Below are 72,089 nucleotides of genomic sequence, written 5' to 3'. Positions count from 1 at the left end.
GGAACTGACGCATCGCAGACGGTGCATCCACAGCCCAGGTCCTAGCATCTCTTGCTGACAGCAGTCTCAATGATAATTCCAGACTCCACATTGTAGCTCAGCATCTCCTTGGAAAGGATGCAATACCACATACACGCTAGATCTCTGATGCTGGACTTTGCATTGCAAGCCCCATCAATGAGATTCTCGATGACAACCGAATAGGACCTCGCACCACTGCCTTGCTGCATCTCAGAACTGACACATCAATTCTGCTGTGTGATGCATCTTTGACAGAGATCCACGCAATGCTCCGCAATCAGAATTTAATTTACTCTGTTCAGTGGGTCTAACTGGATCCTTGTAGCCACCCAGTGCTCCATCGCGGTTAGCCTGAATTTGGGGATTTTTGTGGGGGTGGATGTTTTATACATGTATATATTTATTTTTTTCCATAGTTTTATATAGCGTGAACTTGACCCAAGGGTACCGGGTATCAGAGCGCTTTACACAAGCACTAGTTGCGTTACATGAGGACACATTTGTTTTTGTTAGGAACGGGGAGATTAAGTGATTTGCCCAGAATCACAGGATGTTCGAGGTCGACCGCTCCAGCCATTAGGCCATTTCCTCTCCCATATATATATAGCGCAAACCAGACCCAAAGGTAACAGAGCGCTTTACATGTGTACCAGTTGCTTTACCGATGGATAGATTCATTTTTGTTAGGCACGGGGAGATTAAGGAATTTTCCCAGAATATTGGGCCCGATGTATGAAAAATATGTTTTGTGAGTCCTTAATAGAGATTTTTAGTGAATCGCTATGAAGGACTGCCAAAATGTAATGTATGTACGATTCCTCAACATTCCTTATTTGCGAATTGCAAATTGCGATTCGCAATCAAGGAATACCTTCTCATTTATTCCTATGGGCCATTAGGTACTCGCAAATTACGAATGCAATTTCAAGGATGCAAGGGTGTCGAAAGGACACCCTGTTGCACCCCTGAAATATGTATGTGCACCACATGGCAAAGAAGTGCATTTTTGAAAGAAATCGCAAATTACCACCAAATTGAAGTTAGTGGTAATTTGAGATTTCTTAGGGCAAATTCGCACAACTTGGGTGCTTCCTGTATAGCATTTAAGGAATCGCAATTTGCAATTCCTTAAATGCATTCGCAAAATAGAGAATCACTAATTTCGCAATTCCCTATATTACGAAGGCCTTTTGTGATGATACATCCCAAAAGGCTTTTTCCGATTCGCAAATGGGCCAATTCTGAGAATCGGCCCATTTGCGAATGGGAAAACCATTGATACATCTGGCCCTTTGAGCGTTCCGGCTGAGACTCGAGCCTGGCTCCCCACCTCTGAGGATGGCCACTCAAGCTGTTAGGCCACATCCTTTCCTTTGACCTGGTTATGCATGACCAGATATTCCTAGTGGTGTATTGAGCTTTTTGGTGCTATTTTCTCTTTAAACTTCAAAGTTCAATGTCTCCAGTTCTACTAATTAGATTTTTGCTGTTTTGGTCTTGTTATCTTTATTAAAACTTACTCTATTTTGCTAAATCTATTGTAGCCTCCTTTTGTGGAGTGTTGTCATTGTTTCACTGTTTTGCACAAATACTTTGCACATTGCCTCTAGGTTAAGCCTGAGTACTCTGTGCCAAGCTAACAAAGGGGTGAGCAAAGGTTAATTTTCAGTTTGCGTGTGCCCTACCCTGACAAGGATTGTGGTTGCTGCTTGACTAGGGCTTACACCACAGTCAACCAACACTATAAAATTCTATATCTGCAATTCCACTAATTGGATTTTTGTCATTTAGGTGTAAATTAAATTATTTAATATGTACTCAATTTTTTTAAATTGGTGCGGAGTTTGTCTTGTGTTTTCATTTTATTAGTATTTGTGTGCTGGATAGATACTTTACACATTGTCTCTAAGTTAAGGCAGACTGCTTGTGTGCCAAGCTACCAGAGAGTTAAGCACAGGTTAATTTAGTGACCTTTGTGGTCTACCCTGGCTGAGATTGTGGCTGTTGCTTGAGAAGGGCTCACACCCTCCTCAACCAACACCCAATTTTTTTAGGCCCTGAGTAAGAAACTCTACCTGATCTAGCTGTAGCAAATGCTAATTTACTCTGTGATGTCATTACAGCTTGGTTGAAGAAGGCAGCTGATGTGGTTTTCTTTTCAAAAGTAATATCTTCTGATAAAAAAATGTTTGAGATTTTTTCAAACCTGAATGACCCTTCAATTTTCGAAGTATTGTGTAGAGTGCACCTAGATCTTCAACTATAGTGACTATTTAGGAATCCATCCATAGCTGCCTCATATTCCCACTCTCGAAGACCTGGACTACTGATAGTTAGGTTATGCTTGCTTTCACCTTCTTTGAACAAACGGTGCTTTTAACATCTATCCTGAAATCTTGTTCTCTATTTAACACTTGACCAGTCAAGATCCTGAATGAGTTTACAGATACATTAACTCTAAAAGTAGCCATATAAGTAAGCTCCCCTTACTCGAATGTTGCAGAAAATGAAAACTGCAATTGTGACCTAGCTATTTCTGTCAGTCCTGCAGTGCCATTCATTACAATATGGGACAGTCCTTTTACGGATCATTTTAAGGATCCATACCCACTGGTTCCAGCTGTCAGCTCTGTTGTATCTCCCGCTGCATCTGCTTTTGGGATGTAGGCCAGTGCGGCTGGTGCCTGTCAGTCACTGGTCTTCCTTAGGGTTTTTTAGGCCTAGGGCCATTCCACCCTGAAAGCTCCTGACCTCATTTTTAAGTTGGGTCATGCCTCATTGGAACCAGGATGGGAGCCGCTTGTGATCCTCAGGTGCTGTAGGCTTACAGGCAGTTTTGGTGTCTTCAAGTACTAGGGTGCTTTGCCTCCACGCGGGAGTTTGTTGGTATTCGCTCAGTCTTTATCTGCTGCGGGGGCTAATGTGGCATGGCTCGGGTCCCTCTGGTCTAATCATAGCATCTGAAGATGGCACAGGAGTTGTTGCTCCATAAGTTACTGTTTGGGGGTGAATTGCATGTTATGGTGTGTAGCTGGGCTGATGGATGTTGCTAAGGTTGCCTTTTGGTTTGTCCAGTGACCAACATCAAATTTTACATATGGATTTCAGGCATTATTGTCCTCTTTGCGTTCCTTTTTGTGGTGGAATTATCGTGTGGAGCCACGTTCACCTTTGGCTCTTGGCCCCAGGATCAATAGTCACAGGGTGCACGGCTGTACTGATTTTCCCTAGGTCAGGGCCAGACTTCAGATTTTCTGGGTTCTCCTGTGGGTGTCAATTATCTGCCAGAGGTTTGATCCCTTTTCACAGTCTTCTTCTGTTGGGTCAGTGCCAGGCTCCCCCGAGATCAGGGGACCTCCACATATGAGTTGCTGTGTTGTCACTGCTCACCCACAGGGCCATCGTCTGTGTGCCGACTGCAGTAGAGGGGCTGAGGTATTATCCATTCTCATTCCCTGCAATCCAGAAGGCTCCTTCCTGTCCATCTTGGGCTTTATGACTCTCAGCCAATCCGCCTGCCCCCTGCTCCTCACACCTTCACATGGGATTCTCCGGATGAGTGTACTGGGATTAGGAAGCATCCAGCACTGTGGTCTGTCCTAGGGCTCGTCTCCATCTCGGTCCTCTCATCCACTGGGCTCCCTCCCTGGCATGTTTTTTCTCCCCTGTTTCTTTTCTCCTGCTCTGTTTCCAGGGCTTAAACTGGTGGTTGCTCGCTCCCTTGGAGTGGGATCAGTTTATGCTCCCTCCTTTTTTCTTGCCCACAGTTGCCAGTCTGTGGAGTTGGGGGGGCACTCTGGGGTATTTTACAACAATTAGTCCATGGTCCCAGGGGGTATGGACTCGTCCCTCCATTTGGCATGAGTTGACTGCAGTTTGGAAGGTTCTTTCATTTCCAGTTGCAGGGGATGATTCTGCTGACACTTTCTACATTCCATGGGCTAGTTGCTTGTTGCATCACCAGGTTATGGCTGATGGTTTGTGCTTCTATCTACCCATCTCTGTCTTTTATACTCTGTCAATGCCCTTTTCTGGGTCCTCTGTTTCCTGTTCAGGGTTTCTTGGCTCACTATCTTTGCCTCTCCCCACACAGCGTTGCTCCCAGAGCTCTGCTTTGGGTTGGTCTGTTCCCAGGCTTGATCAGGTGGCTTCTCTTTTGTTTCCTTGGCCCTCATGTTCTGTATGCTTCCCGTCCAATTCCTGCTCCTGTGGGTGAGGTGGAGCATTCTGGTGGAGATGATGTTGATGCTCTTGTTCTCCCTTTTTGGTCTCATCTTCTTTGGTTTCCCCTGTTGCTTCTCTTTCCTCTTGCATGACGAACTGGGGTCCCATTGTCTAGTGGTGTGAGATTCATGGGATTCATGAGCTGTAGTTCAGTTTCTGTTGGATTTTGTTCCTTAAGCCCCCTTTGGTTTGGCTGCTCAGTGGGCTGCTCTATATATTTGTATCTGGCGTTGCTCTGGCTGGACTTGCTCCTTTGTTGGGGCATTAGATACAGAGTTTGCTTCCATGATTAATTCGGCTGTTGTTGTTTTGAGGCAGCTTTGTCATGAGCTTCAGTGTTACAGTTGGGGTTCCTGCTGTCTTTGTGTCAAGCTTATTTCTTGTTTGGGCTTGTCAAGTCCTCATTTTGTCAAGACTGGGACGAGGAGGACCTATGAGGGGGTTACTTACCAGTAATCTTTATTATGCCGATTAAGGTTCTCCACGTCCCAGTCATGGGGGACATGACTGGGACGTGGAGAACCTTAATCGGCCCCTAAGACCCCTCCCCATCTCTATTGTTGTCTAGTCTTATTACTAGCAGGCATGGAAGTGGGTGGGAGGGGTCTTTATTCACAATTGTTTTTTAAAATACTAGCATGTTAGGGTGCCTATCGGGAGGCAGGACCGCCTCATATTGTAATGACGGGACGAGAAGGACCTTAATCTGTATAAAAGGATTACCGATAAATAACAGCCCATTTACTTCCTATTAAGTGTGGCTGGATTCCTAGAGTGTCTATGATCATACATGTATGAGACTACCGTTAGTCTTGCTGTTTACGTAAATTCTAGGTTGTTTTTAGCAATTTGCGACTCAATCTGCATTGACCTTTTTGTTAGATGAACTGAGAATGGCAGCTAAGGATTGCCTGCTTTCTTTAGCTGTTACTTTATTGTTACTGCAAAACATTTGCTCCTCAAACAAGCCTCCCGTAGGCAAAAAACATGGACAATGTCACCCCTATTGATATCGTGAAATTTAGCAAAATTCATTGAACATGAAATTTGCACAATTATGCTGTCCTGAAGAATGAGAGTGCTCAGAGCTTATGATGCCTACCACGGTCACTTTCATTATGTTTTTTCACATTTAGAAGGTAATGTTCTTTCATCCTTGAAAGATAAACAGGCATACCGCATTTAAGAGAAGCTGATTTCCAGCCTTTTATTTTCAAGTGTCCGGTAGTCCCCAACCTTCGCTCCTCTGTAGAAAGTTTATTTTAACACACTTGGGGCCATATGTAGATAATTTCTATTTACCGATTCATAAATAACGAATTTTACCGATTCGGTATTTATGAATCAGTAAATAGAATGTAGGTAAACATTCGGTAATTATTACCGAATCGGTAATATTCGGTATTACTGATTCGGTATTTACCGAATTGGTAATAATGCATCCCTTCCAAATCATTCCTATGGGCCTGGAGGCCCATAGGAATGAATGGGAAGCCATTCACTATTACCGATTCGGTAAATACCGAATCGGTAATAGGGGGAGCATATTCATGGGTGGCAGGGTGTCACATTGGCACCCTGTTGCACCCCTGAATCGTGCATGTGTGCACATGTGGCGCATGTATGTCTGCCAAATGGCACTTTTCAAAACGCACAAAATTGCTTTTTAAAAGGTATTCGTTATTTACCATCAACTTGTAGTTGGTGGTAAATAACGAATCCAGAAACCACAAATGCACTCACTTGAGTGCCCCCTACATAGGATTTCAGGATTCGGTAATTTACCGAATCGGTATTTTACCGATTTCTTAAAATTCTGATTCGGTAAATTACCGAATCCTGAAATCCAGCCACCTACATCTCAATTGCCTAAATACCGGTCGGTAACGGGATATTTACCGATTTTCGGCCGTTACCGACCGGTATTTAGGTACCTACACATGGCCCTTAGAATTAAACCTCCAACACATATGTTTAAGCTGTAAATAAAGTGAGCTGGACTGCTCTATCTAAAGTTTATTCTTTCTGGTTGTTGAGTATGAATACAAACAGCAAATCTATATTTCCATTGGTCGTTGTCAGGAGGTGTGTGTGGTTGCACTTCGTTGATCTGCCAGTGTCAAGCTAAGAATATGGTCATCTTTTTAACTTTAGGGAACAGATTTGTTAATGTGATAGCATCTGAATGGAGTTACCTTTAAAGAATCATTGAAGGACTGACATTCAAGTAATGTGAACAGTTTGTGTGAATATGTTTGTGTGTCAGAAATTATGGTAACTTTTGCTTTGTAATATGAGACACAGTTATCAGCGCTGGTGCATCATTTTAAATAAAAATTGGACTCAGATACTATTTCTCCTGCAAATACACAGTTTTCCATTTACAGATCCTCCTTGCGTGGATGAGCTGGCCGCCCTAATTTCATTTCCTACCACTGGTATGCCGTAAAGAATGTCTCTGGATGGATGCCTTTAGCTGCCAGTGCCTGAAGCTGCTAGTAGTAGGCTGCTCTGCCTGAGAACCCTTTTTCTGTTTAACTATGGTGCAACAATCTTTTTATGCTCACAAATAAAAATATATTTTGTATTTGTTTTGTTTTTTAAATAAGGGTGGCAATACTTTGCATTTGATAGGCCCCAGACACAGGACCCAGAGTCAAAGCCTCAAAGCAAATGAGTACAGAGCCATCTGGCTACCAAGTCGAGCCAAAAGATATTTAAGGCCTCATTCATGAGGAATTGGCATAGGGAAGCACTGCAAGTCTTTTTGCTGCGCCACCCTGTGCCAATGTGAAAGGTACAGTTCAAGAGAAAAAAAACAAGGACATTTTTAAAAAGTGTTCCTTTTTACACGTGCTCTGGAGAGGCATAAGGTTTTGGCACTGCCCCAGGTTTACATGATTAAGTTAATCCGGGGCAGCTTCAAAATCCATGGGTGTTGCGTGGGAAAACCCACTGCAACGCCCATGGAGCACTTCCTTGGTGCAAAGTACGGCAAGACAGCGACTTGAGATGCTTTGTCTTACTCCATATCTACGAGGTGGAGGCTTTGCCTCACCTCATGGATATGATTGAGAGGCTGGCGCCGCCGACGGGAAAGAATGTCATGCTCCAGCGGTGCAATCCTATCATAAATAAGCCCCAACGCTTATATTGCTCTTCCCTTTGGGCACTTTCCCATATTAAACAGAGGGCTTTGGTCACAGATTGGGGCAGTATTGTTCCATTGAAAAATGTTTAAGAGGCAAGCCTAGTCATGTATGCTCACATTCAATGATAACCTGATGAGTTGTGGTAACAAGCAACTTTTCTATTGGGGGCATTGAAAAAAATATGGTAAATTTACTAAGATTCTGCATCATGTTTGCATCACAAAGGTGACACAAATCAAAGCAAAATCTTTTTTTCATATTTACTTTCCAGAAAATTACTTGAAAGAAACAATTTATTTCTCCTTTCTTTTCCAAATTTGCATGTGTGCTGCAGTGCACAGCGCTCATACAAAGTGTGAAAAGTTATAAAGTTAGTCTATGCATAGTGTTTTGTGCTGGAAGGGTTTCCTTCCAGTACAAAACCTATGCTAGACTCATGCAGACACCCTTGTGCTATGGTACAGGTGCATGGCGCACGGCTGCCAAAATAAGCGGCAGCACTAGAGTAAGGGAAGGCGAGTGCCATATTTCTATAAATATGGAGCTCTTCTGCTCTCTCTTTCGCACGCAATGCATCACCGCATTTTTGGCTGCTGCATTGCGTGAACATTTTGTAAATCTGGTCCCATATTGCTTTCCACAGCATAGCCCAGGGCCATGTCCATGCACAGGGATCATATGCAACAGTAATAGACAAATCATTAGTTTCAGGCCTAAAATGCACAGTGCTAGTAGCTGAAGTTCAGTTATTTGCTTTAAATAAACCAATGAGCTTTTATGTTTCAATTGGACACCCCATCAACCACTGTCTAAAGCAGCTCAGCCTGAAAACTCCTCCAAACTGCCACTAAATGACTTATTATAAGACATGTAAGCATCTCAATTCCGAAACGTTTGTGAAATTCTGTTCTTAATAAATAAATCTGCTTAATGTTACAAAAATAAATGCATGAAGCTTATGTTAGTCTAAAAATAAAAAATATTATTTATAAGTTTTATATAGCACTAGCTAGACCCGTGGGTATCAGAGCGCCTTACAACATGAATAGAATAGAGTGGTGAAAAACATGGTAGAAGGATACATGAGAAGATATGCAGAACAATAAACATTTTAAAAGAGAATACAGTAGAGGGGTGAGTCAAGTGATAGCTTAGTTAGGTGAAACAGTCCAAAAGACCACCAATCTTTGATGGTCTAGATGGTAAGGAGAGTAAACTGGGTTATCGGAGCCTGGCTCAGTTGGCTTTGTCGGTAAAGTATTTGTCGAGGAGTTGGAGTTTCAAGTCCCTTTTGAAGCAGGAGAAGGAGGGGTTCCATCTGAGATCCATCTGGAGTGCGTTCCACAACCTGGGCACATTAACCGAAAAAGATTGGGGCTGGGAGGTTTTCTTTTTCAATTTCGGAGGGATGAAAAGAAGTGAGTTAGAGCTTCTGAGAGTTCTGGTTCTTCCTGCTTTCACAGGTTTGCTGTTTAGGTATTTGTGGGGATGTGTGTGAAGGGTTTTTGTGTATGCTGCATGCAGACGTGTAAATACAAAGCATATATCTGCAGAGTGTTCTATAAACAATCATATTAAACATTTAATCCATTACATTTAGCAGCATGGCACCAGGCACCACCATTTATTAAATTGATCAAAATAAGAATTTGGCAATCAAGAGTTATTTTATTTAAAGAATTATTGATTGAGACAAAGCCGGCTGAGAAACAATATTATTTTTCTGTGCCGTGTTACCAAAGTCGCATTTATAAACATGGATGCCTATTGTATTTTGAAGTTTCTTGGAGACAAAACTATTCTCTTCCAACAGTTCCGAACTGCAAAGAAATATAAAACCTGTACGATATTCATTGATAAATACTATTGTGTCTCTAAATCATGGATCTGAATCACAGCAAACGCCACATGTTCAAGGTACATCAATATTTTTATGTATCTCTTTATGAGTTATTTTCACTATATTCTGATAAAAACTCCTCACAGAAAACTATTCCCGTTAGCGTTTAATCAGGACTTAACGGAGTTAATAATTAGGTTTGCAATCTTACAAAAGTTGACGGTTAGTACACTGCAAATTGCACACAATGCAGAAATTAGACTTATCTGTGGTTTGAGCACGTGTCACCCTTTTTCTGCTGTCTGGCACTCACTACTCTGGCTGACAGTGCTGCAGGAGATCACTTTTCACCTGGATAATTGGATTTTAAAATTTAAAATATGTTGTTACAATAACAGAATTTCAAAACATTCTGGCATGTATGCACTCAGAAGCTCAGACAAATGTATACCTACATTTGAAGTCAGCAGACATTTTACATCTTAGTATATGAAAGTTGAAAATCAAACATAGTCTGAGCATTTTCTCAGCACCCTTCAGGTAACCAGCACCAAGGGACCTCTTGAGATAGTTGCATTATATAAGTGTTGTCAGTGACTCAGTCAGGCCATTAGGCCTGACAGAACTGTGTGGAGAAGCATTCCTCTTAATCCTGGAATGCAACCAACTTTTATCAATGGAATAATGCATTAGGTGCTCATTCTCTCTGGCATTTTATTCTTAATGCATCATTTATGTGACATGGATTTTTTTTTGCATGTATATAACGCGTACGGTGTTATGGATGAGAAATATTTTAATGTCAAAGTATTTCTGATGTGCACAGTATTTGCAATTACTTTTTATTGACCGAAATGTATCAATGACGCAATGTTTCCGTAATTTTGCCTGGCACAAGTACTTTGAAAGCCCCTTACCTCTTTTTGTGTTAACAGTATCTGGGGCACATCGGCACAGTAAACGTTTTGAAGAACTTAATACATAATTTTACAGTACAAAGTACAGTAGTGCTCAAAAGAAACATATCACTTATTGGCGCATTAATATGAAAGGTGGTCTATATGGTACATTTTTAAGCTTTTTCTCAATTAAGTTATTAAAAGAATTGTCCCATTCTGGTTTGTCCTAAGACGCGTGTTCTCTCTGGAAGGAAAATGGGCAAAGGTCATTGTGGAATGGGCAAAACTATTAAGAATGCTGGCCGATCGATTAGATACAAGACTGCCATGAGCAGTACATAGGTGTGAATTGAATGGTAGAAATGGAAAGTAAAAATAGATGACTTACGGGTGGAAGTTGTTTACTTTGATAATAAAGAGACTTGGAATATCCTGTCATGAGTTGAGCGTCAGAATAGCTGCATAGTGCAAGAATAAGTGAATTATAAATGTTGATGCTGTTGCAATAATTCTAAGAGATGTATACGAGATAATATTTGAGAACTGCCAAACTCAATAAAAAGATTTTATTTTAAACTCTTATTACATTAAGCATCTGTAACCCACAGAAATGCAAAATCTGTTCTTTTATTACTTAGCGTGCAATACATAAACTTCTATAAGGACATCTACTAAGTATTTTATACCTAATAAATGTAGCAGAACTTAACATATTTTATTTATTTATTTTCAATTTTTGTCTAGTACTATAAATATCAGTAAAGTCTTTATATATAGCAATAACATCTTGGTTTACTGAAAGGAAAAAAAATAATGAGAATATAAGCTAGGCCTGGTCGAAAGATTAATTACACAGAATATTAGTAGCAATTTCGGCAATTTTGTGTTACTCTTATTACTCAAAATTAAAAAAAAAATAGGTAATTATGCCTGGTCGCATACTTTAGTGTAATTTTGAGGTGGGGAATGCCTACTGTATGTGTAGAGAAACAGACAACTGGCTGCTATTCCTGTTCTGTTACAAGTAGCTCTATTTTCTTTGTGCAAAATGCATCTATTGGTTCATTCTGGGTCTGAGGGTGGGTGCAAAATAGCTCTAAATAAGCTTGCTTGATTTTACTGTAATTTCTCGGAATTATGCTACAGAAAATTGCTTGACGTGCATACTCCTAGAATAAACTTCAACTGAGTTGATGGTGAAATAGGATGCACAAGAACAAATTAATCGATTAAATATTTTGTTGTAATAAAATTGTAATAGACATGTGTTTAACATTTTCCTGAATGTTATGACCTCTAGTTGTGACCTAAGAGCGACAAAAGGGAGTTTCACAAACTGATTGCAGCACCAGCAAAGGATTGTCTTCATGACAAGGATGTTTTCAGTTTCAGAGCCTCCTGTTTAAAGTTGTTATTGTTCCTAGTCTCCTCAGTCATCTGGAGATGGAAAACAACGTTGGCAGATAAGAGGAAGTACCTGAATCCAGAGCCGAGTTCAAGAACAAATACATTTTAGATTGTTTTCTTTCTATAGTGAAAGCAGGTGAAGTTCCTTGAACATTGGTAGGATATGGTAATATTGTGCTGAGAAGGAGTCAGGCGGTAAAATGAAAAATGGCCATTATGGTGTCACTGATGTTTGGGATCTCCACCTAAGATGATGTTACCAAAATCTAATTGAGAAAAGACTAGCACCTGAGCAGATGTGTTCTAATGTTTGGGAGTCAAGAGATGTTTGTTTTACTAAACATCATGCAGAAACCAAATTGAGAATTGTGTTATCTTGTTTATGTGTGATGTTGGTAAAAGCCTATTTCAATATTGAATTCCAAAGGGTCCATAGTAGAGGTAAAGATGAATGACAATCAACATTTGCATTAAGGGGTGAGGTTGAACTCAATGATATACCAAGAAGAATTCTTTTGACATCTATGCTGGTTTTTCCTGAGTAAATGCCTGCAATGTACACTAATGCATGAAGACTTTATATATAATCATGCGCCAACAGTGTATTGATGCATGGTGACTTCAAAAACCGTCAGTATTTCTCAGATTTTAGGTAGAGCCTGAACAATGCATGTGGGATTATACTGTTTGTAAATATTATGTTTTATTATATCACACTCATGCCTAAGTGATTACTTGAACAGAAACAAAGGTACATTATTTTAAACTAGGATAAAGATGAGCTAAAATGTAATGTGTATCTATGCAGAAGGGGGAGTAAAATTGTCAGGAAGGTCCATTCTTTGACCAAGGAAACCAGTGGATTTATTTTGATAGAACAAACAAGCTATACATTGATAACTGTCAAAACTGGGATCTGTAGCACAATGACTGAGAAGGATGAGGTCATGGACATATTTAAAGACTATACATTTAAAAAAAAATTGAGACAAACATAAAAATGAATCTAGTAAAATGAAATGCTTTGCAGGCATAGCCGAGAACTGGCGTGAAAAAGAACACGAAAGATTTGAGAGGAGGATTTATGAGGAGGACAATAATAAGCAGAAGAAGCATTCAACAGCGTAGAGCAAGAGTGACCACAGAAACAGGATAAGGGCAAGAATAAGAGTTGAAGTGACGGGGGGCGTGGCTTGGCGCCCGAAGGAGATGGCGGCGTTCGGCTAGGAGCTCCGTCCACACCAGGGTCTACCAGCGGTTCGCGCCTCAATTTCCACCAACAAAGGGCAGTCTTCCCTGTCGGAACATGCCAGGATCATTTTTAATCCTTTTTCGGCGCTGAGGCACAGTTATTTTAGGACTTACAGCCCATTTTATTTTCGGTCGCGGCTCGTTATCGGCCGCGGCCGCCATCTTGTTTACTCTCGCCTGTGATCGCCTCAGCAGCGCGCCTTACCGCGCATGGATCCCCTGGACGCCTCACGCTTTTACTACTGTCCCCAGCACCTCCTGAAGCACAGATGTGGATAACCTGCACTCTAAGGTGACTTTTCTCTTCTCTCTCCAACTATGATTATTTTCGCTGCCTTTTTCAGCTGACTGGATTTTCCAATTTTCTTCATATACGGCGGCCATCTTTATGACTCTAGCCTCCAACATTTTTTACTCCAATTCTGTGGCCTGGCATCTTCCTTCCCTTTTTTTTTAATTTGCTCCCTGGTCCTTTTCCAGCTGGGCAATGAGATATTTTTTCTTTTCTTGACCTCACGTTCCATTAGCGTGCTGATGGTGCATTGCTCCAGTCAAGTTCAAAAACGTAGTTATATTAAGAATTCCAAATTATTCACGGCACTGGCTCATTTGGAAGCTTCCCAGTCCTTATCTTCAACCGAGATGACATCAACTGCGGACATCTCCTCACAGCCTTCGGCAAAAGTGAACTCTAAGAGGTTAAAGAAAGACCCGCCTTCGCCTCCTAAGTCCTCCTCGCCCATCTCAATGGAGCTAATCCTCGAAGAGATACGGGCCCTGCGCCCTTACATGGAGGAGACGAATGCTAAATTGCAGATTCTCACTGATAATTGGGCTTCGATGGACGAAAGAGTGTCGTTGGTGGAGCGCGACGTTTCCTCTCTTCAGGAATCTGCGTCCAAGATCTCCCACATGCACACGCAGATTTCCTCTCTTCAGAAGCAGGTGGAGGACCTTGAAAATCGCAACAGACGTAACAATCTCCGTCTTTATGGCTTGGTGGAGGGTTGTGAAGGAAATGATCCCATCAGTTTTTTCAAGTCCTTTCTCCCGAAGCTTCTTCACCTACCTGAAGACACTTCACTGAATATCCAACGTGCCCACAGGCTTGGTCGAGCTTCCTCCTCTCCTTCCACGTCAACGAAGCCTAGAGGTGTAATAATGTACTTTCTAGAGTACACAGACTTACAGAAAGTCCTCTTAGCCGCCAAAGCCTCTCCTCGCCTCACATGGTCAGGCTCCACTTTGTTCTTTGCGCAGGATTATGCCAGAACCACTGCAACTCGTCGCAAGGCCTTCCTAGATATGAGACCTGACCTTCGCTCCATTGGTGCCAGATATGGACTTTTTCATCCTTGTCTATTTAAGGTCACTCATAATAATAAGACTACGACATATGAAGATCCTGCACGACTTCGTAGTTTCCTGAACTCCTGTGGTCAACCTGACATGGAGATAGCTGGTCCCTCTTCCCACCCACCATGACTTGTTTTTGTGGTTGCAATTTGATTCTCTAATTTGTTCTGCTTTAATCCATTCATTTTTTTTTTTCTTTGCAGGTTCTTCAGTTTGTATGACTTCTAGTTAAGATTATATTTTTCATTTTTTCATCCGATAATGTTGTTCCGGCTCCTCAGATGGTCACATGTTTGTTTCTTATCTTTGTTGTATTCGAGTTTCTAACCATGTTCTTTTTCTCCCCTCACAGATCATTGTTTTGCGTTCCGTTGTGTTATCTCTGGTTGGACGTCTCCCTCACCCCGAATGCCTTGCCTCTCCCAGTTGGCCCTACCTCCCTTCCCTCATCTTCACGTGTGTTTCCGCTTGTCCCCAGTTCCTGATTGTATTTTTCCCCTGCTACCCCTCGTAAGTACCCTCTATTCCTTATTTATCATGTTTTGCTATGTTATATATCTTCTTATCTTACCTCTTCCCTCGTTACTTTCAGATTTATTGGTGTCGTTACCTCTTCCTTGGCTCTCCTCCAATTCTCTTTCGTCACTCCTTCTTCTCCCCATTGCATACTGGCTCTCTTGCTCGTATTCATCTCCCTTTACCTATTTGATTCTCCCTTGGACCTTATTTACCACTATTTCTCAGAATTATTGTATCTTCTTACCATTCTTTCTATTTTCTTGGCTCTCCCCTATATTTATGGCTTCACTGGTTCTTCTCTCATTTTTTCTTCTTTCCTTACTTCATCACGTCAGTTCTCACCTCATTCTTTTTCTTTCTTGTGCCCCTGCTCGCTACGAGGCATTTCCTTGCTGTCCTACTCTCCAATTTACCCACTTTTTGATTAATCCTTAATGTCAGTTCGAATTATATCCTGGAATGTTAAAGGTCTGCATTCTCCTATCAAGAGACAAAAAATTCTCTCTCATTTAGCCAAATTAAATGTAGATATTGCCTTTTTACAAGAAACACATCTGTCTGATGATGAAGCTGCTAAACTTAAGAGAGGTTGGGTGGGTGCTGTATTTTCATCTCCGGGTGATGGCAAGAGAAATGGTGTGGTTGTACTGGTTCGCAAATCTCTTGCTCATTTGCTCTTAGCTTCTGAATCAGACCCTGAAGGTAGATGGCTGTACGTCAAACTCTCCTCAAAAGGCGTCCCTCTCTCCCTCCTTAATATCTACGCCCCTACTGGTGGTGATCAGGTTTTTTGGCGCGCAATGGCCTCCCGTATTACTGAATATATTGATGATAATTTTGTTTTAGCAGGTGATTGTAACCTACCCCTTGATCCTTTTTTAGACAGAAACTCCAAGGCACCTTTTATCCCTAATAAATCTCACAAGCTTTTCACTCAAGCGATATCCCAACATAAGCTCATTGACGCCTGGCGTCTCTGCAATCCTACCTCTAAAGAATTCACCTTTTATTCCCCGACTCACCACTCCCAGTCACGTATTGATTATGTTTTTCTCTCCCACCATGTGTCCCAATCCCTCACCCACGCTGACATAGGCCCCATCTTATTTTCTGATCATGCCCCCGTTTCGATAAACATTGATATTTTACCCAAGTCCACTGTACCAAAGAGATGGCGCTTCAACAACACCTTACTCCTCGATCCCAAATTCTCCGCCTCCTTTGTAGACTTCACCACAGAATTTTTCACCATTAATGACACACCCACTATGCCTATCCACGTTGTCTGGGACGCCTATAAAGCAGCAGCCAGAGGTTTTATTATCAGCTTTGTAGCTACTAAACGCAAGAATGCTCGTAAACGCACCAGTGACCTCCTTTGCACGATTAAAAAGTTAGAGCATTCCTTCTATACATCCCATTCGCAAGAAAGTTTGACTGCTCTCATTGCTGCTAAGATGCAATATAACAAACAATCCACTGAGGATGCTTCATTGTATTTGTTGAAATCCAGTTCTAAATTTTATGGAGGTAAAAATAAGGCGGGGAAGGTCTTAGCCAATTATTTAAAAGTCAAACAAAACAAACTGAATATTGAATCTGTCTACGATGTTAATTATGTTTTAAAGCATACAGATGTTGATATTTTAGAGCAATTCTCCCAGTTTTATTCCAAACTCTATTCTTCTGAGACGCACCCCACTGCTCATTCTCTTGCTACTTTCTTTGCCAACATCCAACCACCTTCCAATTTCCCTGTTGATTTATCCGCCCTTGAATCACCAATCTCCAGCGATGAATTACTTACAGCACTTCAGTCACTCAAGAGGGACAAGGCCCCTGGGCCAGACGGATTCACAGTTGAATTTTATCTGCATTTCTCCAAATTGTTGTTACCCAGACTCCACTCCCTTATTGATTCCTTCATATTAAATGGCTCTTCCTCAGGTACATTCTCAGACGCCCACATTTGTATCATCCCCAAAGAAGGCAAAGACACCCAGCACTGTAAGAATTACAGACCAATTTCTTTGGTCAACATTGATTATAAATTGTATGCCAAATCTCTCGCCATTAGATTGGACCCCTATCTTCCCGAGTTGCTAGGCCCTGAACAATCTGGCTTCGTCAAAGGTCGCTTCATCACAGATAACACCAGACTTTTGTTTAATGTCCTATCTAAATCTCCACAGTTCCAACATTCACTAGCAGCCATTGCCCTAGATGCAGAAAAAGCGTTCGATAGGGTGGAGTGGACTTTTCTTTTTTCCGCCCTCAAATGGTTTGGATTTGGCCCACGTTTCATCTCTTTTATCTCCTTCCTTTACTCCAGCCCTAGAGCGGCGGTTTGCGCCAACGGTCTAGTTTCCTCTTTTTTCAATCTAGGTAGGGGCGTTCGTCAGGGATGCCCTCTTTCCCCTTTTCTTTTTAATTTGGCCCTGGAACCTTTTCTTTCAAAGCTTCGTCAGAATCCCAACTTACACGGCTTCCAAGTTTCCCACACCAACATTAAACTTGCTGCCTACGCAGACGATATTTTATTATTCATGTCTAACCCCACAACCTCCATTCCCGCATTTCTAACTGAAGTCCATGATTACTCTCAGATCTCAGGTTATAAGCTAAACAATGACAAGTGTGAGATTTTACCCCTTACTAAGTTCACTTTTAAACCGGACTTTATGGCGTCCAATTTTACTTGGAGCCCCTCACACATCAAATATCTAGGTTTACACATTACTTCCTCCCTCTCTGACACTGTTTCGTTGTGCCTCAATAAATGCATCCAGAAATTATCCGACCTCACTTCCAGATGGCACCCACTATACCTCTCCTGGTGGGGTCGTCTTGATACGATTAAAATGATGCTCTCCCCGTTAGTCCTCTACACCATCTCCAACATCCCAATTCCTATCCCTGCCAAGTTCTTTAAGAAAATTAACACTATTCTCTCTTCCTTTCTCTGGTCCGGCAAAAAACCACGTATGTCCCTGCTCAGATTGCAACTCCCCAAGTCTGAGGGTGGAGTTAACTTTCCGAATTTTCCCGCTTACCACAAGGCATTCCTTCTGCGGCAAGCTTCCCATTGGCTGAAAGACCCTGCCGAGCCGTCCCCCTTATGGGTTATCATTGAGCGACTTTCCTTATCCCCCTTCACTTTTGCTGAATACCTCTCATTCTCTCGTAAGCCTCACTTTTCCTCCATTCCTATCCATAAGTTTACAGCCAAGCTGCTTCTCTCCACCTCCCCAGGCCCCCCTTCCTCTGTAACAGAGTTTCTTAACTCTACTATCTGGCACAACAACAGTATAACCATCAATCGCAAGCCCTTTTACTGGAAAACCTGGAGACAGAGGGGTTTAATCTGGGTATCTCAACTCTTCTCTAATTCTGATTTCTTATCCTTCTCCGTTCTCAGCCAACACTTTCATCTTCCCCGTTCTTTTGCTTGCAAGTATCTTGCGCTTAAAAATGCAGTCATGTCCACTTATGCTCTTCTCTCTAACCCCCGCATGCATCCTCACCCTCCCAATCCTACCTCACAGCTTCATTCCTTCTTGCGTACTCACCCTACAGCCTCCTCATTATACCACTCATTTCATACAACCCTCACACCTAGACCAAAATCCAAAGTTGAGGAACAGTGGGAATCTGACCTTGTCATTTCTTGGCCCACCTCCCTTTGGGATAAATTATGGACCAAACTTCGCAAGACATCTAGAGCTGCTTCCCTTACACAAACTCTTTTCTTCATATACAACAGACTTCTCTTTTCTCTCCAGGTGTTGAATAAGAGATTTTCTTCTACACCGGATCTCTGTTGGTCCTGTTCTGCTCCTAACGCCACTCTTTTTCACATGCTTTTTTCTTGCACTTTCACGCAAGATTTCTGGACACTAGTCTGGGCCCAAATCAATGCCATATTCCACACTACATCCCCCTTCTCTTTTGTCAATATTTTTTTAGGGAGCCACTCTCCTTGTTGGGATGACACTGATCTTAACACGCAAATTGTTGATTTGTTGTTAGCTGTTGCTTTCCAGCAAATCACCGTCAACTGGAAAAACTTTACGAATATTTCTTTTAAAGCATGGTGGTACAATGTTTGTTATAATCACAGGCTAGATACTGTTTTTGTGCACCCCCTTAGTTTAGCTGCTAAACGACATGATTTATGGCTTCCTGTAACCTTGTACCTAGATACCTGTGCTAAGCGCTCCTCTCATGTATCACCTATTCAGCAAGAGGTCTCTAAGCCTCCTTGAGTGACATTGCTTGTCATTTGCACTATTCTCTCTATATAAGTTACTTTATTGCTCATTATTACCAACGCTGTTTTTTGTTATTTAGCCTCAAACTTTTGTTATCCTCTGATCAATTGTATATTTTCATCACCATGTTTTACTTTTCTCCTCTATTTGAAGATATGTTTGTATTCTTTCTCATGTATTGACACCTTTACTTATTCAATAAAAACCTTTTGAACTTAAGAGTTGAAGTGACCTGCAATCTCATGAGTCAGAAGATCCTACAGAGTTTATAATGGTGCAGGTGACAAGAGCTGGAGACAGTTTAAATGTTTCACCGAAATAATGTTTGCGTCATAGATTACAATATGATTCAAATATGGGAAGGGAAAAGAAAGATGGAAGGGATAAACAAGTTTGAGATATGCAGGGGGAATATCAACCAAAGGCTTCAGGAAAGAAAAAGATCTTGGATTTAGAGAGGTTAAAGTGTAGTGCATGAGAGGACTTCCAAGAAATTGTTCATGATAAACTGGGCAGAATAGAATCATGAAGGGTAGAGGTGAAGATAGAGAAACAAATTAGAAGTGTCCAATCATCAGGAATGTTATGATATGAAAAAATTGATGATCATAGACATAGGGATAAGTAGAAAAAGACAAGCAAATTTAACAGTAAGATAACGTCACACAGAAGAGGAATGGATTGAGACAAAATGTCCACTCTGTCATCTTATAGCATTCATTTTGGCAACTACTTCATAGACCTGATTTGGAGAAGGCTACTAATGTAAAATCTCCCAAATAACGTAGTGATTAGGATACTTTATGCATACCTTTAATTTTCAGTGAAAGAATTCCCATTGAAGGCAGCTACGGCTCCTCCGCTATGGCAGAGGAGCATTGCACCCCCCCATCGGCCTCAAGACTTTAAAAATAAAACGAAAATAAAAGTGTTTATTACTGTTTTATTTTTTTACAATAGCTGCGGCTTGGGGGCGGGCCATCATGGAGAGGGAGTGGGGGGCAGGGCACTGTTGTCAGTGCGCATGACAGTTTGGCTGGCCGTTTCATGCACTGAAGCTTTCTCCAACCCTAGCAGCCTTGTCGGAATGGAGAGAGCAATCACAGGTTCCCACTCTCACTGGGAGCGCAAATTCGTGGCACTCAGGCAAATCCTGATGCTGCTTTCAGCATCATGAAAGCAACATCAGGATTAGCCAGAGGGGATTGTGAAAGCCTGTTCTGTTGAGGACTGAGTAGAAGAGCAGAGATGCGGCAGGTAGGATATTATTTATTTCCGTCTCCTTTTTATGTCATCCATCTCCCACTCCTCCCTCTCCCACCACTCTGCTGGTACACGAGCCGCTACTGATTGAAGGTCTTTCAACTGCCATGCTGTCATTCCAACAGTTCCTGATGTTTTTGGTCTTTTACATAATAAGATCAAAGACCTCTTGGGTATGCAGACAAATAGAACATTTGAGCAATAGTAGTGAGGACTTTCAGATAGGCCATGAGGCAGGAATCCAAATTTAGGCCATTGGTACAACTGAGGGGGATGGGTTCCAACATGATTTATTTTTCAAGGTATAGATGCCTGGAGATGGAACATATGTGATAGCAAGTTATCATTCTTTACCTTTTGTCTATCATTGGATTAACAATCATAGCTGAAAAAAAAATTGGTTTTCATATTTTTGACAAGTAGCATACACATTCACCATAATATGTGGAAAAATAAATCTATTTCCACCAGATTGGCTAAATTCAATATTATTTGGGAATAATAATGATTATTAATTGTAATATGAACAATATAGTCCTTAAAATATCAACAATAACATTTCATTTTATTCCTCATATAGTGATATCGATTATATTAATAATATTCACTTACAATTTCAAATATTAATAGTTGTTGCATCTTACATAAGCAATGTATGTCATGAGTGAACATAAACACAATTTAAAAATTAATATACTTGTCATCATTTTATTCTGAATAGGTGTCATCATTCTCTGCATCTGTTTGATTTTCACAGCCACATGTCAGTGTATTTGAGGTAATTTAGACAGCCAACGCATGTTGTCAGTTTGCAGTTTTTAATGTAGTTGTAAGCTAGTAGATTAACATGGCCTGAGGGGCTGGCAGCCCCTCCACCCAGTCAACTACCAGTTGCTCAGCTTCCTTGTGTTTTTCCAACTTCCACCCTCTTCCAATTGGACTAGGTGTCTGTGGTTCATTCAGAAGACATCTCTTGCTTATAGCGGCTTGATAATTTGCACATTCAGCATGTTTCTTCAGACAGTCCCTGCAAGGTTGAAGTTGATGACCATCTCACCCTTGTTTGTGCAGAATAGGTGATATCTCAAGTCATTCTTGTGATGAACTGAAGATTTGGTGCATACAGCAAGCACAAGCATTGTTCCAATTTGTCCATTAGTTCTTCAGGGAGATCCCATTCATCTCCGAGCTGCAAAATGTTTTCCTGTGTATGTCTGTTGGCAGACAGGATGTTGAATGCACTTATGCGTTTACTGTGCGACAGCCTCTAAATGTATGGAGACAGATCATAGATCAACAAACATTTTTACCAAGAGTTGAAGTTATTTTCCTTATATCAAGGACTCGCATTCATATTTTAATACCACATTTCGGAAACAATTCATCCATGATTCTGTCATGGAATCCCAAACGCTTAACAAACACATCGGTGTCATCTGAGCTTATCATTACTGCCTCATTACCCTCATTAGCAGTGTGTGCAGCATGCAGCAACAAACAACGATCTGCTTCTTCATGTGTTCTGTTGAGATCGAGCACTTCGTGGTTCCCTTCAGTTGTAATTTTGTAGCATTTACCTTCACAGTTCGTGAATAGTGTTTCATTTTCAAGTTTTACAAACTACAAGAAATGTGATGAGAGTTGATTTATTACTTACGTGGCTTAGGAATTTCCTCCACTGTCTGGTGATGTTTGATCAATGATCTTGTTCATGTCTGTTGCCTTAACCTTTAAAATTAATAATTCTCTTTTTGAACTGTGTTTTTTTCTCACAATGTCCTGTAGCATGACATTATCAGGTGGGTCAATAATTTTACTTGTTTGTCTGGGAATATATGAAGCCTGTTAAAGAACTCGGAGTCCATTTTTCCCCTAATATGCTTCTTGGTTGACTTGTTTTTTCCCTGTATTTCTCTGTGCGTCATGAGGGTTTCAAGCATTTCAGTGAGAGTTGTCACATGTATTACCTCTTTGTTAGGAATAATAACAGTTCTAATGTATTGAAATAGTTCACGATATCCTTTATCCCTCATATTTTTGCGGTGATAATTAGTTTGAATGCTAGATGCATGATCTTCCTCCTTTGTTTTAACCCTTGTATAGTTCCTTTAACAAGATGCATAATAATGGGTTTCTGCAGCCACTGTATCCCTACTACAAACTGCTAAGATCTTTGAATCATAAATAATGGTTGCACACTCTTGAAGCTTTTTGTCAACTCTAAGCTCCGAGGCCTTGATTAATTTCTCATGCATGCATGCTCCCTTGTAGAATTCTATCTTTTCACACAATATATATTTTTCAGCACACACGTTTGACTTTAATGATGTTCTTCTGCTTAACTATTTACTTGTGCACTCACTCATTCCAGCATCATCACTGACACTTGCTTCAGCTTTTCACTTAATGGTCTGTAAATAGTAAACAGACTTTTGCACTTCCTGTGGTAAAATATTTGGGTTACTGTTTTGCTTTCTACATTTCTCGCAATGTCTAACAGTGGAGTGATTCCTTACTTGAGCTGCCTCTAACAAAGGTTCACATGATGTGTAGTCCTGCAGGCTAGTCAGCGTAACTCCATGTTTGAAATTTGACCATAAATTATTTATACACTGAGGATCAGAAAGACTGTATGTGCTTGTTTTTCAGCATTTTTCAGAAGACTGCATGGTCATTCACCACCAGCTCTGGAAAAAGAAATTAATAAAAACATTTATGCATTTTACTTGGTGTACTTAATATAATCGTAATTAATATTATAATTATTACCATTTTATGTAATCAAATTTACTGTAATTGTAATTTTTAATACTAAAATTCACAGTTATACAAATTATATTTACATCAAGGTATCTTGGAAGTTCAGTGGTAACACATAAAAGGCACAAAGTTATGCTTTGCTATTACATATTTTCAATCTGTAGGAGTCCATACCTTGCCAAAAAATCATATTTGAACCCATCCCCTCAAGTGGTACCGATAACATGGTTGACTTAAGGAATAAAGTGGACCCAGAAGAAATTACTGGAGAAGGCATTAAAAGAGTATAGAACATGTAGGCAAGAATGATAACTCTACAACGCATCAAAATAAATGATAGAAAACAATCTAGAATTAACTGAAGATGGGGAAGGTTACCACAAAAGTGAGAACATCTACATGGTCTGGTGAAGTGAGGCTTGACCAAGCAGTATACTGAAGTACTGCTTGAAATCCATTGTCTCTGCTTCTGGATCAACTTACTATCAAATCATTACATAATCTAAAGTCCATATAGCTTGTTACCTTCAAACATGGCATGCCAACAAACATCACCAATGCAAGGCTATTCGATTAGGAAAATAGAAGTGATTGAAAGGCATGGATTTTGTTCATTGGCAACACAGCATTATTCAAGCACACGTATCTCCATTAGCGATATATGTCTTGCCAAAGAGGTTGGTACATTGAAGCTATTGTATGCCAAAACTGCAAAATTCACATTCTGGTTGCACACCCTAAAAACCTGATAGGTATATATGGTTATATTATTGGTAGCAACCATTGCTGCAAAACTATATCAATTCACATCAGCACCTAAATATTTAGATTTTGAGAAGCACAACCATTACTTGCTATCTTTCAGGTGGAGATAGCCAAAATAAAGGCCACATTTTCTGGCAGTCCTCCCATGCTTCCTCCCATGTCGGTCAACCTCAGAGTGGGACGATAGGGCGCCTCCAACCCCCCTTGACACTTGACACCCAATAATTGTGGGTGAGTATTTCGGTGCACATTCACTTACATTGCAAACAATTTGTTACCACATCTGGCTAGGTGGTCCATTTTAAGAGTTCCAGTAAACGTTCTTGTATTACTCCCCCAGCCTCCAAGGCAATTCCTTCGAATGGGTAGTTACCTTTGATAAGATGCTATGTTTTTGTAGGGTTTTTAGTAAATACAGGAAGATTGGCGCTCAGACTAATTCAAGTGGTGTCTACTATGTACAGAGTATGTGTGGTGCTGCCAGGTTGGGGGGACTACCCTATAACCCCCGTAAATGTGTGAGTTGAGGACCCACACGAATAATGAAAAAACAGTCTTGGGCACACGTAATAGGGTTCTCACTATGGTTGAAATGTCTTGCTTTACTTGTAATATCTGTGGTCAACACCAGTATGCGATTCAAATGTTTTTAATGAAAGAAAAGAAAACAACCAGCCACCACGTGTTTCGTCACATAGGGGAAGTAACCCCGTGACTTCTTCAGGGCTGTGTGGTGATGCAGGGAAAAATGCGATGTCGCGAGGTTGGTGGTAATTCCAACCCGGCTGTAGGGTATTAGGGAAGACCAAAACCGGTCGACTTCTTGGTTCCTGGTGAGCCAGGGAGGGAGACCAGTATGGTGGGCAACTCTGGGTATATAACCGCAATGGGCAGTGTGGCCACTGATTACACGTGATCCTAAGTGGGTGTGTGAGAAAGGCCTGCAGCAACGTGTGGACGCGATGGACGAGCTTTCTGCAATATTAAACCATGGGTAATATGTTTAGTTCAGTCCAGTGTCTCTTAAGGAAGGTGCTTGCGCCATTTAACAAAGTATGTCAATGCTGTATGATGACCTGGGAGGAGACACTGGTCCCGTGGGGTACTCCGGATTGTTTTCTTTTCTTTTATTAAAGACATTTGAATCGCATACAGGTGTTGGCCACAGATATTTCAAGTAAAGCGAGACATTTCAACCATAGTGATAACCTTATTACGTGTACCTTTGATAAGATAATGCACCAATTCCCACATATTTTCTCCATTTTCAGACTGATTTTCAGATCCAAGGATCCCACAGCAACTTGTGATTCCCATCGGGCTGTAACAAGAGTTGCAGACCTCACTGGGAATTAGGGGTCACTTTTAATAAGGTCATGTATGCCCTAAATGGTCATCTTATACCCTCTCTTGTCTCTGATATCAAACTACAAAGTGTCCTCCCAAGTGTGTAAATGTGGTAACAAGCCAAGGCTCATCTCATAAGTGTTTCAAAGGGTACTGAGATTTTTAATGGAGCACTAACTTCTCTGTACTAGACTAGTCTACACTGCATGAACTCCTCTGCCCACCACTAATGATCACATGTAGCTCCTAACAATGTAATCTACTGTAGTAAATGCATGAACTGGTTTTCATGAGCACATAAGACTACTCCCAATAGCCAGCATAACCTCTGCATTAACCACTAACCTAGAGTGTGCTGTTTGCATAAAGGACTTCTGTGCCTCATCAGGGGTAGCAAGCCCTGTAAAAATACTATCACAATATAATTGCAAAGTTTCAGGCTTAGTACAAATAGGTAAATAACACTCTGTATACCTCTTGGAATCTATGGCCAAAATGTATGTTTTAAATGTGTGTATGAACTCAATGAAATCAAGAGCCAGAGGAAAAAAATACAAACCCAACTTGCCAATTCACAGATCCCAGAACACATCATCCCTATCCAAGCAGGAGACACAAGAAAACCCAACTCAGCTTAATAAAATCAGATGTTCACATCAGCACACTATGACAGTTCAAGAGCAAAAGTAAGATTATATTTGTCAGTCAATCTGTGTTATGCAACAAATGAAATGTAATCAGACATATTAGGTGTATAATCTAAACCATTTTTAGAAATACATTTGGTTACTATTTTGGAATATATGATCCTTCAAAAAGATTCTCATTTAAGATGTTTTTGCACCTCCTTTAGTGGACCCATCTTTCACAAGTTTGAACTTTTTCAGTCCGAAGTAATAACATGAATATAAAAAATGAAATTTGTGAATAAGAGAGCAATGCAATTGCTTGTGCATTTTCACAACACCACAAGCAATAAAGTCATCAATATGTTATGTCTAGTCAATATTTCCATAATTTTAACCTGAGTTCAATTCTGGTATGCAAGGCACAGAGCAGACAAGCTTAACTTAAGGAAATATTTTTAAAAGTATCAGAACAGATAAAAAGTTGAAAACACAACGCAATAAACATCACACTCCTATTTATATAACCAGTGCAAACTTTGATGAACAAAGTGACACCAAAATGGCAAGAATCCAATAAAGGGAACCACAGATAGGAATGTTTACACATTTAAGAAAATAGTTAAAAAAAGAACAGACTGTCAATGATAGTCAATGGTCAAAGTAGATCAGAATATAGGCAACGCTTCAAACTAACTGTAATGGAGCACAGGTAGGATACAACAAGTACATTGGCCCTGCCTGAGCCTAGAGTTAGGGAAGTTTGAAAAACTTTCTAAGCATCAGTTTGAAAAGGGACTTTGTTTTTTGTCTGTAGAGAGACTCTTCGCCAGGCAGGACAAAGCTGAACTTCAGTTCAAAGTTGTAGCACTAATGGACAGATAGTTTTTTGTGGTAAGTCCCCTTGAGGCCCCAGAGCAAATATTTTGTACAGTTCCCACTGGTCATCCAGGATTCTTTACAGGAATGTTGTTTACTGATTTTATTATATTCCTGGAAATACCCTTGAAATCTGACATATGATCCTTGGATATCTTTCTGTCCATGGATTTCAAGTGGAAGGGGGACCAACCTCCCCATGTCTTCATCGTGGGCCACTGATACCAAGTACAAAAGGTTCAGTCTGTATAGCATCCTTTTGCAAATCCAACATAATTCTGATGAAGATGTGCCACATTTATGATTGGCACCAGCTTGTTGGTGGGAGAGACTTCTCTGTACTCCTAAACCTATGGGGTAAATGTTCCCCGAGGTCAACCCAATTTTTCAGTAGTTCCTGTTTGCCTTACTACAAACATCCCCAAAATTTGATGTGCCAGGGTATTTTCAAGATGGCGAAAGTCTTCAACCACACATAAACTGGCCTCCTAAGGGCTGGGAGAGTGTCATCAGAAAATTACCTGTTTCCTCCACCATCTAACACTAAAATCTAGTTTGAAGCAGATACTCTCACACAACAAACCCAAAGACAAATGTCTAATAGGACAAAATCAGGGTCCTTCAGCACTGAGACAGGGAATAAATAAGAATTGTCTTGCCATCCTGTTATCTCCCTGTAAGTGTGCCTCACATGTTACATGTGGCTCTAGAGAACTGGCAAGCTGGATTTGACAGCTTGGTGGTACAGGATGCCCACAGCTTTCAACCTGAATGATCTGTGGAGGTCAAAAAAGCCATCTCTGCCCGTTAACATCAGCCTATTTTGTGTTCTTGGAAGGGTTTTACACCTCATTCACACCTTATTCAGGCTGAGTGCAAGCTGGGAGATGCTGGAGAGTTAATGAAAATTACCCTACAAGAACTTCAGGCAGGGAAAAGTTGACTATGTATATTTATTAAACATCTTATGCAATATTTAATTGGATTTTATTAACTATTAATAATAGTTGTTAATTTTTTTTTCTAGTTGGTCCCATATCTGACATACGATATGTGTTTTAAAGAACAAAATCATTCTTTATTATGCATTTAATCCAAATATAAATGGCATATTGAATTTAGCATAGCAAGTACATCATTCCTCAATATCTCACAGAGAAAAATAGAAGAGAATAAAAGAAAAAGACCCAAATCACAATACCACTTCAGAGGAATTAGTAAAGCAATGAATCACAATAAACCTTATAACTTACTACACATGAGCCATTACAAAAACATATTAATGGAAAGAAAGTCCAAAATACAAAGGTGGGGTGTACAGTTAAATTGGTGTTATCAATATGATGAGTGGAGACCTAAAAGATGGAAAGAGTCAGGAGCTATCACAAAATTAACTGGAGTCACCATAGTATCATCAATGTGATATGGTTGTCATTTATTAAGACCACTACCACACCTCTCACACAGTGACTAATCAGCAGTACATCATAGTCAAATGTGTTCAGGACGGTCTCTCATCAGTTTTAGATTTGAAGGATAACAGAATCATACCCAGCTACATGACTGAGGCATCCCTTCATCTTTGTTGTTGTAGAAGATTGAAAATATCTGACTCTACCATGGTCCATTTTGTCAAACCATGCAACCAGGTGACTCACTTAGGACTTCCCATTCATAGCAATACTACATTAACGTATCAGCAAGGTGAGGTCTATAAATTTAGATGTTGCCTTAGCTTTAGATGGTCTAGTAAATAAGCTCAATAGATAGTTGCCATGGTGAGCTCCAATCATTTGCCTGTAATGTCACTTACGATGGCCTTAAATGCAGACCAATATGTTTGTATAGCAAGGCACTAACACACCATTTGAAAAATATCCAAAATCCTGACAAGCAACATCAGTATTTTAATTTGCATTCTGAATTTCTGCTTAGGACCAGCAGGCCTGCTACAGTGAAAAAACCTTTCTGGGCTTGGCAATGTTAGGTCATGGTAACCTCTGCTCTGGTGCGAAACTGGACAAAGGAAATGGGTGTAGCCACCCCTCTTTCCAAACCCTCCCAAAGGTGGGTCCCCAGAGCTAGTCCAACCACTTCCTTAGGTATAAGTAAGGAACCTCTGTAACCAGAAATTTAATTACCCTGGATGAAACTCTGAAGCCGAATCCTGGACCTTCAACGCTCTGCTAAAGACCAGAGGACGTAAGAAACCTCCCTTGGGGTCAAGGAGTGACTCCCCTGCTTGGCAGGCACCATTGAATCAATTTGCCGGTCTGCATTATCGAAGCTCCCGCCAGAATCCTAAGTAGTTGCAGCCCAGGAAGAGGATTTCCAGACATCTCACAGGCCAACCCGAGTCCCCAGCAAAGCTGAGACCCGCAGCCCTCGTGAGTAGCGTGGAACTCCTGGTCACTGGGCATTTCTGCAAGTGCATTGACTTCTCAATGTCTCTTGAAGTCATGCTTGGCCCGACTTGTAGCCCCCACCTCGAGCACTGAATCCACAGAAGATTGTCGGCTTGGTCGTTCCGAGTGACCCGTGGGCTGCCATTTTGTGTTTTGTCTTGAGGTCCCTTCGCGATCCCTGGTCTGTTGACTTGTGGGTGCCTGAGGGGATAACTTTGAATTTCCTTGGGCTTCCCTGGTTGCTCCAGATGTGCCCTGACTCCCAACCAAGTGGTGAGTCCCTCAGACCTTGCTGGTCTGCACCGAAGCATCTTTCTCATTTCTTTGTGGGTTGCTGTTGCCAAGGCTTGTTGTGTCTCGCCCGGGCACCGATGCTGCAGCACTCGACATCCTTTGTGAGACAGCTTGAATGCAGCTCCTAGTTGTCTTCGACGCCTTATGGTTCTCGTGGCTGAAGAGTCAAGCTTCACCTCTTTCACCTGAAATCACCCGACATCGGTGGGCATCTGTTCATCGCCTTCCTGGTCACTGGCTAGTGACCCAGACTCTGTCCCCTCTGCTTTCAGGTTCTTCTCATCTTTGATCCAGGCTTGGATCTCTTCGGACACTTCGCATCTTCACGGCAGCAGCACTCCTTCGCCAGCTTCCATTGAAATCAACGACGCGACCCGACACCAAAAGACACCTATGCACCCGGCTTCCATGGGTGAGGTAACACGAGTACTCCGGTGCTCCCGTGGGTGTTAGCCCTAGAACTTCCTAAGTTCAAAAGGGTTTGGTCCTGACTCATTTCTAAGTGTCCCTAATCTTTAAAAATCTAACCGTAACTTTCCCCATAGAAGCTAACGGGAGCTCGCGGCTGTGTTCACACACTGCACACGGCCCCCGTGGGTCCCCTGTGTCACTGCCTTGGGTGGTTCCTTGGGGTCCCAGCGAATCTACAAGCTCTAGGCCTTGTGTCTACTTAAATCGTGGTTCTTCTACCACTATTTTAGTATATGGTTTGGCTCGCCCCTAGGGCCTGATGTGTATTTGTGCTATTTTACTGTGATTATTGGAGTGTAACGTATGTGTTTTGACGTGTAATCTCATAAAGAGACTAGGAGGGTGTGTTTGGTAATAAATACATATATTTTATTATATATACCTAGTGTGGATATCTTTCATTTAGGAGCTCAAGAGATTATAGACTGGTAAAACAAGCTGCTTTACATTCCTTCAAGACTTAGTCTAAGGCTGCTCTCCATAGCTACCACTAGGATAGCTTTCAATAAATGTTGTCTTTAACCTATAACCAATAAGGGGTTGTTTGGACTGATACAGGGTGCCCTCTATAACTAGTGGACAGCATATATCAAGCCAACTTCTCACATTGGTTTGCAGCATGTAGGATTCCAGCTTGCTATTGTTTTACCAGATAATCTCAATTGAGTGACTAACTGAAAACCACTAAAGGTACCCTAGGTACATATAATACAAGCTTTAGAATACAGTAAGTTCTACTGAACTGAGGGTTGTGTGTTAAGGGCTTAGCACACCCTTTCTACAACTCAAAAGAGTTTAGTAGGCCACACTAGAGTAGGTAGTGCAATACACCACACCACACTAGTAATGTCTTCAAGGCCAGGAACCAGTAGGTCCTTGCCAGAAGCCAATGGGCTTCAAGATTCCCAGTATGATAGCCTCCCATTCATGGAATTGAGAGCATTATGTACAACTAGGAAACAGAAGACAGGCAAAAGTCCAACCACCCAGCATCTCATAGAGGTACTCAGGCTGGATGACCTTAGCAGATCTTCAGGATCTGAAGGGTTAGGCAGAGTGGGTGGGAAAGCACCTGAGAAAAGGCCTAGGGGAGTAACTCCCCATGACCTTACCTCTGAGGCTGGCCAGGCAGATAACAATGATCTGGACTTGGAAAATTAAATTCCCCTAGAAAGTGATGGAGTGGACCAACATGAACTCCTCTTTGTCCCTCCTGGGAGAGTTGGTGGTGGGCCTAGAAGGTCAAGATCTTCCTCTAGGGAGTCTAACCATTCTAACTCATCTGTAGGGACCTTAATCTCCTCTCATAGGAGGGAAACCTCTCAGGAGAGAAGGGAGAGACTGCTTAAGTATGAGGAAGCTCAGCTTGAAATCAGAAGAAAGCAGGTAGCCCTAGATAGGGAGGCCCTAGAGCTTTACAGAGCTAGGAAAAAGGTGGGACTAGAGTCCCATGGTGGCAGCAACATCCCTAGAGATAGGGAGAGGTCTCGTGACCATAGAAACCTGAATAAGATTGTCCCTCCCTACCAGAGTGGGGATGACATCCACAAATGGATAACTGCACTGGAAAGGGCCTGTAAAGTACAAAGGGTCCCCCCAGGAGCAGTGGGCAGCAATCTTATGACTCTCCGTTGAAGACAAAGGTAGAGATAAGCTCCTCACTGTTAGAGAGGAGGAGGCAGATGATTACAACAGTCTGAAGAGTGCCTTGATTGATGGGTTTGGTCTAACCACTGAGCAATACAGGTTAAAGTTCAGGGATACCCAAAAGGCACAGAATCAAGACTGGGTAGACTTTGTAGAGTGTGCTACTAAGGCTCTGGAAGGTTGGTTACTTGGCAGCAAAGTGCATGACTTTCAAGGATTGTACAATTTAATTATGAGGGAGCAGATCCTTAATAATTGTCAGAATCAGCTGTTGCACCAGTACCTGGTAGACTCAGATCTGACCTCTCCCCAAGAATTGGGTAAGAAGGCAGACACGTGGGTCTGAACCAGTGTGAGGCAGAAGGTACAGAACCAAGATGGCGAAACCTAGAAGCAAGATACTAAAACCTCTGACAAGGGTGGGAAGAAGGGTAAAGACCAGAAGTCTTCACAAGGCCCCCAAACATCTTCTTCAGGTGGGGATTCACAGTCTAACAAGGGAAAAGGCCAAAAGAAAACATGGTGCAAAATTTGTCAACACTGAAAACTCACTGGACCAGTGAAGGCACCAATTCCAAAGAACCTACTCCAGCCACCATTGCCCCTAAGGCAACTGTTCCTCCTAGTACAGCTACAATTGGTGGTGGTAATGTCCAGAATAAGGCTGTAGTAGGGTTGACCCTGGGTTCTGAGATGGACTCTGGCCTAGTCAGAGTTCCAACTCAGGCTGTTCTAGTCTGTGATGGGGGCATGGATATGTCCCCCTTTGTGAGCCCCAGCAATCTGGGCAACAGCCTTTAATAAATGGAATAGAGGCTTTGGCATTCAGGGACACAGGAGCAAGTGTCACAATGGTGACAAAAGACCTTGTGGATCCTGGGCATATTATACTTGGTGAGATGTACCAAGTGACCAATGCTGGCAATGTCAGAACATACCATTCTCTGGCAGTTGTTAACCTCTCCTGGGGAGGGGTAACTGGCCTTAAGAAGGTTGTGGTAAGTGCAGACCTACCAGTACAGTGCTTGCTTGGCAATGATCTAGAATCTTCAGCTTGGGCTGAAGTGGAGCTCAGGACACATGCAGAAATGTTAGGGAGCCCTGCTCATGTCTTTGCTGTGACTAGGTCACAGGCCAAAATTTCTAACACTGGACAGGCCCTGGATTCTGGAATAATGGACCAGGTGCCTCCCAAGAGGAGGAACAGTAAGGTTAAGGCAGTGCCTTCCCACCTGACTCAGAATGCAGATCAGTCTCCTCAGGGAGATGATCATGAGCCTGAAGAAGGAACTGTCCCAGAGGAGCTTGAACCTGACCAGGCTGAGTTCTTGGGGGCAGTGGGTCCTTCCAGGTCTGATCTGAGCCAGGAGCAGAAAACCTGCCCCTCTCTTGAACCCCTCAGAAAGCAAGCTGCTGATGAGGCTGCAGGGAATGCTAGTGGCACCCATAAGATTTATTGGGATGATGGACTCCTTTACTCAGAGAGTAGAGACCCCAAGCCTTGTGCATCCAGGAGGTTGGTTATACCTCTGAGGTTTAGGGGCTTCCTATTGACACTAGCCCATGATATTCACCTAGCAGGACACCTGGGCCAGAACAAGACTTGGGACAGAATTGTCCCTCGCTTCCACTGGCCCCACATATCTGAAGACACTAAGGAGTTTTCTCGCTCCTATGTGACCTATCAAGCCAGTGGCAAGGCAGGTGGAATGACAAAGGCCCCCCTGATACCACTACGTGTGGTGGGGGTTCCCTTTGAGAGGGTTGGGATTGACATTGCTGGTCCCATGGACATCAGACAGCATCTGGGCACAGGTTTGCACGGGCGGTGGTGGACCATGCCACCAGGAACCCAGAAGCAATTTCCCTAAGGAGCACTACAGCACCTGTGGTGGTAAGAGCTCTCTTGGGTGTATTCTCAAGAGTGGCTTTCCTAAGGAGGTAGTATCTGACAGGGATGCAAACTTCATGTCTAGTTATTTGACTGCTAAGTGGAAGGAGTGTGGAGTGAACTACAAGTTCACCACACCTTATCACCCACAATGCAATGGTTTAGTTGAAAGATTCAACAACACCTTAAAAGGCATGATTAAAGGACTCCCAGAAAAGCTTGGGCGAAGATGGGACATACTCTGGCCCTGCCTTTTTTTTGCATACAAGGAAGTGCCTCAAAAGGGGGTTGGTTACTGCCCTTTTGAACTTTTGTTTGGTCACCCTGTTAGGGGTCCAGTGTGTTAGGTTAAGGAAGGATGGGATGGGAGTTACCTCTCAAGCCCCCAAACAGGACATAGTGGACTATGTACTTGGTCTCCGCTCCAGGATGGCTGAGTACATGAAAAAGGCAACCAAGAACCTTGAGGCTAGCTAGGAATTCCAAAAAGCCTGGCATGACCAAAGGCTGTACTTACTTTCTACCAGCCAGGACAGAAAGTGTGGGTGTTGGAGCCTGTGGCCCCAGCAGTCCTCCAGGACAAATGGAGTGGCCCCCATACAATTGTTGAACAGAAAGGGGAGGTCACCTACTTGGCAGACCTTGGAACTTCTAGGAGTCCCCACAGGGTACTTCATGTCAACAGACTTAAACTATATGTTGACAGGGCAGACATTTGCTTGCTCATTGCTACTGATGAAGGACAGGAGTAAGAGAGTGACCCACTCCCTGACCTGCTTTCTCAGAACCCTGATGATGGGTCAGTTGATGGCGTAGCCTTGGCAGGCACCCTCAATGCCCAGCAGCAAACTGACTGCAGAAATCGTCTCAGCCAGTTCAGACATATGTTTTCTCTGACTCCAAGTCAGACCACTTGGTGCACTCATAATGTGGACACTGGGGACAGTCTGCCTGTGAAGAATAAGATCTACAGGCAACCTGACCATGTCAGGGACTGTATAAGGATAGAAGTCCAAAAGATTTTGGATTTGGGAGTTATTGAACCCTCAGATAGCCATTGGGCTAGTCCAGTAGTCCTGGTACCTAAACCTCACACCAAAGATGGCAAGAGAGAGATGAGGTTTTGTGTAGACTACAGGGGTCTCAATGCAGTCACTAGGACTGATCCCCATCCCATCCCCAGGGCAGATGAGCTAAAAGATACTTTCCCCAGCTAGGTTTCTAAGCACATTTGACGTGACAGCTGACTACTGGCAGGTCAGACTAGCTGATGATGCAAAGCCAAAGACAGCATTTTCTACCCCTAGTGGGCATTACCAGTGAGAGACCCAATCGTAAACTGGACAACGTTCTCTGAAAGTCTAGCAGCCCGGTTTGCAAAACCTATACAGTGTTCACAAGCAAAAAGTCCTAAACAACTGATTGGCTCTGTTCCGGCAATACGGTCCGCAAAACGTAGCTAGCTGTGGCGAAAACTGAAAACGACACCAATGGATTTAATAATCATAACTAAACTAAGAGAGGCACGTATAGAACTGAACGCGGCCAAATGTGAATATCAAAGAAACAACTGGAACTCACTCTGGGCCAAACTACTATACGACATAAGGACCAACAATTCTGCGAGGTTCTGGCGCACCATAAAAGGCCTAGAGGGAGGGCCCCCCAAAGTTGCTTCTTTCAATATTCTGGAGTCAGAGTGGTATTCCTTTCTACACAACCACTTTAATGACCTTCCACTGTCAGATCAGAATCACAAGCAGTCTAACGACCCAGCGGGTAGCACGGCCCTGGAGGCCCAAATTACTACTCCTGACAAGTCACTCCTCAGGCTCTCCTTTTTAGTGACATCAATCCAAAAGCAGATTGCAAAGGGGCACAAGGGCGAGGCCCCTGGCCCAGGTGGAATACCACTGGCCCTTTATAAGGAGGACTCAGCTTTCTGGGCTCCTCAGCTAGCCCACTTTACCTTTCCATCCTAGAAAAGAGCTCCATCCCGGCATCATGGCGGGGCTCGATTCTTGCACCGAGCTTCAAAGGCGGCGATAAAAAATCTCCTGGGAACTGCCGCTTGATCGCCTTAATTGATAATAGAGGGAAGTCCTTCGCAGGCATACTGATGAACTCACTACGATCATGGGCTGACGCAAACTCAATTATACCACCAAACCAGACCTGATTTACAAACAACACCAGGACAACGGTTAATCTTATTACACTCTCCCTCTTGATTGACCAGGCCGTATTTAATTCTAGCCCCGTATACATGGGGCTTATAGACTACAAATCTGCCTTTGACAGGGTCAACAGAAGGAAGCTGTGACAGAAACTTTCCTTGCTGAACATTCCTAACAGCCTACTTAGGGCCTTGCAGATTTTGCACCATGATACCTGGGTCAGGATTAAGATCGGGGACGGCTCACAGCTGTCAAGACCCATAGCAACAACGCAAGGCTGAGAATGGGGGTGATTCCTTCGACCTGTCACCTCCAAAAATGGAAAAGAGATTGTGTCCAGGAAACGTGTCGGCTCTGCGGCCAACACAGGGAAGACATAATACACGTGATATGCTTGTGCCCTAATCTCTTAGAAGAAAGACGGCCCCTATTACGAAGGGTTTGGATCGCTAAGGACTTAAGATCTTGCAGAGGAGTGGTGTTGGCTTGCTTTGACCCCTTGAACTCTACCCATACCTATGCCTTGGTCAGTTTTATGGATCGCTTCACTAAGAAGCTAGAGGAGGCGAGATGTGCGCACGATGGGCAGGCAGCTAACCGGACTCCCTGCCTCACAGGGATTACCGTCCCAGGTCACTGATCTACATTTGTTTCAGACCCAACATTAAGGCACGGTATAAGCAGTGGAGCCTATTTGTCCTTACTGTTTTTATATACAAACTCTCCCCCCCTACTAGGAAGAAAGTGTTGGATAGTGTAGTGTAATATTATGCGTTGTAATGGTATGCGTTGTAATGGTAGTATGCGTTGTAATGGAATGCGTTGTAAAGGTAGTTTTTAAAAATGCGTTGTAGTGTCATGCGTTGTAATGTCATGCGTTGTAATGGATTATGCGTTGTAAAAAATGCGTTGTAAAGGTAGTGCGTTGTAAAAGTTGCGTTGTAAAGGTTGTTCCCCCCCAACCCTATTCCGCAGTGTGTCATGGACTGTGCATCAAGCTATAGAGCTTTTTATGTCATAATGACTCTCCTAAGGAGTTTTCTTAATTGTCAATTGTTCAAATTGGACTTCAGCGTCTTTTTAGATTAGGCTTTCATGATGTTTTTAGATTTTAAAGCAAAGCTAAAAACCTAGCAATGAATCTAAGTTATTATTGTATATTGTTGCAGGGTTTTTGTAAAAATCATGCAATAAAGAAAGATTTCAATGTAAAACATCCGTCATTTGAGACAGTATCTTCCACTTCTGAACTGACTCGGTATTCTCCCAATCTGAACCTTCCTCTTGCACCTTTCTAACTGTCTTAGAGTTATGCAACTTTCCTTTCATGCTAGCTGTTTAACACAAGATTTGCATTATTCATCTCTCGACATACCTCAGATTAAACAGCCATACTTGCTACCAGGTAAAGCCCATCTCATTTATTACAATATGATATTGTCAGACCTTTTCCCATATCCCTGAAATTGAATGCACCACCCAGCAGTGCCAAAACTTAAAATATGTGTGTTCCTCAGGGACCAGAATACTGGATGCTGAGTTGTTGAGGCACTCTGGGTGTCCATAGAAATCCCTAGGCTAGCTACACTGGCATTATCATATCAATCACAATAAAGCTGGACTGTCCAGTCTGTTTAATGTTTTAAAAAAGGAATGTCTACTTGGAAGCATCTTATGATTCACACAATAAGGATGCAAACATGCAAAACCAGATAACTTTTACATATAATTTGGTTGCTGTAGTTTCAGCCACATGAATAGCTTGGGAGCTGCTTACAGTGCTGATAAAAATTGATATTGACACCTACGGAGGTGACCATATATTAACTCACAAAGCACACGAAATTGTTGACTTTAAGAAGTGTCTATTGATTATCCTACCAAATAAAAACAGTTTAATTACGGTAACATCAAAGTTCCAATGTTGGCTTTATTTTTTAATATGGCAAATGTTCTGCTAAACCACTGTGGCTGCAGAGGTAGATCCTCCACTGGCCGGGCAGTGAAGCAACCACCATACCTAGAGACCCCCACAATTTAGACTGGAATCTTTTATGGAATGTGCTCCTGTAAACGTTGTAGGAGGATTTATGCTGAGTTCCGCGTAGGCAGCCATTTCATAGTGTCACAATCACAATTATGTTTTTTCAAATTATTTTATTGTTTATATTAGTCATTTGTTTTTCATTAATGAACCGTTAAGAAGGGAGTTCTAGTAGAAAAACATAAAATACAGACTTTTTTTGCATACACCATGCATCAGAAGTTTTGTTCTACATTAGGAGGTCTACTGATGCTAAAAAGCTGATAACTTGGTGCTGGATGGTCCACTCACTACAGGCACTGAGAGTGATGTTTCCACTGTCAGAAGCTCAGCAGATGACTCTAAATGAAGTAGGGGAAGTTCAAGCTTGACGGAATAGGTGATCTGTTAATTAACAGAGAACGTGCGCTCCCTCACTTCCTAAATGGGGCCCTAAATGTCATTTCCAGAGGAACAGGATTCACTTTTTAACCATATATTTTGCTGCCGAAAAGCTAGATGCCATTAAAAAACTTTGCTCATGAGTGTGGGTTTGTCAAAGGATGCGCATGTCCTAAGTGCTATGGGGCGGTTGATCGCCAAGGTGTACTAAGGGCATGACCTGGCGAAAGGCCCTTCCGATAACTCCTGCTGCACATGGTTATTAAGAATGCTGTGTTCATTACCTGGTTGGAGGCCAACCCCACTGCCCACAGCACTTGATCATCATTGGAGTTGTGAGAAAAAGCCTTATCTATGGGTCAGGCCCTGAGGCCGATCACTGCTTTGCTTTTTTGAAGTATGTGAGCCTGTTCTACACAGCTGAGGGCTGTGCATAGCAGGTATTATTCACCAACGGCCCATTTGATGTGTAAGTTATACGTTATAGTGTTGAAACACCCACCTTCATCAGTTCCAAGGAGAGAATCTACCTGGGTATGAATAGAAGATACATTTCCCTTTGGGAAGGAGGGATTTGAGTGACCCCTGTAGTCACACTTGCCTCAAGGTGCGCCAGCAGGGAAGAGGCGAGGACGGTTTTTAGGAGATCCACAAGGGAGGCACCTTGAGGCAAGTGTGACTACAGGGGTCCTTCAAATCCCTCCTTCCCATGGGGCATCCCAAACCCTGACTTGGGGTTTCAAGGAAATAGCTATATTTTAGTGGAGATTGACAAAGGTCATCCTACATGGTGGTCACATCTTAATCCTAAAAGAATAGATAGGAGCCCTTATATCTCATCCTGATAAATCCAATGGACCCTCCGGGCCGACGTGGCAGAAACATGTTGATGACATGGATGGGGATGGGGTACTAAACCCCCAGGTCTCCACACTTTACTTTTACTATTAAGCAAACACCTAACAAATAAATTATATTTGGCGTTTGCATTAATTTTTAACCTCTCACTTTTTCACAGGATCCCCCACTTAGTTCTGAGAAGTGCCTCCCTGTCTTCAGGTGAAGCCCGCTCTCTACTAAACCAGGTTTATACAGAGCAAGGACTGCCAATGATAAATCCGGACACCTGGTGGTGTGTGAGGACAGTCCTTCACATTTTTTTGAGATGCCTAGCACCCAACATAAGTAAGCGTAGTGCGGCTGGTTTCATATATAGAATCAGATATCTATTCAAGGTAGCTTCTTTTGTGTTTCCATGTCTTACTTGGAGGCCAGCTTACCCACAACACCCCGTAGCCTCTAGTTCCCTCCGCTATCAAGCACTAGGGTTTATTGTGTATATATTTCTCATTGAAGACCTGTTGTATCTTGGCTTCCCCAATGATGAGCTATGCGGGGTAGGTATGCCCATTTCTTTGCAGAGTTCTTGCATTTGTTGTCAGTTGGTGGTGGTCATCATGGAAGGAAAGCAGAAATCCAAGTGGAGAATTATTGCATCTTCAGAAGAGGGGTGAATTCCCGTTAAGAGGATTCATTCTCAAGTAATGTGTCACTGCCCATCTAATAAACCTGTTTTGATGACTGCAGAGGAGGTTCAAGGGACGATTGATCAGACGGTTGCACGAGTTCTCAGGGAGAAGGATAGAGAGGGTAAGCAGGCTAATCATAACAGGGTTAAAGATTCACCCTCTTCGTCGGATGAAGACAGGCCTTCAACTTCTATAGGGAAAAATATTTAAGGCAAGGAGGAGGTTTCGGAGCTCTTGGGACACAGAAGCCATAATCTGGGCTTTTCTCCTTTCGCAGGCCAGGGCAATATTGATGTGTTGGTTCCTCGGTGTGTTAAGCCTCCAGGGATTTCTATGCCACTGCACTCAAAAACTATGGAACTTTTTAATGAGGAATGGAGGGAACGGGGTAAGGTCTCGATTTTTTGTTTTACTTCAAAAGCTCTATGCTATTGAGGATCTTGATAAGTCGCTGTCTCCTATCTTGCTCAAATCTAAATTTTCCTTGGAAAAAAAGACAAGAAGCGTGTTTTAAAACAGCAACAGTTAGTTCAATCAAACACTACAGAGCACCACACAGGAACGGGTCTTAGGACTAACCCAAAGTACAATAATTTTGAATGTCTTTTTATACATTTCAAGAAGCATCATCAAACAATTCATAGATCCTGTTTCGGGAGAGGATTGTGGGTCTTGTCATGAAGCCATAAATGAATCCCACCTGATGGCGAATGCAGATGGGTCTCAACCTTACGATGGACACAATGTGGGCCAGTGGGTATTGTGTCCAGATATCCAGCATGGGGAGCGCATGATCACTACATGTGTAGTGTGTGCTGCGTATTGATTGGCTGTGTGTTCCGAACTGTATGTGGCATCTAACTTTTATGGTGTTTTTGGGATGCGCGCCCCTCAGGCCATGTATGTTTTGTTGGGGCCAATCTCCCAGGACCATTGTGGTGTTACCGGCTATCAGTGTCAATAATCTGGGCTTTGCCTATTCAAGCATTTATCCTGCTGGTTACGTGCCACCCCACCTGTGATCTGTCAATCAGTAGCATCAGGCCTAGGGTGCAGGGCCTACCTGACCACTTATTTCTGAATAGGGGTGGAAGGAGAGGTCATATCAGCGGAGTTTGGCAACAGTGATTCGATTTCTTTTTTGTACATACACGTATCTCGCGTACATCAATATTAACAGTTACGCTTTGAATTGATGTCATTTTAGCTACTCTGATTATTAGACCATCTTTAAATCCTGGGCACTGTTCTCCCACAGATCCAATGGATAAGAAGATCAAAAGTGCATTAAAAAAGTATTTTCAGACCAGAATCCTTCCCTGAGATCTTCAACGTATCCAGCACATGCAGCACAATCGCTGGTTAAGTATTTTGATGGCCTAGCAGTGACCATTCAGAATGGTTCAGACAGCGCTGATTTGCATTTGGCCATGAAGCAACAGGCAAAGTATTTGGCAGACATTTCCTCAGATGTTCTTAGGGGTTCTTCAGTTGCAATAAGAAAGTTGGTGGTGACCTGGAGTATGAGTGGAAAGACAATTCAGTAGAGAAATTGACTCAATTAAAATATTCCCTTTATTGCAGGAAGCCCTTTGAGGAAAAATTGGATGAGCTGATCACAAAAGTGTTTAAGGAGAGGAAACACACTCTGCCATATAAGGGGAAGACAGCCTCTTCTTTCTTTCATCAGAGGAGTTGGTGGTCATTCCTCTTGATCACCCCCAGGAGTGAAAGTAAATGTCCTCATATGGCAATAGGAAGTCTCAGCTCAAGAAGCAATTCAGGAAGGATGGTGTTACGGTCCTGGCCATCGAAAAAGAGAACCTGATGTTTTCAATCTGTTACAGGATATGTGTCCCGTTAAGGGCAGAATATGTTTGTTTTTTTACTTTTGGCAACAAGACATCAACAACAAATGTGTTCAGGTGGTGCAAAGGGTTCACTGGATAGACTTTTCAGGCCTTTGTCCATGGACAGCAATCCGTCTAAACACCATTGGCCAGAGATGTTGTAAAATGAAAGGCTCTTCTTTCCAGGGTGCAGGATCTTCTGATAAAGAAGGCTGCGGTGCTTACACCATTATCAGAACAGGTAGAAGTCTTCTATTACATTTTATTCTTGGTTCAGAAGCCCTCAGGAACAGCCATTCCAGTGCTGGATTTGAAAAGAGTAAACTCTTGGATTGAGACTACACATGTCACGATGGTGACATTTCAATCAGTCATTACTACGGTGAAAGAAGGAGACTTTATGATGGAGATCAACTTATAGGATGCCTATCTGCATGTCTCTACTGCAATAGACAGAAGGAGACATTTGCAGTTTGTGGAAGGCGGGCAACATTTTCAGTTTGCAGTGCTCCCTTCTGGGCTAAAGTCCACTCCAAAAGTGTTTGCCAAGGTCCTGGTTCCTCTCATCACCTAGCTCCACCTTCAGGGCATTATCGTGCAGCCTTATCCAGGCAATTTGTTCATACACGTCCACTCAAAAAGTATAACCCATTTTCACACCCACTTGGTCCCTGATTTGTTGCAAAGTCAAGTGCTTTGCATCAATTAGAAAAAGTCGGAGCCAGCTGCATCTCAAGCCAAGCTCTTTATCAGAGCTCGTTTTCATAAAGAAAGAGGGTTAGTAACTCTTCCTCAGGCAAGAGTGCTTTCCCTTCAGTCAAGACTCTGCAAGCTGCTTGGACAGACAGATCCAATGATTTTCTCATGCCTTCAAGTCTATGGAGATATGACTCCTTCCTCTTTGGTCATTCCTTGGGAGAGGTTTCATCTGCAGCAAATTGTGAGATACTTTTTGGCATTGGGAATTCCTTTTGCTATTTCTCTCAGTCAGAGAATTTCATCATCTTACTAAATGAGAAAGTTGTTAAAGTGGTGCCCAACCTCCTGAAGTTGAATTCTGCTCTCCCACAACCTTCTTTGATCATCCTGATGGATCACAGTCTTTCAGGTGGGAGAGTTTGGCTGAATCATCATCAGACCCAGGGTTTATGGACCCAAAGCAAAAAGTCTTCCAACTGGAGAGGGTTAGAAGCTGCTTGGCTTACTTTGAAGGCTTTCTCCTAATAGATTGAACACAAGGAATTGTTTGTAAGGATGGACAATATTACTACCAAGGCTCATCTCAACAAACAGGGAGGAAATCAGTCTTCTTCCCTGTGGAAGATTTCAGACAGTCTTTTTCTTTGGGCAGAGAGGAATTTGTCAGATCTTTCTGCAATTCACATTGAGGGGTCACCGAATGTAGGGGCAGATTCATTGAGCAGGAACTTCCCCCCTTCACTCTTTTCTGCCTTCACCCTTTGCTCTTTCTACAGATTGTCAAGCAGTGGGTGTTACTCTTAATGGATCTGTTTGCAACTAAATCAAATGCTCTGAAAGAAGATCAAACTTGGGCGGTGGATGCTTTGACCTGCCATTGGCCTCCAAGTCTTCTTTATACTTTTATGCCTTATTTTCTCCTTATGAGGTTTCTTCTGAGAGTCAGGAGGGATGGGGTTACAGTTCTTCTGATTGCATCAACATGGGCCTGCTCGTGTTGGTTTCCTCTCTTGAGGTCTCTGACATTGGGGAGGGAATTGAGGAATCCCAACACATATTTTCCATTGGTCTTTCTTGTTCTGAAGCAGCAGATTGCAGGAAGCTGTCTCCATGTGGCGCACTAAAAAGAAGTACACTGTGTAGAGAGTCCACTGGATTTCCCAATTGGTTTACAGAGGCTAAAATAGCCGAAAATAATGCTCTCTTTTGTGGTAGTGTGGGCAAGCAGTTAGGCTTATCAGAGAGGAGTGCTAAGCATGTTTTGCACTCACAGAGCCAATAAATGAGACACATACTCTAAAAAGAAATCCGAGACCAAATTAGAAAAATAACACGGCCCATATTATCAAGGAACGGCGATAACATTATCGCCGCTTTAGCGGCAGGAAACTGCCGCTAAAGCGGCGATAATGGGCTTGATAATATGCCCTTGTGAATTCCCATAGAAGCTCAGGTTCACACCACTAAAGCGGCGATAATGTTATCGGCGTTCCTTGATAATATGGCCCCTAATTTCATTCAAAGGTAAGTACTGTTTTTGTTAGCAAATTTTACAGGTAAGTAAACTTTTCAAACTTGCACGCCTTTATTCACTATGCAATCCTATGGGGAGAAAAGACATGTATTGCATAAATGTAAGTACAGTCAGTTTCAGGGGTTCACCGCCTGGGTTTCAGATTGTAGTGCACCAAGGCCTAAAGTACTCCCAGCATTTCTTTGTGAACTGCCCAGGTTTAGCCAGGAGCAGGGTGATGGTGAGATTGATAGCTGTGTGAGCAATGGAAAAGGGGGGCACTTGTAAACAGACTGCACAGGGAGCCTTTGGGGAAAAGTCAGAGAGCTACGAAATGGGGGCTTGGGTCCCAAGAGGTCTTGGAGCAAGGGGGCACTTTGGTCCCCAGACCGGGCGGCTCGGGTACAGAGTGGTTAGGTCCGCTGAGCCACTTGTGAAGTGGATCTCAGTGATGCTGACGTACCTCGATGGCTGTTCAGTCATGGTTCAGTGAGAATCTGGATTGGACTCTCATTGTTGCATTTTGATGCAGGGCGTCTGGTACCCTGGGTATTGGTGATGCATGGCTCTGGTTGGTCCTGGTGTCTTAACACTGGGTGGGAGACAGATCGGACACTCCAGAGTACAGGTATCTCTTACTGGTCATATGCGGCATCAGTCAGGCCGGTGAGCTGCAATGTTATGGACCAGACTCTGTTTGTCAGTGCCTGCGGACTGCAGGGGACTCCACAGGAGACTTCAGGTGATTTTTGAAGTGATGGCAGACTACCCAAGGCTGTGGTAGATCTCCAACATTCAGGACCAGTCACTCTGTCACGATTGTTGAGAGAGTTGCGGGCCGGCTGGGTTTCACACCAGACGTTAACAAAAAGCTGCAGTTCTCGCAAGCAGTGGCTCTTCTTCATCCTTCTTCTCTTGACCCTTTGAAGCTGAGTTCTTGGGTTCAGGGGTGTCACCTAAATACTCAATTTAGGGGAGTTAAGGGGGTGTCAGGTAGTAGTAGCTAATGACCTACAAAATCTCTATCCAGACCCCCAACATCAGTTTCATTCGTTGGATTTGTTTCTGGTGTTGGATGCCTTAATATATTCTCAATTTGAGCCTCTAGATCATGTTAATCTTAATACATTGACCTTGAAAACCTTCTCCTTAGTGGCTCTTACATCAGCCAGGAGGTACGGGGAGCTGGTGTTTCTGTCTTTAAAGCATCCTTTTTGTAGTGCCTTTGAAGATAGGGTCCTTTCGTATCCTCTTCCTTCTTTTCATCCAAAGGTAACTCACCAATAAATCGGGACTATGAAGTTATCCTTCCTCTTTTTTTTCCTACTCCTGTGTCATAGGAGGAACAGTTGTTGCATAATTTGTATGTTAGGATGACTCTCCTAATTCATCTTGAAAAGGTTTTCCCAATTTGACAGTCTGAGTCTTTATTCGGGACTTTTGAACCTGTCTGGAAGGGATGTAAGCCAGCTGTGGCTTCCTTAAGTCACTAGGTCAGGTCTCTGTTTTTTATTGGCATATGCATCAAAGGATCTTGCTATTCCCAGTGGTGTCTGGAGCAGGTCAACACGTGGTATGGCCACCTCAGTGGTTGAGATCCAAGGAGCTACTACAACAGAAGTTTGTATGGCGTCAACTTGGGCTTCCTCATCCAGTTTCATTAATCACTTCAGAATTGTCAAGGATATTGAATTGAAGGATGTCTTGGGGTCAATGGTTCTAGACTCTTTGAAGTAATATAAGTCTTCTCTCAGGGCATTTATATGTGTGAATCTGATCAAACACGTTTGGTTGTAAAATGTACATTTCAGTCGTCCTAATTTTCTTCTATGCTTTGCAGATATTATATTGTAAGGAAGGAATGGGGGTGGACTATGCATAACATGTGCATTACTTTCAGTAATCACATTGCTCTGAGTACTTCCCCTTGCTTTCCTTACTTACATTCCTCACTCCCGTGCTTGAGGACAACTGTTATAATATTACAACTTGGAACATACAGGAGGAGTCTGGGGGGAGGATTATTATTCTTGAATGTATTGCTGGCTATAGACTGTCACAAGAAGCTGGACTGACTCATATTGTAAGTAAGGAAAGTTAGGTTAAGAACTCAGAGTAAAGCGATTACCAAAAGTAGTAAAAGCATAAAAAAAATGATAGCGATCAGACCCATCACACTTCCCTCTGTATATTTTACTCCTCAAATTACTGGCTTTCCCTACCTGCCCCAAGAATAATATGTGCAATAATGTAATGAAGTCCACAAAGAACCCCGCTAATGCAATGCCACCAAAAAGCATTTCAGTATACAGGGTAAAAGACTATTTGTCTGCATATATGCCCAATATCACCACAGAGAGACCTTCATAACAGGCAATATTGACTCCTTCACACATGAATGGAGGTTGAAATTTTAACCCAAACCAACATTCACCTCCTCTGTCACAACCTTGCTGCATCAGGGATGTATGACAGAACAGTACATGCCTTAACCATGAAAGGGAGTTTCACTTACCTTACCATATACTCAACTTGCATGGTAGAGGCATACGTGATAAAGATCTATGCGTGGTAAAGGCAGTGTATTATAAAGGCAGTGCATGGTAAATTATACATGGTAAAGGCATTATGTGGCAATGCATGCACTGTAAAAGCTGTTTGCCCTGCATCAGCATTTAAATTAGGCCTCCTTGCTCAAGTAAATGACAAACTCATGAACCTTGTTTTGGTTTCGTAGTTTCAGACTACCTTTTTTTGGATCTGATGAAAATCCTTTACAATACAGTATTCGAGTGTTTCAATACCCAAGTGGGTAAGAGAGCTTGATACTAATGTATCCGTTGTAGAGAAAAGGGTGTAACGTGTCAGTCAGTTTTGAATCGATGAGAAACTCAGCACATACGACAAGTACCACTTGTTTTCAGTGAGCAGAGACGAGATAGTTTATAGAGTAAACAATAAAAATGTAGTGAGTATTTAGGAGAATGCTGGAATGATCATTGCTTGTAATTAACTTGTTGGCTTCCTCCCACACTTACACTATTCCCTTTCTCCTCAAAGAAAACTAGTTTCAACCCGCCTCAATTCTACAGTGGTAATGCAGATACTGGCCTCTGAAGCAGGGTCACATGATGAGCTTACTGTACACTACAACACAAAGCTTTGGCATATTCTGAGTCACACTCCCAAAATGGATACAAAGCACACTAATACAAAGACCTGATGTGGCTGAAACAAAACACTACATACCTTATAACAACCTTTGGTTACACCATTGCCGACTTTTTCTGTCTAAAGGTGACAGGAAGAGTCTATATGCTTAGCTTTCCAATGTACTTCTAATGTACCTAAGCAAGCCCAATTCTACTTGAGTTAGCTCCAAAATAGCATCCCAAAGTTTAGCGAGGGGAGGTGATCGAGTGTGAAGAGAGGACTCACCTACTTTCAGTGCTGAATGCAAGGTCAGGACATGGAACCTATGGTTGGAGCAGGAGACATGATCATTTCTGCCTCAGTCTACTGACCAAGCAGCTGGATCCTCTAGACACATTTCAGGTGCCACCTAGTGGATATTTACTATCACTTCATAGCACACTGATGCTTTACCTCTATTATCAGCATCAGTATTTTACTCATATGTCCCTGATGGCCACATCTGATATAGGATGTTTAGAGACAGGGGCGTATGTAAACACTTAACCTTGTGCTATCAATGACAAGTGTTCACAGTCCAAAATGCAGAGTAAATAAATTTGCTGTGCGGTGCACCTTTCCTGGAATGGACTAAGCAGGAGGATTTTCTGTCACTCTTGCATCAATTTCTTCATACCGGTGATGATCACCACTAGTCATTTTCATTTACCAAATCAAACAACCGGTGTGGAAACAAAAGAATTCCAAATCAGGGGGTATATTTACAAGCCCCCATCACCACAGGAACGCCACTTTTTCAAATGTCCCTGTGATGATAGGGGTTTTGTCGTATTCACAAGGCAGCATTAAGCCACTTAACTTGGCTTCACACTGCCTTGCAAATAAGGCACACTTTAATGATACACTAAAGGGTCGATTACGATCTCATTCGGAAGGGCTTTGAATCGGATTCGGGTCTGCCGAACCCGATCTGGAACCCTTGTTTCTGACTGAATCGTACCCAGTTCCAAATGACCAATTAAGATGCCCATAAACTGGTAGGTCTGTCAGAATCGGTTCCAAAAGGCATTTGGATAGGTAGAGCCTTTCGGATCCTGATTCGTACAGCTCTATGGGCTCGTTTTCTAAGTGAGCGAGTACGATGACAGATTCAGACAGCTGTTCCGAATCGGTTTCTCGGGATCAAATCGGCTGTCCTATTCGGAACCCCCCTTTTCAAACATGCACAGTGTGGCAGGCACCATAGGGTGCCTGCCATAGGGTGCAAGGTTTTCCCCAACCACCCCTTTCTTCAATGGGTGCCTGTGTTCTCGTTCTGTACACAGGCTCTCATTAAAGTCAATGGGAGTGCGATTGAATTGTATTTAGATGCATCGTAATCGTTCGGTAAGACTCCCGTGATCCGAGTCGTTCAGATTGCATTCCAGAACCGATTCAGTCGGAATGCTTTACCAACGAGATTGTAATTGGCCCCTTAGTGTAAAAGGGGTGTGCAGTGGGTGTTGCAGTGGGCATTCCGCTACACCACCCATTGATTTTGATGCTGCTTCATATTTACAAGGGTGGTGTAAATATGGGTCATCGCCAAAATTAAGAACAGGGAAATCCTGGTCTGAACATGGAGAAACAAGGAGAAATGCTTTATTTCTCCCCATTTTTGCTGTTTCTATGTGTGCTGCATTGAACATAGAAACAGCAAAACACCATTGTTTGTTTATGTGGAGAACTGTGTCCCTTCCTGCACAGAAACAATCATTCAAAAAAATGATGAGTTGCAACTTCTATGTGTGCTGTATTCTGTAGCACACACAGAAGTTACAAAATGCCATTACTGATTGTTTATGTGCAGGAAGGGGGGACTTCCAGCACACAAACAAACTTTCCCTGCAACACAGGAACCTTTGCACAATGGTGCAAGAGTGCCTGCATTGACACCTACATTTACTGCCAGCCTGAAGGGAAAGGCAGAGGTGCACCAGATTCTTGTGAATATGGTGCATCCCTGCGTTTGGAAACTGTCAGAGTTTGGCATTAGCCTCCTTGGCATTACGCCACGCTCCAACAGTTTCCCAGAAAATATGCCTCAAAAGTTTTGCAGGGGTCTCCCGAAAGGTCTTTCTTACCACCGTGGTGAGAACTCCCAGACATTTTATTCACCAGCGTTGTAGATGGCATGTTCAGTACAGAGCTGTGAAGAGACATTCTACAGATGCACATGTGCATCTTGAATAATCTTATTTCCATTCAGGTGCTGATCTGGATCCACCCATTCTGTGCACAGCTTCTCTCAACGGGCTATTATTGCTCCAGAAACCTAACCTGAGGCGATGATAAATGCATTCATCATGCTATCCAAAAAAGAAAAGAACTTATAAACCATAAGAAAAGGCCCCTTCTCCTTCTTCTTACAGAATACTGAAGATCAATGAGGTACTCCATGTCAATCCTAAATCAATCAGGCATCGAGCAACTTACCAACCACATGACCTGTTTACTCTTAGGAAGAGTCACACTGGGAAACTAACATCAATTCTGGCAAAAATCAGACCAACCCTGCTCCCTTCCTCCCCTCTTTCTATCCCTTTTATTCCCCCTATTCATTCTCCCTCCATCCTCTCTCTATGATCACTCTCCATCCCTCCCTCCTCCTCCTTCTCTCTCTCTTGCTGTCTCTCTGTGCCTCCTGCACTCAAACTCCTAGAGCTGGGAAAAGTGATATAGGCACCAGCTGGGTCCCTGGGCTTTCATAACTGGGCTCCAGTGGCCATTGGAGTAAAAGGCCAGTCCGGCCGGAGTCTTAGATAAGCCATCTTCTCAAACTATAGCCAATATTTACAAAGATTTTGCATCAGTTTTTACGTTTACTTTTTTAACACAGGCCCTATTCAAAACCCAGGTTGGTATTTACAAACTAACAGATTTGCATTAGTGTGAAACCAAAAGTAACACTGCCTTGCATTACTTTGCATCAAGGGGGGCATTCAATGGATGGTGTATTCCTGTGTATCCCCCATGGATTTTGGTGGAAGTCTAACAACAACTGTAGACATTGGGTTCTGACAATATCCTGTACCTCACTGAGGGTGACATAACAAGGAGAATTCTGTTTATTTTCCCTAGCCTTTTCCTTTTGCATGTGTGCACACATCTAAAGAGGAAACTGTTTAAAGCATAGTTTTTGTGCAGGACCCCTCCCTGTACAAAAACTATGCTGAAAAAAACACAGACACCCTTACACAGTGCGCCAGTGCAGAACAAGATCAGAACTGCGCCACTCCTTTGTAGATTTAGTACAGTCCTGCTCTCTCCAGTTAATGCAATGAAATGACGCACAGAAACTTTGCTTGCTGCTGTGAGTTGGGTCAACTCATTAAAAATCGAGGCCCTAACTATGTGTCAATCTGTTCATGTTTGAGCTCCCTATTTTGTGATACTGTAGTGTATTATATGGCACACTCAACTTTGTAATATGGGGGCATATTAACAAGCCAGGCGATAAAATTATCGCCGCTTTAGCGGCAGGAAACTGCCGCTAAAGCGGCGATAATGGGCTTGATAATATGCTCTATGGAACTCCAATTGAAGGCCATGTTAAACGTCCTTCGCATTTAACATGGGTTTCAATTGGAATTCCATAGAGCATATTATCAAGCCCATTATCGCCGTTTTAGCGGCAGTTTTCTGCCGCTAAAGCAGCGATAAGGTTATCGCCTGGCTTGTTAATAAGCCCCTTAGTCTTTACCAGGTTCTTAACCACATTTACATAGAGCTGCAAAATTACTTCACTGTGTTATCAGGCACATTGGTCATGAGAATATAGTTGACAATTTGTTAATAAAATCCACATTTGTGAATTGCCTCAAACAATATGGTGTTTTTGTATGATGTCTATAAGAACTAAAAATTATAATAAAGTGATCACTCATAAGCCGATTTATATATTTTTTTATTTTTATAGACGTATGGATACTAAAAAAAGGCACCATGTTCAGATGGGGGCATTGAAGGATTCTTTTGTTTATCACACTTAAGGGTTATCAATGTAAGGGTTCCTTTGGAGATTACTTTTAAGAGTATATATTTTTTTCCTATTTATGTATTATACTGCACCACGTCTATTCTGAACGGCAAGGCGATTAGGTTGCCTAGATACAGCCACTAACAAGTCACAATCAACAGGCCAAACAAACCTGTGCTGTACCTTTTGCATGTTTCTCTTCTGATACCTCAGCTTCAGACTCTGCAAAAGTTCAGATTTAATGTTTCAATACGGTTCAATGCTGCTGAGCATTTGTGTGAAACCAAGATAATATTTCAGCTTGTGCTACCTATCAATTCTGTTATTCCTCTGGATGCTGGTTTCATTTTTTATTAGAAATGACAGCTCTGTTATTACTGGGAAAAAAAACAGGAAATACACTCACACAGAATAATATTAAAATCCATCAGCTGCAAGATGTGAAAGTAGTATCCGAAAAGGTACAGGAAAAGGCTGTGCCTGCAAGGTCTATCTTGTTTGAACGGCTTATTGAAACTGACATCCTATCGTAATTGTTCCCAATTATTTTCTTAAATGTCAATTTCAGTTAACTGGGAAATTTAGTGTAGATAACTACATCCCTAGTTATTTAACAAGCTAGGAGTCAAATACAGTAAGGTATTCTGCGATCACAAACACTGTGATTCACACAATCACATGGTTTGTGACTGCGAAATTCAGTTTACAGTTCATTAACCCCATTTTGCGATTAGGAAGTTCTGAAACACAAAATTGAAGGAACATAGAGGTGGGAAATGGAAGGGACTTACGTTTAAATCATAAGTCAGTAAAGCATGTATCAATGGTTTCCAAATACAGTTTGCAGAATTGGGCCTGTGCGACTGCAAAAAGCATTTTGGAATGTACAAAAGGCAAAATACGATTCCGTAACTTGTTACCAAATCGCAATTTGGCTTTGCAAATTGGTATTTTGAAAGGTGCCCTTTCCAAATATCAATTCGCAGTGCCATGTATTATTGGTTTGCTACAAAATTCTGGCTGCTAAACGTTCATATTTTACTGACTCCTCGAAGGAAGATGGTAACCCATTGGCAAATGGGAAGGGCACGGCACCCCAAAGAAGAATGTAAAAATATAGTGCAGGCTGTGGTCCAACGGACTACAGCCTGCTCCTAAAAAATAAAACGTAAGTTTCATTTTCTTTATTATAGACGCATCCCATTTTTCTTTCAACATATTTGCTTTATTCAAAACCCACCATCCTTATGATGGCAGCAATTCCTAGTCGGTCACAAATTGCATCTTATCTCGTTGATATTCACGAGGAAGGTCGATTTGCAAAGTCATAGGAATTACTATTTTAAATATCTTCTTCAGTGCATTAGGAATTGCAATTTCCTAATTGCGATACAATAAGAAGTACATGTGGCCCTTAAAAGTCTCCCAAGTTGAGGTGGTAACTGATTTGCAAAGGGGAAAGAATGCCCTTAGGACAGATTCCCTTTTGAGAATCATGGTGGCAACTTCATGGGGAGTAGGAAGTGGTCCAAGGAAGTTTTAAAGAAACAGTATTATTTCCTTTAAATAAATCAGGTATGGTGTTCTTCTGTCCCTCGCAGGCCACCATCCCTACGATTGCAGCAAAAAACAAGGGGGCGCAAATTCTCACCTTCCTTATTAATTAAGCAAGCTCCCCTGTGTATCCATGTTTGTAAACCAACCTATACTTCCGGTCCTAAAATCAGAATGGATTCACAAACAAAAGGTGCACAAGTGCGAACACTATTTGTGAATCCAAACCCACTACATATCATCCAAACATTCTACAAAGTTTGTAGTAGGTTACTTCCCACACTGTGGTTCCAGGGTTTCTTGTATGCCACTTTGCCGGTCGTAATGCATTTGTAACCTAAAAGGCATGTTGTGGAAATATTTATGTATTGGGTTATATTGTTATATGGAATACATAATCCAATCTGTAGAAAACTATGATGGGCTCCTGTTTAAAAAAAACAACAATTGATGGACAGAATGCAGAACAATGTCATACATTCACATCAGTACAGAGATCTGGGCCTAAATCCATCATTTTTTGCCCATCATGCCATTTCAGTTTGAATCCAGCCATCTGCAAATCAGTCTTGACCCTGTGCCTCATGGGAACAGTCCAGCCCGAGCTGCCAAGCCAGGTCCTCCCTGGACTAGAAGCAAGCATCCTAGGACAGGTTTCGTGTTTCACCCCTCTTCAGCCAGGATAGCTTGATTCCAGTGGCATGGAGACCACGGGACCCATGTCTGGGCATACCCGTCCCACTCGGGGTGACAAATGCTAAAACAAGAGTTGATGGCCAGAATGCAGAACAATGTCATACATTCACCCCAGTACAGAGATCAGGGCCTAAATCAATTGTTTCTTTGCTCACCATGCCATTCCAGTTTGAACCCAGCCATATGCAAATCAGTCTTGACCCTGTGCCTCATGGGAACAGTCCAGCCCGAACTGCCAAGCCAGGTCCTCCCTGGACTGGAAACAAGCATCCTAGGACAGGTTTCGTGTTTCACCCCACTTCAGCCAGGATAGCTTGATTCCAGTGGCATGGAGAGCACGGGACCCACGTCTGGGCACATCCGTCCCACTCGGGGTGATAAATGCAAAAACAACAGTTGATGGACAGAATGCAGAACAATGTCATACATTTGCCCCAGTACAGAGATCAGGGCCTAAATCCATTGTTTCTTTGCTCACCATGCCATTCCAGGTGGAACCCAGCCATATGCAAATCAGTCTTGACCCTGTGCCTCATGGGAACAGTCCAGCCCTAACTGCCAAGCCAGGTCCTCCCTGGACTAGAAGCAAGCATCCTAGGACAGGTTTCGTGTTTCACCCCTCTTCAGCCAGGATAGCTTGATTCCAGTGGCATGGAGACCACGGGTCCCAGGTCTGGGCATACCCGTCCCACTCGGGGTGACAAATGCTAAAACAAGAGTTGATGGCCAGAATGCAGAACAATGTCATACATTCACCCCAGTACAGAGATCAGGGCCTAAATCCATTGTTTCTTTGCTCACCATGCCATTCCAGTTTGAACCCAGCCATATGCAAATCAGTCTTGACCCTGTGCCTCATGGGAACAGTCCAGCCCGAACTGCCAAGCCAGGTCCTCCCTGGACTGGAAACAAGCATCCTAGGACGGGTTTCGTGTTTCACCCCACTTCAGCCAGGATAGCTTGATTCCAGTGGCATGGAGAGCACGGGACCCACGTCTGGGCACATCCGTCCCACTCGGTGTGACAAATGCAAAAACAAGAGTTGATGGCAAGAATGCAGAACAATGTCATACATTCACCCCAGTACAGAGATCTGGGCCTAAATCCATCGTTTTTTTGCTCAACATACCATTCCAGTTTGAACCCTACCATACGCAAATCAGTCTTGACACTGTGCCTCATGGGAACAGTCCAGCCTGAACTGCCAAGCCATGTCCTCCCTGGATTGGAAACAAGCATCCTAGGACCGGTTTTGGGATTTCACCCCTCTTCAGCCAGGATACCTTGATTCCAGTGGCATGGAGAGCACGGGACCCACGCCTGGGCATACCCGTCCCACTCGGGGTGACAAATGCAAAAACAACAGTTGATGGACAGAATGCAGAACAATGTCATACATTCACCCCAGTACAGAGATCTGGGCCTAAATCCATCGTTTCTTTGCTCAACATGCCATTCCAGTTTGAACCCAGCCATATGCAAATCAGTCTTGACCCTGTGCCTCATGGGAACAGTCCTGCCCAAACTGCCAAGCCAGGTCCTCCCTGGACTGGAAAATAGCATCCAAGGACCGGTTTTGGGGTTTCACCCCTCATCAGCCAGGATAACTTGAATTCAGTGGTGTAGTGAGTACAGGGACCCACGTCTGGGCATACCCTTCCCACTTAGGGTGACAAATGCAAAAGAAACAATTGATGGACGGAATGCTGGACAATGCAATCATTCGCCCCCAGTCACAAAGATCTGGGTTAAAACCATCATTCTTTTGCACACCACACCACCCCAGTTTGGAGTTTGGACCCAGCCATATGCAAATCAGTCTTGACCCTGTGCCTCATGGGAACAGTTCAACCCGAACTGCCAAGCCAGGTCCTCCCTGGACTGAAAACAAGCATACTAGGACAGGTTTCGTGTTTCACCCCTCTTCAGCCAGGATAGCTTGATTCCAGTGGCATGGAGAGCACGGGACCCACGTCTGGGCACATCCGTCCCACTCGCTGTGACAAATGCAAAAACAAGACTTGATGGCAAGAATGCAGAACAATGTCATACATTCACCCCAGTACAGAGATCTGGGCCTAAATCCATCGTTTTTTTGCTCACCATACCATTCCAGTTTGAACCCTACCATACGCAAATCAGTCTTGACACTGTGCCTCATGGGAACAGTCCAGCCTGAACTGCCAAGCTATGTCCTCCCTGGAATGGAAACAAGCATCCTAGGACCGTTTTTTGGATTTCACCCCTCTTCAGCCAGGATACCTTGATTCCAGTGGCATGGAGAGCACGGGACCCACGCCTGGGCATACCCGTCCCACTCGGGGTGACAAATGCAAAAACAACAGTTGATGGACAGAATGCAGAACGATGTCATACATTCCCCCAAGTACAGCGATCTGGGCCTAAATCCACCGTTTTTTTGCTCACCATGCCATTCCAGTTTGAACCCAGCCATATGCAAATCAGTGTTGACCCTGTGCCTCATGGGAACAGTCCTTCCCGAACTGCCAAGCCAGGTCCTCCCTGGACTGGAAAATAGCATCCAAGGACCGGTTTTGGGGTTTCACCCCTCATCAGCCAGGATAGCTTGAATTCAGTGGTGTAGTGAGTACAGGGACCCACGTCTGGGCATACCCTTCCCACTTAGGGTGACAAATGCAAAAGAAACAATTGATGGACGGAATGCTGGACAATGCAAGCTTTTGCCCCCAGTCACAAAGATCTGGGTTAAATCCATCATTCTTTTGCTCACCACACCACCCCAGTTTGGACCCAGCCATATGCAAATCAGTCTTGACCCTGTTCCTTGTGGGAACAGTCCAGCTCGAACTGCCAAGCCCGGTCCTTCCTGGACCGGAAACAAGCATCCTAGCTTGGCAGTTCGGGCTGGACTGTTCCTACAAGGAACAGGGTCAAGACTGATTTGCATATAGCTGGGTCCAAACTGGGGTGGTGTGGTGAGCAAAAGAATGATGGATTTAACTCAGATCTTTGTGACTGGGGGCGAATGCTTGCATTGTCCAGCAGTCTGTCCATCAATTGTTTCTTTTGCATTTGGCCTCCTGTTTTAGTCATATTTCAAATTAATATTATAATTCAGACAAGGCAAGTTTAAGAACTATTCAGTGACCTCCACCAGTAGCTAGCTACAGGACCAACCCCAATTGCCAAAACTCATTTTAATACAGAGTTGGATGATTTGCTGAGAGAGCAGTGGAAGTGTATGATATATGGTGTAGGGAATCTGGCGAAGCAGCCCCTCTCCCAGCAGCCTCAAGCACGCACAACAATCTGGAGTAGAACAGAGTGGAGACCAGAGTGTTTGCATGCAACAGTCGAGAAACCAAGCATGCATATGGCCTTGGACAGATCTTCTATAGGAGTGCAGCAAAACAGAATGATTTTCATTGTTGTCAGCAGAAGAAAAGGATACAGGACCAAGCTCCAAACATAGCTGGCCCAAGGAGGTTGTCGTTACTGGTGAGCTCCAGACTTTAAAACTCTACTTAAAATCAACAGAAGCGAGACTGCTGTTATCTGTGGTCCAAATTTGGTGGCATGTCAACTGGCAGTGGGGCTGTTGGTCCTTGTGATGGGGACATATGTGGCCATATTGGGAAGATCGAAGACATCAGGGAAAAGGGCAAACAGTGCCTACACTTGATCTTGAAAGCCTGTCGTTAAACACTCCATGTGAGCATGGCACTCTGGAATTCTGGCAGCCCCACCGCAGCTCGATAAAAAAGAATGAATCATTTAAGCATAACAAATCCTAATAAGTGAAGGGTGAAGGAGAAAGTAGATGTCGACAGCCATCAGCAGATCATTGCTCTTTTTTTATTGATGACTGTAAGAAATTGGGTTATTAGTTGCAAAGGATGTGAGTCCTTCACAAGTAATACACCAGCAAATACTTTTTACTGGGAATCAAGAGCCAGATGTACGAAAATGCAACTGTGCATTTCCTGAATAGTGACTCCTTGGAAATCACTATTTAGGAAAAGCAAAGTGATAAGTATGAATAGCAAATAGGAAATCCCATGCCATTCGTTTGAACGGCTGGTTTAGCATTTCTAGATCTCCTATTAAAAATTGCTGTTTTGGAAATGCTAATCCAAGGATGGCTATGGGCATAAGGCACCCAGTGATGCACCCAAAAAATGGTGGTGTACATGTAGAGCACATATATGCCCTAGTGGCATATGTGCGCTCTATCACACTTCAAAAATAGCACCTTTGGGTGCTTCATTTAAATTGCTCTTGGTTACCATTGACTTGGAGTTGATATTGATTGCATTTCCAATATGCCCAATTTGCATTTAGGAAATGCTTTGCACATGTGCCTAGGAATCAAAAATAGGTATTTCCTATTTGCTATTACCTATGTAGGAGATTGCAAATTGCGATTTCTACTGAGTAGAAATCGCAATTTGCGACCGCTTATAGGGTTTTGTACATATGGAAAATCCATTTAGCATTTCTTAACCGCCCAAAATAGCGATTCAGACCATTAAGAAATGCTAAATGGCTTTGTGCATCTGGCACGAAGTTTCGCATTGTAGCACATGTCTCTCTCAAGGTAGGAAAGCACAGCAGTCTAAGGCCAACTCATCGGAGGTGGTGCGGGCTAGTAACTCCAGCACACAGGTATACAATAACAACACTTAATAAATCACTGTCTGGTCAGTGATATTTGTTTTTTAAACGTAAATTTAGTTTGATTATGCACATACTACTAAATGCTATCCATTTAGAGCCATATGTATGAAAGGATGTAGCATTTGTTAATGGACCGTACCGCAATTTGGGGCAGTTAAGAAATGCTAAATTGCCCTTCCATATGTACAAAGGCTATAGGGAAACACAAAATGCGATTTCTATCCAATAGAAATTGAATTTTGAGATTCCCTACGTACGAAATTGCAAATAGTGATTTCCTATTTGCAATTTCCAAAGCACATGTACAAAGCATTTCCATAATGCGAAATGGGCATTTAAGAAATGCTATTACCTTTAACTCCAAGTTGATGGTAACCATGTGCAATATGACAAAAGCATTCCAAAATGTTTTGTATTAAGTGCTATAAAGCGTACACTTGCCACAAGAGCCTTTGTGTGTTTTTATGTCCACCACTTCTTTTTCAGGTGCATCAAGAGGGGACTTAGGCCCATAGATAGGCATACTTTGTTTTACCTTTCCAAATTTGTGATTTCCTATTAGGAAATCGCAAACACAGAATGCAAAACCATTCCTACCCTGCACCTTTCAGATCATTGGAATAAATGGCCTAGCATTTTCTAAACAGCGATTTCTACAGAGTAGGAATCGCTATTAGGAAATCATTATTTTTGTACATTCCATTTTGCATTTCCTAAATAGTAATTTATTGGGATTCTCTGTTTAGGAAATGCAAAAACAGGATTTCGTACATCTGGCCCTCAATTTAAAATATATACATAAGGTGTTGAAAATAGTTTTGGTGGTACCCTCATTATATATTACACCTCCAGTGGGTCCAGAACCCTATAACAACACATATACGAGATGCAACATCACAATATCCGGGGCGTCATTTTCAATAAGGCAGTCCTGTTGACTTTGTTCGGGTTTCCCCAAATTAATAAAAGCAGATACATGTCATGATTTAACCTTGTCACATCTTTAAAAATAATGGGGACAGCAGAATCATTCATATGCATTTATTACAATGGTAAACATTGCATTGTTCATCACCAAGATATTAAGCTTTGCATTGAATAACATGTGTCCCAGCATCTGTCTGTCCCTTAATTCGAATGCCATTGTACTCAGAGGAACCTCCCCAAGGATCATCTGCACTTCAAATAACCCTGGGCGTAGTGGGCGTAGTGGGGCTACGTGGAGCAGCGTGCAGTGTGGCAAAATCTACGCACACTCGCGCGCTCCGCGTAGCCCCACTACGTGCCGCCCGCCTCCCGCCCGCCCTCATTTTAAAATACTTTAAAGAAGTAAAAAGTAAATAAATGACCTTACCTGCAGTGAGGCGTCCCGGGCCTCCCTATTCCTGCTTGCCGGCAACTTCTTCACACAAATGCACAATTTCTCGCTAGCAATGCGCATGCGCTGGCGTCCGCGCATGCGCATTTGTGTGAAGAAGTTGCCGGTAAGCAGGAAGAGGGAGCCCCGGGACGCCGCACTGCAGGTAAGGTCATTTATTTACTTTTTACATTCTTTAAAGTATTTTGAAATGATGGCGGGTGGGCGGCGGGTGGCGGGCAGCTCTGCTTCACAGCGGCGTGTGCGTAGTGCTGCCTGCTATGCCTACTTCGTAAACGACGAAGCAGGCAGCGCTACATGCTCTCCGTGGGCGTAGCGGAGCACGACACCCAGCCTTAACTTCAAAGCCAAAGAGTGATACCATCCAGCTCCAAAACTGCCTTGAAATAAAGGTAAACCTCTCCCTGGGTCAGGGATTCAATACACCAGAAGGGGTAGATCAGTTTCTGGAAAAGTCTTTTCGGGGTCTGCTGCATTTTGGAAACACATTGATGGTGCCAATGCTCCTACTTGAGGCACAACAAGCAACAATATGCACATCGTTGCTCCTTTGTGGGGCAATTTGGGATGTCACAAAGTGGTGCCCTTCTAACAGAATGGGCAGGGTTCAAATCCAAGTAAATAACAAAAGGTCCTTCTTGTGATTCACACTCATATTGTCACACTCATGAAATCCCTTCTTTTCCTTTTTTGACAAACCCAATATTCATTAGCATCCATTCTCAGAGTACAGAAGTTTTGGCTGCACATATCTACTTGTTTTGGGTAAAATAAAACCCTTTGACATTCTTTGAAAAGCATCATACTCATAAGTACAACCATCTAGTAAGGGGAACAGAGATGGCTCCTGACCTCAGGGAGAGTTAGTTTGGGCCAGTGTGTGCGTTTCCAGATGTCTGATGTGGTGAGCGATTAATCACCCCTTGCGGTGTACGTGTCATGTCCTGATTGGCTAGTGTTCCTAGCTACATGTGGTGTCAAACTTTGTAGTATTTTGGGAATAGGCACCTTTAGCCAAACGTGTTTTATTGGGGCCAATATCCTCGGTCCTGTTTGTGGTGTGACTACCTATGTGTGGGATTGATCAGGATTTTCCATGGGTGCATGTTTGTCTTTGGGCTAAGTGTAACCCCACCTGTGACCTGTCATTCAGTAGTCTTGTGTTTGGGTTGCAGAGCCTGTCCGACCACTCACCACTGACTTGGAGTTGATGGGGAGATCCTCTTGGATGAATCTGACAGCAATGCTAAGAGTTTTTTAGTGAGAGCAGACATTGATTTAATTTAATTTATCAATATTATTATTATTATACGTAGTTGTTACATTGTACATCAACATTTTATTGACTGAAATTGATGACATTATGAGTGCATCAGTTACTGTGTACATCAATATTGGTTTTACTGATATTGACATCACGGTGTGTGCATCGGTTACAGTGTACATCAGTATCGCTTTTAATGCTAGTGCTGTCATCGTGCATGAATAGGTTACAGCATTGCATTTATTGGCACTCCAGCTGCTATGCATGCATACATCAGGGTATGCATTGCTATTGTATTTATCTATCTCAAAATTGGGATATGGAGGGAGTGATCAAGTGACATTCTAGAATTGGCCAGGGGGGTCTGGCTTCAGATCTTTCAACTTAAAAGCCCCTACACATAGGAGAGACAGTTGAAAGGACACTGAAAATGAGAGCAATGATGCCTACCTGATGTGGGACTTTAACTCCAGCTGACACACAGGACTAGGATGGGCATCACAAGGACCAGTGGCAATTACCTCATTATTCCACTCAAGGAACAGTTGTGGGAATGGACCTGCAGGGGGAATCCGGATGGTCCCATAGGACAAACAGGTGCCATTAACGAAGTAAGGAGGCTCTGGGGCTTGGGGAGTGTGGCAGGGAGAGTGGTTAATCTGATTGTGGAGGAGCTATGCAAGATGCCCCCACTAGCAAGATAAGAGCACCAGAAGCCAGAAAGAGGACATGTCTGACACAGGGAGCCAGAGGATATAGCTCCAAAAGAAAAGCACCCCTTTTCCTAAAGGGGTGCTTTTCTTTTGGAGCTATATCCTCAGGCCTGAAAAAAATGCTCCTGGTGGCTAGGGATGACTGACAGGAAGAAAGCAAACAATATATCATGAAAATCAGCACTAACGAACCAGAGAAACACAGGCCTGTGAAGTCCAGCACCCTTCAAGAGAAAAGGAATGAGAAACCGATTGCTGAGCAATCTACAGCATTCTTTATAAATAACCTTGGAGGACAAGGGCCCGGGGGTCATCACAGGCAACTGTTAAATATAATGTCTACCTTTCTGGGGTATGAAGTGTGTGTGAGGCCCCCTACCTGAATCAATATTACCTCCAGGGGGCCCATTTCCTCAAGGGCTGGCACACACAAGATATTATCTGTGGACCTCATCCCCTAGGATAGGGACTCTTGGCTGGATGCCAGAACCTGGTCTGTGGTAGGGATAGGGGGTCAGGCATACCCAGTACCTACAATGATGCTCCTGCCACAAGAGGGATCAGAAGAAGAGATTTGCTCACTCCACGTGTGAACAGGAAGGATGATGCTGCTTCCTGCGCATGAACCATTAGGTGTGTGCATAGATCTAACTGGCGCTGCACTGGCCTTACAGCTCTCCCTGTGGCCCCCTCAACCCCTAAGCCTGTGTGTGCCCAGGGTGAGACTGTGGCACATACCAAAAAAGATGAAAACAAGGAAAACAAAACAAAAAGATCGCAATGTAGTTCCATGGGGGAAGAGAATAGAGCAGAAGAACCTCTGCATAATTTTTCAATTCTATGGCCCTGGTGCATCCCAAATTGCAAGTAAACAACAAAAGAGCCCTCTTGTGATTCATGCTCGGATTGTCACACTTATCCAAACATTTGTTTTCCTTTTTAGGTGAACCCCACATGTATTACCATCCACTCAACTACCTAAACACTGAACACTGCTTAATATAAAAATTTCTTATTTATTCCTTTTCATAAATCACCAACACTTAAAAGTACTAAAATTCAATAGTATCTTCATATCATACAAAGTTATATCATTAATAGCAGTTATAAAAAAACATTATTCTTCGTTTGTGCAAGGATACATCACTGTATTGTCTCACTATCACATAAATCTGTTATTATTTAAAAAACTGTTTATTTTAATCTCAATAGACACAAGACTAAAAAATAGCACTAATATCCAGGAAAAACCTATTTCATCACAAGTTATCACCATACAAATGTTAAAAACAAATTAAAACCCAATTGTCCACTCTGCGTTTCAGTGGTGTATGGTCGGTTTAACCTTTCTTCAGAACAAATTATTATTGAACCTATACAATAGTCTAAAATGACACAAAACAATATTCAGACAAAGAAACATCTGGGACAGAATTACTTAAACAGTCCCAGGTTGTGGCTCTCCTATTTGCTCCACATTCTCCATACATTCAGTTTGTTCTAACACCCCGGGGTTCCATTTCTTTCACACTCACTACTCCCTGGTTATTTATTTATGTGTCTCATTAATAAAATATTATTATCTAATGGACACCAGATATACAAAACGGTGGTTGAGTTTTTTATAAATTATAAATGTAATCCTTCCATCATCAAAATATCATTGAAGGATAAATGCAGTGGTATATTTTAACAGATTACGAGGATGCAGGCCAAGAAAGCACCCTGCAGCGTAATACGAACAGTAAAGTTGGATATTGGAAGGAAGGTTACCTATCCTATAGAAGAGTCAGGGCCAACAATCAGGGGTTTACATAGCGTGCTACTCACCTGTTAGGGTCTCAAGGCGCAGGGGGGTGGGGGGGGCTGCTCCGGGATCAGTCAGAGAGCCAGGTCTTGAGGTCTTTCCTGAATGTGTACAGGGTCGGGGAGCATCTGATGTTCACAGGGAGCTTGTTCCAGGTTTTGGCTGCAATATAGGAGAAAGCTCTCCCTTCAGTTCTGTGTCTGCAGATGCGGGGGACCAGAGGTTCTTCTTGAGTACGTGGAAGGATATACTTTCGCTGAGGTATTTCGGTACGATGTTGTGTAGGGACTTGTAGGCGTGGGTGAGGAGTTTGAAGGTGACCCTCTTCTTGACGGGGAGCCAGTGGAGGCCTTGTATGTGTTGGGTCATGTTCTCATGGCGCGGTGTCCCGAGGACGAGTCTGGCTCTGGCGTTCTGAATGGTCTGGAGTCTACGGAGGAGGGTTTTGTTGATTCTGGAGTAGAGGGCATTTCCGTAGTCTAGTTTGCTGGTGATGAGTGCGTGGGTGATGGTTTTTCTGCAGTCAGAGGGGATCCACTTGAAGGTCTTACGGAGGAGTCGAAGGCAGTTGAAACTGATGGAGGTGACAGCGTTGATCTGGCGGTTCATGGAATGGAAGGAGTCAAGGATGATGCCCAGGTTACAAGCGTGGTCTGTAGGGGTGGGTGGGCTTCCCATGTTATTCCAGGCAGGGGTGCAGGGACCCAGGATGAGGACCTTGGTCTTTTCTCAGTTTAGTTTCAGGCAGCTGTCCTTCATCCAGGCTGCCACATTATTCATGCCTTCCTGGAAACAGAGTCTGGTGTCTTGGGGATTCTTCGTGAGCGAGAGGATGAGCTGGGTTTCGTCAGACGATGGCAGTGAGGGGGGCCATGTAGGTGTTGTAGAACGTGGGGCTGAGCGAAGATCCATGGGGTACTCCGCAGTTGATTTCCTTGGGTTCGGAGAGGAAGGGAGGGAGTCGGTTCCTCTTGGTTCTGCCGGAGAGGAAGGATTGGATCCAGTCGAGGGCGGCTCCTTGAATTCCTGCATTGTGTAGTCAGGCTGCTAGGGTGCAATGTAAAATGGTGTTGAAGGCTGAGGAGAGGTCTAGAAGGATGAGGGCTGCGGTGTGCCCCTGGTCGATTAGGATGCAGATGTTGTTGGTGGCGGCGAGGAGATGGGTCTCGGCGCTGTGGTTGCTGAAGAATCCCAACTGGGATGCATCCAGGATGAAGTTTTCTTCTATGAAGGTGGTCAGTTGGGTGTTTGCGAGTCTCTCGGTGACTTTGGCCGCAAAGGGGAGGAGAGAAATGGGCCAGTAGTTTTTCAGGTCCGTAGGGTCCCCTGATGGTTTCTTGAGGAGGGGTTTTACATCCATCCGTGTCTGGTCGTCTGGGCAGATGCCAGGTCTGAGGGAAGCATTGATGGTGCGTCCCAGTTCAGGTACGATGACGGTGGTGGCCCTGTGGAAGATGTGTGGTGGGCAGGGGTCTGTAGGGGCTCCAGAGTGAATTTTCTTCATGGTAGCTGTGATGCATTCAACGGTCGCGGGTTCCCAGGACGTGATGGTCGGCTTAACGGTGGTGGTCGGTAGTGGGATGGTGTTCGTTGTTGATTCGCTGAAGTTGTCATAGAGGGCCTTTATCTTCAGATGGAAGTAAGAAGCTCAGCTTGTCGCAGAGCTCCTGGGAAGGTGTGATGTCTGTAGCTTCGCAGGTGGGTTTTGCAAGCTGCTGGAGGATGTTGAACAGCTCCATTGTGTTGGTCGTGTTGGTCTGGACTTTGTCTCTTATGAAGGTCCGTTTGGTGTCTCTTGTGCACTGGTGGTATTTCTTCAGGGTGCTCTTCTGGTTGTTTCGTGTTTCCGTAGATTTCAGGTGTCGCCATGTTTTCTCCAGGCGTCTGCAGGAGCGTCTGGCTGCTTGAAGTTCTGCGGTGAACCAGGTGGCTTTCGGCGGGCGTATTTTGGTGGGGGCGGAGGGGTGCGAGCTTGTCGGTGCAGCAGGCAATCCAGCGGTGGAATTCCTTGGCTCCGGAGTTTGTGTCAGTTGTGGCGCTGGGGGGTCTAGGAGGAGGGTGGAGTTCAGTAGTTCCTCTGTGACCTTACTCCAGTTTCTTTGTGGTGGGCGTAGGGCGGGTTTGGGTGCGGTGGTGGTGTTGAAGGTGAAGTGGATGCAGTGGTGGTCAGTCCAGAAGGGCTGGGTGGTGTGGTGGAAGCAAATGTTTGTTCCTCCCGAGAAGATGGGGCCGAGGGTGTGACTTGCTCTGTGGGTAGGTGTGTTGAAGAGCTGCTTCAGCCCGAGATTGGCGAGGTTGTCGAGGAGAGCAGTGGAGTCGGGATCGTTGCCGTTGTTGAGGTGGAAGTTCAGGTCACCGAGTAAAATGTCCCTGGAAGTGATGGCATGGGGTGCGGCGAGCTCGGTGATGGTATACGCGTGGTGGGTGTGAGGTCCCGGTGGTCTGTAGATGAGGGTGCCGCATGGCGTGGTCCTGGGGCTCGTCTGGATCTGGAAGTGGAGGTGTTCCATGTTGGAGTGGGGGATCACTTGTACTGGATGTGGAGAGGCGGCGGGGGGTCTTGTGCAGTGTGAGCGGTTCTTTCTCTGGATCTTGTAGCCGTCAGGGATGGCGGTGGCAAGGTCGGGTCCGGAGGTGTCGTTGGTCCAGGTTTCCTTGAAGAATGCGATGTCAGGCGAGAGGGTGTCGAGTAGATCCCAGATCTCAATTGTGTGCCGTGCTGGGAGCGCACGTTGAGCAGGATGCAGTTCAGGGTTTGGTGGCGTGTGCATCGGGCGTTTCTACGGCGGTCTCGGGGGCTCTGTCGATGGTGAAGGATATGCGGCAGGGTCTGCACGAGAACTGCCCATGTGTGTTGATCGGTGAAGATATTGCTCAGTCTGCGTGTCTTCAGGGTTGAGTGTGTGGAGGGTAGTTGAGTGGTAGCGGTGAGGCCTCGCCAACCAGGGGTCACGGACGAGCGCAGACAGGCTTGGAGGGAGTAGCTGGGAGGTGGGAGCGGGTGGTCAGGGGGAGGGATTACAGCGGAAAAAACGTCGGGAAGAGGGGGTAAAAAGGGCAAACTGAGGCGGGTCTAAGTGAGATAATCACGGGGTAAACAGTGGCAAATGAAAGAAATTGACACTATCAGGCAGAGTAGAGCGCTAAGAACGAAACACAGTGAGGCAGAGTAGAGCGCTAAAAATTAAATACAGTGAAGCAGAGTAGAGCGCTAAAAAAGAAACACAGTGAGGCAGAGTAAGGCTCTAAAAAGGAAACACAGTGAGGCAGAGTAAGGCGCTAAAAAGGAAACACAGTGGGGCAGAGTAAGCGGTGAACAGTGAAGGTTAAAACGCAGTCAGGCACAATGCAGCACAACTGAGAACAGTATCAGGGTGGAATCGAACCCTGCACGTGGTGGCTGGCAGGCTACACACAGCACAGCGGAGCTGCCAGGGAGAGTGTGATCCTGGGACCGAAGTTGAAGGTCTCACTCGCGCGCCCCCGCAGCGGTTGCCATTATGTAGGGGAGGGGGAGGGACGAGTAGCTGGGAGGCGAGAGCGGGCGGTCAGTGGGAGGGGTTACGGTGGGAAAAACGGTGGGAAGAGGAGGGGAAAGGGCAAACTGAAGTGTGTATAAGTGAGATAACTACAGGGTAAACAGTGACAAATTAAAGAAATTGACACTATCAGGCAGAGTAGGGCACTAAAAATGAAATACACTGAGGCTGAGTAGAGCGCTAAAAAAGAAACACAGTGAGACAGAGTAAGGCGCTAAAAAGGAAACACAGTGAGGCAGAATAAGCGGTAAACAGTGAAGGTTAAAACGCAATCAGGCGCAGTGTAGCACAACTGAGAGCGGTATCAGGGTGGAATCGAACACTGCACGTAGGGGTTGGCAGGCGGAACTTACCTCAAAGGAATGTGAGCAGTGGTACTTCAAGTTAAGTGGGAAAAGGGAGTGTAAGCAAAAGATCGTTTATATAAAATTACAGACATATTTTGCCCATGCGCAGGTATTTGATTTAAGAGAAAGAATTAAAGGGGGCAAGAAAAGAAAAACTTGTGCTTCTCGACCCGGATCTTTTGGAAGATTACTCCCCAAAAAAAAAAAAATTTTAATAGTATGTTTTTAATATTAAGATTGTGATTACTTGAGGAAAACGGTTGCTTCAGTTATTTTTAATATTAACATACGATTACTTTTTTGCAGAGACTCAACTGAACTAAATTATATGCTACATCGAAGCGAAAGCTCTTTTTTATCCTATGGTATGGTAATTAATATGAAATAAAGATATAGAATGTGAACTGCAGTAGAGCAGAAGGGATTAACATTGGAAATATGCAGTATCCATAACAATCTTTTATTAATGAGATTGATCAATATTGAACCTGTGGGAGGAACGAAGGAAAATGTGAGAATTCTAGGTCTAATGCAGAATAAAGGGTCACATAAATAAATAACCAGGGAGTAGTGAGTGTGAATGAAATGGAACCCCGGGGTGTTAGAACAAACTGAATGTATGGAGAATGTGGAGCAAACAGGAGAGCCACAACCACAGCCTATTTAAGTTATTCTATCCCAGACAGTTGTATGTCTGAATATTGTTTTCTTTCTTTTTAGACTATTGTATAGATTCAATCGTAATTGGTCCAGAAGAAAGTGGAGTGAACCGACCATAAACCACAAAAACACAACGTGGACAGTTTGGGATTTTATTTGCTTTTAACATTTATATGCTGATAACTTGTGATGAAATAGGTCTTTCCTGGATATTAGTGCAATTTTTTAGACTTGTGATTATTGAGATTACCAAAAAGTGTTTTAAAATAATAACAGATTAATGTGATAGTGACAGAATACACTAGTGTATCCTTGCACAAACGAAGAATAATGGGCCAGATGTATCAAAAAAGCAATTTGCGATCCCAAATAGCAAGTTTTACCGAATCGCTATGTGAGAATTGGAAAACGCTATGCATGAAAATAGTTATTCGGTAAAAATCGGAAATCGATATTGCTGACTAGCAAATAACGATTCTGTAATTGCGATTTTGCAAAATAAGAAATCCAAATTAGCGAATCTGCTAATATGGTGCAGTTTGATGACATCACAAGCAGGAAGTGTGCCTGCCAGTGCTGTTTCAGAGTGCCTGAGGCTGTATGAGAGGCTGAGAGCAGGATCACACCACTCAGGAGCCCATCAGGAGTGCTAAAACAGGCACAAAACACATCATGGCCACACTGGAGAAAGCAAAGGAGCCCGCACGACACAAAAGAAAACAACATTTCTGTGGGAAAGAATTGGAGGTCCTCATTAAGGAAATGGTGAAGAGCCATGAACAACTCTTTGGTAAAAAAAATTACTGCACATACCAGAGTCATAGAAGAGGAAGATCTGGCTGGCAATACAAGCAAAAGTAAATGCCATTGGGGTCACACTGCGCTCCATTGAGTACCTACGCAAGCGCTGGTACGACTTGCGCTCAAGGGCAAAAGAGAAGGAAGTAATTTGTGAGTGCGAAATTGCAAAGTTTTGACCATTTGCAAATTGCTAGAGTTTCATACATTTCTTTGCAATTTCTGAAATGTGAATTTGCAATTTGCGAGTCACATTTTTAGAAATCTCAAGATAAGAATTCACAAAAGGTGACTTCGCAGAGTTTGGATTTGCTATTTTTGCGATTTCTACTTTTGCGATTGGTAAAGCTTTCGGACATTGCAAACATCCATTTTGCGGTCGCAAACGACCAATTTCTGCTAATCGCACCGTTTGTGATTGCAAAATAGCTTGATACATCTGGCCCAATGTTTTTATCTAGAAACAGGGTTCAGTGTTTAGGTAGTTGAGTGGATGGTAATACATGTGGGGTTCACCTAAAAAAGGAAAGAAAAGGGATTGGATAAGGGTAAATCACAAGAGGGACCTTTTGTTGTTTACTTACAATTTGAGATGTACCAGGGCCTTAGAATAATAAAAATATGCAGAGGTTCTTCTGCTCTATTCTCTTCTACCATGGATCTGTACTGTGATCTTTTTGTTTTGTTTTCCTTGTTTGCATCTATTTTGGTAAGTGCTATGGTCTCACTCTGGGCACATACAGGCATTGAGGTTGTTGGGGCCGTAGGGAGAGCTGCAAGGCCAGTGCATCCCCAGTTGGCTCTCCGCACACACCTAATGGTCCACACACAAGAACTAGCACCTTCCTTCCTGCTCACATGAGGAGGGAGCAAATCTCTCCTTCTGCTCCCTCTTGTGGCAGGAGCCTCATTGTAGATACTAGGTATGCTAACACCCCGACCCCTACCACAGACTAGGGTATGGCATCCAGCCAAGGAGTACCTGTCCCACGGGATGAGGTCCAGAGATAATATCTTGTGTGTGCCAGCCCTTGAGAAAAGGGACCCCTGGAGTCAATATTGATTCAGGGAGGGGGCCCCACACACACCTCCAACCCCAGAAAGGGGCATATTAACATTAACAGTTGCCTGTGATGACCCCCGGGCTCCTGCCCTCTCCAAGGTTATTTAGGATGAATGCTGCAGATTGCTATGCAATCAGTTTCTCATTCCTTTTCTCCTAGACGGTGCTGGACTTCACAGGCCTGTGTTTCTCAGGTCTGATAGTGATGATTTTCATGATTTATTGCTTGTTTTGTTCCAGTTGGTCATTCCTAGCCACCAGGAGCATTTTCTTCATTCCTCCGTGCTTCTAAAGGGTGTTTTTCTTGGGGAGCTATATTTTCTGGCCCCATGTGTCAGACCTGTCCTTTTCCTTGCTCCTGGTGCTCTTCTGTTGCTGGTGGGGGCATCTTGCATAGATCCTCCACAACTAGAAAAAACACTCTCCATGCCACATTCTGCAAGCCCCAGAGTACCTCCTGACTTCTTAAAGGCACCTGTTTGTCCTAAGGGACCATCCAGATTTCCCCAGCAGGTCCATTCCCACAACTGTTCATAGCATGGAATAAGGGGGCAATTCCTGGAGTTAAAGTCCCAAATCAGGTAGCCATCATCGATCTCATGTGCAATGTCCTCTCAACTGACTCTCCTTTGTGTAGGGGCTCAGAAACCAGAAACCAGCCCCCCTTGACCAATAGTAGGATGGCCCTTGATCACTACCTCCCTATCCCAATGATGAGATCCATAAATAAAATAGCAATGCATACCCTGATGTATGCACGCATAGCAGTGGCAGTACAAATAACTGCAATATCGATGTGCACAGTAATCTATGCATGTATGATGACAGCAATACCCGTAGAAGCAATACTGATGTACGCTGTACCCTATGCACACACCTCGATGTCAATATCAGTAAAACCAATGTTGATGTACACTTTAACTAATGCAATCATCATGTTGTCAATCTCAGTGAATGGAATTTTGATGGATGATGTAACAACTACGCATAATAATGAGAATATCGACAAATATGATATCAATGTCCGCCATGTTATACGTCCTCTCACTCACAAACTTGTATCATTGCTGTTGGATTCTTTCGAGAGGACCTCCCCATCAACTCCAAGTCAGAGGGGAGTGGTCAGATAGGCTCTGCAACCCAAACCCAAGACTACTGATTGACAGGTCACAGGTGGCGTTATACTTAGACCAAAGACAAACTTGTACCCAGGGAAAACCCTGATCAATCCCACCGAAAGGTTGTCATACTATCAACAGAACTGAGGAGATTGGCCCCAATAAAACACATTTGGCCAAAAGTACATGCACTTTCCCAACCTAATACAAAGTTAGATGCCACATGTAGTTAGGAACACTTAGCTAATCAGGACAAGTCACGTACACTGCACATGGTGATCGACGGCTCACCACACCGAACATTTGAAAACACACACAGTGGCCCACACTAGCTCTCCCCAAGGAAAGGAGCCATCTGTGTCTCCCTTACCAGATGGTTGTACTTGTTATTTATGAGTTTTCAAAGAATGTCAAAGTGTTTTATTTTTCCCCCAAAAAGTACATATGTGCAGCAAAAACATCTGTACTCTAAGACTTTCCTCAGATGTGGCTTCTGCGTTTCATTAAACCAACGTGGTCCTGTTTTTCCAAATGACACTTGTCTTTTCAGTTTTTTTTAGGTAAATTCCTATTTGAGCAACACCAATCATCCTACAAATCAGTCTGGGACAATCCAAAGTGGCAACATCAGTTCGTCTGTGGAAAAAAGCTCCCCTGATAGCCTCATCTCTGCCCTAGCTGACACTACTGCCTGATACCTTCCCACCAAAATTTCAAAGGAGATTCCCCAACCCAATTTTGGCTCCAGATATCTGATTCTCATCATTTGATCCAGTAGGACTGGCTTGTCCCAGCCCAAGTGAAAAGTGACAGCTAATTAACAGATGCAGATTCCCTCCTAATTTCCCCAAAAATGGGTCAAGCACTTTTAATTGATCTATTGTGTGGGAAGCCTGTTGATCCCTCTACTGGGGAGCAGACTAATTAACTTGGTCCAGGGGGTGCTGGAGTCTGATTCTAAGTCTAAAAACTAGGCAGTCAAATATGAAACATCCTGGGGGACTAAATGTGAGGAATCCCATTGCTCCAAGGATGCACAAATGGGCAGATATTTGGGATCCATAATACAATAAAAAATACCTACAGCTCCAGGAACTTATTAAAATATTTTTTTACAAAATATTGTAAAAGCTGAGGAATTTTTTTTTAAAACCCACTCTCATTCTCTCCACCACAATGTAAAAAAATGTCAGCAGGTTGAAGTAGAAAAACCTTTAGATGACTCTCTTCTGATAGTCTCCATTTTAGTTTATATTTTAAAGGGGATACTACAGTATTAGTCTGATTTTCGCAATATTTTTTCACGTTTTGACAATAACATATAGGCTGTGCATCAGTACACCTATTCTAGATATCAAAGGCCTTAGCCTTTCTCTAGGAGATGCGCTGATGACTCATTAGTACATGGATAAATTACAGTCTATCTTTTTCATAATTAAGGAAGATATTCTGTAATTTCCTCTCTTGTATTGGAATATTTGTCTTGTGAGGACTTCAGGCAAAGGGTGAGTTTAGCATATGTGTATGGATGAAGTCACTTTTCCCTTTTACTTTTATTTGGCATTTGGTCATTAACCTTTAGATACTAATGGCCAGATTATGATTCTGTCGGTCCGACCATCCGAACACCCTGGCCTCTAGAAGACCGCAGCACCAGCAGTCTTCAGTCCGCCATTCTACGAGTTTACCGCAGTGCCCGTTGTGTGGCTGAGCCAATCTTGTGGCGCTAGTGATTACTTTTCCATATGTATTGATGCCTGTGTGAGCATTTTGACTGCATTAATGTCTGATGCACACATATGCATGATACATGTGAAAAAATACCACCCACTCATTGCCGA

The sequence above is a fragment of the Triturus cristatus genome, chromosome 3_1 (assembly GCF_964204655.1).
Source record: "Triturus cristatus chromosome 3_1, aTriCri1.1, whole genome shotgun sequence".
Taxonomy (NCBI): Eukaryota; Metazoa; Chordata; class Amphibia; order Caudata; family Salamandridae; genus Triturus; species Triturus cristatus.
Note: the sequence above shows the minus strand (reverse complement) of the source record.